Consider the following 71,878-nt stretch of genomic DNA (forward strand, 5'->3'; position numbering starts at 1 on the left):
AATAGTGCATTGAAAGCAACTGTTTGTTTATGAGCATAGAGTAAACATAACAAAGTGGTACTCAACATGTCCTTTATGGAGTAGCAAAACATAAATGCTAGGACACCTTTAAAGTTCAGAGGGTGACTAGATACAAGTAATTTAAGAATAAGCAATAGCACAATCATGAATCAATCAATAATAATTTTGAAACTATGCACATTGCACTAAGAATGACAACTATACTCTCTTAATTGGTGCATAAAGAAGAAGATGAAGAGTCAACATAAAAGTAAAAGAGAGACTCTTTGCAGAGTAAGCAAGATAAACAAGTTTTATAAACCTTCCAAAAATTATGGTACTTATTAGATTTGAGCTCTCATTGCCCCTATCATAAGCATCTTGAATGGTTAAAGATAATGTGAATAAAAAATGAGCTATATGCTTGCAAATCACAAGTTGAAAATCTCATGCCCCTTGATTGCGAGTACCTAAACCTCATGCTACTCAACTTAGGTCCCAAATAAGTTCTTGTCATTGTAAGTATACACGTATCATTGAGAACCGCCAACGGGGTACCTCTTGCCCGATGATATGGAGGTACTCTTGTAAGAGCAATCCCATGCCAAAATGACAAGACAAACAGACAATGAGCATCTCAACAATTTTTCTATTTATTATGGGTATAGCTTTTTATTGCAAATGCTCACTATGGTTTAGCTGTAAATTTCCACCATGAATGATGCATGGCTTAGATTAGCGGCCCATGCGCTTCTCTAACTCATATACAAATTTCATGGACTTACAAGTTTCCATTTTATTTCACACCGCTAGGCATCCACAAACAAAAGAACATGACATCAACTAAATATAAGTGCAATGTCGAAAGTGTTCCCCTGAAAGCATGGTTATACTAACTCCCAACTCACAATTTGCAACCATATAAACTTCATAAGATAGGCACAATGATCAAATTTATTAAGTGCGAGAAAGTAAATATGCCATCAAGTTCGGGAGAGCTTTACTGACTAATTTTCTCATGCCAAAATTTAATTTGGAAGATAAATAAAAACATGATGAATTACTTGGAATAGAAATAATGCTACTAGGTAGATATGGTGGACACAATTGGCAAACTTTGGTTATTGGTGGTTGGATGCACGAGTAGAGTTCATACTGAGCACAAGCGAAGGCTAGCAAAAGACTGGGAGCGACCAACTAAGAGAGCGGTAATGGCCATAATTATGCATATCGACACAATATTATCAATCAAAGCATAAAGTGATATTACAAGTCAAAAACTAAATGAACATAGAGGCTTTAGTTGACTGGTTATAGTCATAACATGGTATAAGCATGCGCAAAGTCAACCCAATGAAGCATCAAAGGAGAATACCACAATATTATGCTTTTATGATAGAAACAACACATGATTCTTTCAATGACACATTATGCACTCTCATCCATTTGAGATAACTCATGCTACAATAATAATTACTAAGCATATGACAAGTATAACATCCAACATGACATGCCAAAGTCTATGCCACAGTCTAGACAAGCTTCCTTTTGTATCACTATAGTCATGAAATATTTTACTCGTATCCAACACCAATCAAGTTATTTGAAAAAGCTCTCAGATATGAAATACAATATGGACAAGAGAGCTAATCATACATAAAGAAAGAATACTAACGAGCTCTGAACAAAATTCAAGTGAAAGAACAAGAGCTAAACCAGTACTAGAAAACTAGAACACTCGCAGAACAATAACAACGAAAACTAGAGCGTTCTATGCAATTAAAATGGAGCGGGGCTGTCTCCAAAACAAATATGCCGGGATCCAACATATGCTACAGCAAACAAAACAAAAAAAAACAAAACAAAACACATAGCTTATGAAGCAATAAAAATAGGGATTTCTATTTTCGTGCCCCTGGTTCGTTAGTTGTACTCAGTTTTCCCCAGTCCCTTAGTTTTTCCTCAGTTTTCCCCTCCTCTAGTTTGAAACACGCACAAGTGCTGGAACGGCCGGTAGCCGTCAGGTCAGAGGCCTTGACCGTTAGTCTGACCGGGTGGGGCCGCAGAGGGGCAGCTCCTCCCTGACCGTCTCGTGTTGACGGGTAGGGTCAGGAGACACGTCGGAGCAGCCATCCATCTATCGCTGACGTGTGGGCCGTTTTATTTCATGATTTTATACGCGGTGCTGCCAATGACAAATGGGGCCGCTCTATAGGGCTGCCGTAGCCAATGACCAGTGGGGTCGTATATTTTTCAGGAAAAGATATATATTGCCGCTCTGTGGGGCTGCCGCAGCCAATAACCAGTGGGGTCGTCTATTTATTTAGAGAAAATCATATATTGCCGCTCTGTGGAGCCTCCGCAGCCAATGACCAGTGGGGTCGTATATTTTTCAGGAAAAGACATATATTGCCGCTCTGTGGGGCTGCCGCAGCCAATGACCAGTGGGGTCGTCTATTTATTTAGAGAAAGGGTTCCCTTAGAGAAAATCATATATTGCCGCTCTGTGGGGCCGCCGCAGCCAATGACCAGTGGGGTCGTATATTTTTCAGGAAAAGACATATATTGCCGCTCTGTGGGGCTGCCGCAGCCAATGACCAGTGGGGTCGTCTATTTATTTAGAGAAAATCATATATTGCCGCTCTGTGGGGCCTCCGCAGCCAATGACCAGTGGGATCGTCTATTTTTTAGGAAAAGACACATATTGCCGCTCTGATATATGTCTTTAAAGAATATCATAGAGAGAAGCAACAAGTTCGCTAATTAATTATTCTTAAGCTAGACCGGAGAACCGCTGGCAGCTCGTTCCCCACCGTCGGACGGAGCAGCCATCGCCGGCGCCTCGTCGCGCCGCCGGCTCTATCCCCCGGCGGCGTCGGACGGACTGCGGCGCTGCACGTCAACCACGGCTCCAGCACTTGTTTCGTCCGCACGCATTGTACCACCGCAGGAAAGTCCGCCGCAAGCAGATCCACTGCCCACGACGACCGGGATTTGTTCCGCGCACCAATTGGTAGTATAGCTTGGTAAGACCTCCGCTTCTGCCCCCCCCCCCCCGCCCCCTAATCGATTCGGTTCCCGTAATTTATTGGAGTTTGCAGGTACGAAATAGTCCTCAATGTCTAGTCGTAGCGGGTACACCGGCGAGGGTGGGGATTCGATCATGTCGTGGCCACATTCTACTTCTCCTGCCTCGTCGGAAGTGCAAGTATCTATCTTCAGCTCTCTGTACTACCGTTGAATTTGAAGTGCCGCCATGGCCTGTTGGAGTGATTTCAGTTGTTCTTTTTTCCATTATTGTTACAGTTAGCCAGGCAAGCCGATGATCCATGGTACATTGCATACCAAGATGAATCAACCCAGTGGTGTAGCCAGAGGATGGATTTGGAGGAGAAGGTGGCCAATTTAGGTGATGAATTGGCCCGTAAAAACCTGATGATATTCGAGCTGAAGCGTACTGTGGAGGAAGAAAAGAAGAATTCAGAGCTTATTCGCAAGGAGAAGTTGAGAGTTGAGACAGATCTTGCTGTATTTGATCAAGTGGTAGAAAATCTAGAACATGAACTTCAAGTGATGGGAGAGGAGAAAAGTAGATTCATCTGGGCAGTTTTATTAGGTGTCATCCCTATCCTAGCAGTTATGTGGTTATGGTAGACGATTTAGTATAGAATTGTTATTCAGTAGATGGCTCTAACCACTGTATATTGTTGTGGCTCTAAGCACTGTATTTTGGCGTATAATTTCCTAGTTGTGCTAAGTAATGCGCACGATAATTTTAGCATGCATGAACATTTTATAAAAGTGAAGGGATCCCAAAAGTGAAAGCATGTACCAGCCTCCCGGATCAAATACATATCAATATCTTCCCAATCAAGTTGGGATAGAATTCAAATCATACATACGGATGTACATGGACACATCAAGAACGTGGAGAAGCTTTTTTTGAGATGGAGGTAGTAGTTCAAACAATTTTATCCCAATTGGAAATTGAAAAATACAAATTTATCATAATTTATCCCAATTTGCGGCGTCGAACACGGCCGCGCAGCGATGGGCAAGAAAGGCCGGGACGACGGGCGGCTGAGGGGTGGTCATCTGCGCCATCCGCCATTGAAGCGACGTTGTCGGTGATGGCTTCAATGTTCGTGGCATCGATGACCACTGTCAGAACCGCCGCTGTCTTGGTGTACTTCATCAGCGACGGATCTGCGGAGGGCTGGATCGGTGGCTTTGCAGCGCGGTTGTAGATGATGGCTTCAATCGTCTTGGCATCGATTCACACTCTCGGCGCCGTCGAAGCGATGTTGTAGGTGATGGCTTCAATGTTCGTGGCATCGATGACCACTGTCGGCACGGCCGCCGTCTTGTTGTCCTTCATCAGCAATGGATCTGAGGAGGGCAACGGAAGTGAGACATCAACAGGCTCCGACATTGAATGCTGGATCTGCGCCGTCGAAGCGATGTTGTAGGCGATGGCTTCAATGTTCGTGGCATCGATGACTACTGTCGGCACGGCTGCCGTCTTGGTGTTCTTCATCATGCAACAGATCTGAGAAGAGAAACGAAAGTGAGACAGAGAGAGACATTTCAACTATTTCTGACGGTTAGATCCTCACCGGCACTCTTAGATCCACGCAGCACGCACGGTTAGATCCGCGCCGCCGCACGCCACCGGAGTAAGAGAGGAAATAGGAGAGAGGAAGATGCGACTGGAATATGCGACTACCAGTGTTGGTAGGTATGTGCTCTGCTCTTCTCTCCGTATGCGTCCATCGTGGTAGAGAGAGATATACAGGCCGTCCGATCATAAATGATCGAATGGTGCAAGCGTTCGTTGAGCTTTCAACCAACCAAGATCCGTGTGACATACATCTTGACCAATCAGAGATCGGCCAGTGAGTTCAAGTTAGGAAAACTGAGTAGAACTAAGAGGGGGAAATGTGAGGAAATGTTTATCGGAAGGGCAAAACTGAGTAGGACTGAGTAAAACAAGTGGGCCCAGAGGGGGAAAACTGAGTAACACTAAGTAAAACAGGGGCACCCAAATAATAAAGGGACTAAGGGAAATTGAAGCTTTTGGCATAAAAATTGTAAAATTGTGTTATTTGAACAATATATTACATTTTGGCCGACGTGATATTGTTTGCAATTCAAAGATACACAAGTGTGACGAATTTGGACTCATTTGGACAAAGTTTGTAAGCATAGTGGGTATTTGGGAGGTGTATTGAGCAGAAAGCCCTGCATCTTCATAGCTAGTAGCTCATGGACTAGGAAGTGATTTTGAACCTTTTGGCATAAAAACTTCATATCTCTATATTTCCTTTTCCATTATTATTTGTCTAGGTTGTAGGTAACATAACAAGACTCCATGGGAAGGTTCCACCATGTTTTGAATTATTTTGAATTAAACCCTAAAACCCTAAAATCCTAAACCCTAGAGAAAATGATAAATGTGGCTTAAATGTGGCATACAAATTCAAATTGTTCAACACAAAGGGATCCCCAATACAAAGGGAACCCCAATACCAATTGTTCAACACAAAGGGATCCCCAATACAAAGGGAACCCCAATACAAATTGTTCATACAAATTCAAATTATTCAACACAAAGGCATCCCCAATACAAAGGGAACCCCAATACAAATTGTTCATACAAATTCAAATTAGTTGTTCAGAATAAAATATTTCTCTTGCTCCTGGTGTGACTAGCTGGGGCCACCACCTTACTCCGGGTAACCCTACCAGGGATATTACCGGTGTCTACCTTCCTTTTGCCCTCTTTCTTGTTCTTCTTCTTCTGCGAAGCTTGTGCTTTTTCTTCTGCCATCAGCTCTTCGAAGTGAGCACTAGTCTGAGCCATACCACTTTCCAAGCAATCTCGATTATACTGTTCCCTCTCCTCTGGACTCATCGGTTGAAGCAGCTCTACATCCATCGGTTCAAGCAGCTCTACATCCATCTGTTCCCTCTGCTCTCGATCCATCGGTTCAATCTGCTCATGTTCAATTGCTGCTTCAATCTCCTCTGCATTTTCTGCTTCAATCTCCTCATGTTGAACTGCTGCTTCAATCTCAAGTTGAATTGCTGCTTCAATCTCCTCTGCATTTGCTGCTTCAATCTCCTCATGTTGAACTGCTGCTTCAATCTCAAGTTGAATTGCTGCTTCATTCTCCTCTGCATTTGCTGCTCCCGCCTGATCTTCCATTCCAAAAGCTGGGTCAACTCCATTTTTACAAAGCCTAGCAATGTGTCCAGGGATTCCACAACGTTTGCACTTACGTTTTCGAATCGGTGCACCACCCTCTGCACTAGCTCTGATCCTATTCTTCCTCGGCCTACCTGCCGGTCTAGTCAATACTGGAGAGTACAGTTTGAAGCCTGGATCGACTTTCATCCATTGGTCTTTTCCCAACAAGGTAGGAACATTCATAGCATATGCAGCCCTAAATTTGGCAACAGAGAAATACTCTAACACATACTGATCAACTTCACCTTCTTCACCCCCTATAACACTCATGAAAAACAATGCGTGTATGCAGGGTATCCCACGGATCTGCCATCCCCTACAATGGCATGTCCTATCAACCAAACTCACTGGATACCTCCACTGCATGTTTTTACTGTCAGTGTAGGTTACCTCAGCCTCCATTCCTTTTCTGACGAATTGCATCCTCAATTGTTTTGCCCTGTCATGCAAAGACTTAATCAAAGATGGGAGCATGAGATGGCCAGCATATTTTGTGGATGCAATTCTTTGACGCAGATCGATCTTTATCATGATCATCTGCCTAATCTTATCAAATATTTGCCACAGCATAAGCCCTTTCAATGACTTGACCTTTGAATTGAAACTCTTCGCAAGGTTACTTGTTACATAGTCTACCTTGCAAATTTCATTGAATTGGCTTCTTGACCACACCCTACCATGATGTTCATCCAAGTACTCCTTCACCCCAGGTTTTTGTTTATACAACACATCCAAATGAAACAGATGCTTCCTAGAGCTGCATCTGTATGAAGCTGGCCATAGGTTGTCAAGAAAACTTTACCCTTGAATTTCTTTGTAAAATTCTGTACCAAGTGTCGCATACATTCCCTATGCTCCACTCCAGGGAATACTGCTTCTACCGCAGTCTCCAAACCTTTGCAAGCGTCTGTGTGGATAACAAGTCCTGGTGGATGACCTATAAGGTCGCGCAAATTCTGCAGAAACCAAGTCCAACTTTCCTGTGACTCAACCTCCAAAACTCCATAAGCAACAGGGAACATCCAATTATGTCCATCAACTACAGTAGCAGCAACTAGCTGTCCTTTAAACCTGCCATGAAGAGTTGATGCATCCACGGCCAAATAAGGCCTGCAACCGTCCAAAAAGCCTTTCCAGCAAGCTTTGAAACAAACAAAAGCCCTTCTAAAACATTCCTTGTGCATTACCTTCCCGCTTTTCAATTTGTAGGGAACTGTATGCTTGTCTATCGCTACAACATCGCTGGACTAGCCATCTCCACTTCAGCTTTGAAAGTGTAAAGCAACTGAAAGCTTTCATTCCATGGACCATTGATCTTGTCAAGAGCCATTTCCTTTGCATAGAACATCCTCATGTAAGGTACTTCCATTTTATACTTCTCAACCACCTTTTTTACGAGTGCTGTTGGACCAAGTGAAGGAGTTTCTCTCAGCCAATCTAGGATTATATCTGCCAACCACCTAGTCTTCGCTAGCTTTGTTTTCAGCTCTGGCTCTCCCCCTAGAGGTGGACACCTATGGATCTCCTTATTCTTCTTTATCTGAAACATAATGATAAGGGATGTCAGTAATAGATAACAAATTTTACACCGTGATCTAAATACACAACTGGTTGGCGTAGTACCTGAACCAAGCTGCTTCTGCGCATTGTGGATGCATGCAGCCTCCACCTACACCTTGGGTATGGGCATTTAACTGTGAACCTACCTGGCTCACTTTTAATAACCTCATAATTATTCTTAGTGAGAATGTGATATGTAGTAATTGCATTACGGCAGTCCATCATCGTTTGAAACACGGTGCCTTCTGCAAGCTGAGGATTCTCCCTGTTCCACTCAATTGTTGGCAAGTCTTCACCTTCGTAATCGGCTAAAACGAGGATGTCATCGTTCTCATTCTTCTCTTCATCATCAGTGTCATCAAATCTGGCACCAAAAGCAATATCTTCCATGTATTGATCCTCCATTGCCTGCTTACTGCATCGATCTACCAATTCAGGAAACATCAACTCATCCTCATCATCTTGAGGAGACTGATCCTCAATGTCTGCATCATCCTCCACATCGACCGTACGAACGATCTGGCTACCACTAGCACTGGAGACAGATGGTGCTGCTGTGGACCTACAAGGAGCGCCACGGCGCACACTATTAGCAGAGGCAGCAGCAGTAGAGAGACATGATGCCCGACCACCTGATGATGCCCCAGCACCAGATGATGCCTGACCCCTGTCCACATGGATACGAATTTTACCGAACCGGCAAGAAGCATTCAAAGCAAAAAGAATTCCCAGATCGTCTTCGGAAATTAGTGGAACAAATCTTCCCTCCGGGCTGTTGAAATATTCGAAATGAACTGCATCGAAAGAGCTCCAGGTGTACTTATCGTAGATGTTAGCTTTGAAATCCCTCAATGAGATGGTGGTTGCAACCACCGCAGGGAAGTAAAACCCATTCTTATAGCGTTTAGAATCACGCGTAAAGCTAGAATCCAGCCTAACCACCAGCCGAAAAGCCAGCGCTGGATCCATCCTATTCGAAAAGCAACGCAGTTAGTTGAGCAACAACGATTGGCGCTCAAAAACTGCCTACTGTTAATTCACATAGGCAGACGATGCTTACCCAGATGGAATCCATGCGTTAGATCCCTCCGATTCCCAATCTTCTCCACGGCTGACGGGAATAGGCGGCACACCAGACGGAAATACAAAGAGGACAGGGGTAGATCCAGATCTGGTGGAGGTGGAGCCCTCTCCGCCTCCCGGGGGTGGTGGTGGGGGCGGGGCCAGCTCGGCGGCGGATGACGCCATAAGGTAGGTGGGCAGGACGGCGTGGCGGCGGAGGGGTGGTGTGTGAGCTCCTCCAGTCTCGGGTGGAGGGGAAAGCTTTGGGTCAGCTCTTCCAGTCAACAGTCAACACATTTCGAAAGCAACGGTCAAGTCAAAACCACCGCGGCTCCCTAGCCGTCACCGGTAACGGAAGGCCTCTGACCAGACGGAAACCCTCCCGTCCGAGCCTCTGCGAGGGGTTTCAAACTAGAGGGAGGGGAAAACTGAGGAAAAGTTAAGAGGCTGGGGAAAACTGAGTACAACTAAAGAACCAGGGGCACGAGAACAAAAAACCCATAAAAATATAGCGCATGGAGAGATGACTGGTTGCTTTGTTGATGAAGAGGGGATGCCAGGCATCGCCAAGCTTTGACGCTTGTACCTTTTGAATATTTCTTGGGGTGCAGGGGCATCCCCAAGCTTACGCTTTTGTCCATTCTTCATGTCACATCATTCTTCTCTCCCTACACTTGAAAACTTCCTTCATACAAAACTTCACACAATTCTCTATTAGCAGCATTAATACAATCAAAATAAACAAATCCACTTGGGTTCAATACAAACATATATCAAACATCTATCAAAGCATTAGCTACTGTACCAACCTTTTAAAAAGCTCTTTTATCAAAATAACTCAATAAGAAAGAGATTTAAGAGGCAAATGCAAATAGTGCAGAAATTTGTCAAAACAGAACAGCAGGTAAATATCAATTTGTTTGAAAATCCTCTGTTGTTCATCTTGAAAAGTGGTCAACTAACGAAAGTTGGATAATAACCCGGGGCATATGCATGAAAAATGGAAGATTAAAATTCCAATCTGGCTATTTTTACGAATTTTTATGGTAACAGCATAGAATCTGTTTTCAGGACAGCAACTTCCCCAAATCTTACTTCCTTCCTATTAGAGGCTATTCTTGGCACAAAAGCAAAATAAAAATGATAAGGAGCGGTTATTACAGAGGTAATAACTTCCAAGACTCAACAAATAAAAATTACAGTAAATAAAACATGGGTTATCTCCCAAGAGTGCTTTTCTTTAACGCCTTTCAGCTAGGCGCAGAAAAAAAAGCGAGCATAAGGTATTATCAAGTGAAGAAGCATTAAGATCAATGCGAGAAGTATTTTCAACAAGGATTTGTGTTTTATCAATATGAGTCTTAGAAGGCCCTTTCTCTGCACTTTTAGGTTCACTACTTTCATCAAATGGATTTTCAGGAACAATCCAATCAAAATTATTTTCCCAAGCTTCATGCATTGCTACTAATTTGAAAGGTATTGGTAGTTTACTTTCTCTCACATCTTTGGTTTTGTCTATTTTTTCAATTGTACCAAAGATCTCTACACATGAGGCTAACTTCTCAAACCGATCAAAAACTTTCCTAACTTCTATACAACATCTTTAAATCCTCTTTTCATAATCCTCAGTTTCATGGAGCTTAAGAAACATTTGCTGCATAAATGGATCAAGTCTAACAAATCTTGCCTCCAGCATTTGAACTAAACAAGCTGCAGCAGATTCATAATTAGGAGCAAGTTCTACCAGGGATTTATCCTCAATATCTTTATGCTTACTAACATGATTGAAGAATTTTTCAATGTTATCTTTCCCAATTGTAGAACCACTACCTACAGATAGGTCCTTCAGATCGTACTTAGGAATCAACATAATGAACTAGAAACAAAATAAAAACTATGTAAGAAACTATTTTTTTTTTTTGTGTTTTTGATATAAAGACAACTATAAACGAAACTAAAAAATTTGTATTTTTGATATAATAAAGCAAACAAAATAAAATAAAGTAAACTAAGAAAACTATAAAAAAGTAAAGAGATTGGAGATGAGAGACTCCCCTTGCAGAAATCCTCTTTCTCCCCGGCAACAGCGCCAAAAAATCTAGATGGTGCTCCGGTGATGGCGCCAGACAATCTTGTTGACAGTTGTTGTGGAAGCGGTTGGAAAACCCCAAGAGGAAGGTGTGATGAGCACAACAGCAAGTTTCCCTCAGTACGAAACCAAGGTTTAATCGACCAGTAGGAGAAAGGCGTGACTTCTGAAGGTGTTGCTAGCTGACTAGTGATAGGGCGCACTACCAGCGTCAGCAACAACGTGGAATCTGCACACAACACAACCCAAGTACTTTGCCCCAACTTGCAGTGAGGTTGTCAATCTCACCGGTTTGCTGAACACAAAGAATTAGACGTATCGAGTGGAAAGAGATGTTTGCAGTAATTAAAGAGAACATGAATTACAGTAAGTAAACATAACAAGATGATTGTATCAGTGTAAATGAAAGGACCGGGTCCAACGTTCACTATAGGTGTCTCTCCATAAAGATAAATAGCATGTTGGGTGAACAAATTACAGCTGGACAATTGACAGAATATCGACCATACATGACAAGACGATTACTATGAGATTTGATTGGGCATTACAACATAATAGATAGACCGTAATCCAAGTACGTCTATGACTAATAATCCACCTTCCGGTTATCGTCCGGACCCCTTTCAGTATTAAGTTGCAAGCAACAGATTATCGCATTAAGCAATGTGTGTAAATTAAACAATAGAATTACCCTTGGATAAAACATTGTGTTTTCTCCCTAGTAGCAACAACACATCTACAATGTTAGAAGTTATTGTCACTATTCCAGAAAACTAGAGGCATGAACCTACTATCGAGCATAAATACCCCCTCTTGGAGTCACAAGCATCTACTTGGCCAGAGTATCTACTAGCAACGGAGAGCATGCAAGATCACAAATAACACATGACGTACATGAATATATAATCGACCTTAACATAGTATACAATATTCATCGGATTCCAACAAACACAACATGTAGGATTACATAAGGATGATCTTGATCATGTAGGGCAGCTCACAAGATCTATAAATGAAGCACAAATTGGAGGAGACAACCATCTAGCTACTGCTATGGACCCATAGTCCAGGGATGAACTACTCACGCATCACTTCGGAGGCGGGCATGGCGATGTAGATGCCTCCGGCGATGATTTTCCCGTCCGGCAGGGTACCGGGAAGAGCTTCAGATCCCCCCGGGAAGAGCTTCAGAACCCCCTCTCCCCGAGATGGGTTCTGCGATGGTGGCCTCGACGGAACTTTTCGTGGATGGAGGCTCGGGTATCCAGGGTTTCCCGAGAAGATGTATAAATAGGCAGAGGATTAAGGTCGGTGGGGTCCCTGGGGGGCCCACACCATGCCTTGGCGCGAGCTCGGGCTTGGCCGCGCCAAGGGCAGGTGTGGCCGCCCTATGGCGTCTCTTCGACCCCCCTCTGGAATTTATCTTCATTTCGCTAAATATTGACTTTGGTTTTTATTTCGTCCAATTCCAAAAATATTTCCTGTACAACTTTTCTGAAATACAAAAATAGTAGAAAACTGGGAACTGGCACTGTGACATCTTGTTAATAGGTTAGTATCGGAAATCATATAAAAGTGCATCAAAGTGTAAGCAAAACATATATGAATTGGTGTAAAACAAGCATGGAGCATCAGAAATTATAGATACGTTTGAGACATATCACCGACCTGGTCGGACCGACCACCCACATCACTCTCACCCTCTCCCTCATGTACGCGCTCTGGCGATGAAATTGCCTGCGCCGCCACTGGCTGGCCACGACCATCTCCGGCTGCAGCTTCCACCGCCCTCTCCCTGCAGCTTCCACCTCCCTCTCTCCCACGTCATGCATGCGTGGTTTTGAAACCTGCTCCCTGCGGTATCCGACGACGACGCCCCCGGATGACGGAATCACTACGCCGGCAGGGATCCTACTAATTAAGGGTGCTACGCGCGCTGGTCATCTCCGCCATTGCCGGTGATATCGTGGCCGCTCCACATCCGCCAGTCCATCAACGGAGGGTACCCTCGTACAAGACAACACGTTCTATATGGACCACTATAGGGTTGTACGCAAAAAAATTTATTTTACAATCATGCATGTTGAACTGTACTTTCATATGGGGCCGGTTCAGTTAAGGTTAGGGTTTTACATCTCCCTCTCTCACCTATATAAACACTTGTAATCCTTGGTTTATGATAATAATAATAATAATAATATATTCCGTCTTTTTGGTATCAGAGCTAGGCGCGCCGCCTTACCCGCGCCGCCGCCCATGGCGACCACCAGCGCCGCCACCACCGACGTATCTCCACCTCCCGTATCTCCAAACGCCTCCGGCGAACTCCCTACCACCGTATCTCTGCACACCTCTTCCCAAAATCCCCCAAACCCTAAAACTATTGATGCCCTAAACCTCCAAAACCTAATGTTCGGTCTTCCGATCGTCGCCACCACTGCCTCGTCGCCCTCCATCCTCTACTCGCTGCTCCCACCAATGCCCACCTCCCACCCGATCCTAGGAGTTCACATCCACAACTACTTAAAATTTCAAGTCAATTCCGCCGACGAAAACTTCTCGAAGTGGAGGAAGATCCTCATCTTCGTCCTCACCATGTATAAGGCGATGGATCACATCACCGAAGGTGCGGCCCCTGCTGCCCCCGACGACTTCTGGATAGCGGTGGACATCCACATCTCCCTGTGTTTCATGGGCACATTGATCGATTATCTGTACCGACTTATCTCCAGCCCCGAAGGTCGAGCATGCTCTACATGGACGCGCATCACCCGCTTCTTCCTCGACAACGAGGCTTCGCACTACCTCTTCCTCAGCAAGGCGTTCCGCAGCACCCCTCGTGGAGATCTCCCAATCTCCACCTACGCCAGCTAACTGCAGTGGATCGCGAATGATATCGCTGCAATCGGTTGCCCCGTCGATGACCACGACCTCACCCTTCAGTTCATCGACGGCCTTCGTGACCAGTACAAGCTGCATGCCGAGATCCTCAAGACAACGGACCCCTCCTTTGTCGAAGCATGCTCCCACCTTCAGCGCGTCGAGGTCAACACCACCTCTCAAAACCAACATACTGGTTCCCAAGCACTAGCCGTGCAAACTGATGGTCGTGGCGCCCTCAATGGCAGCAGCACCCCCGTGCATCCCCCCGGTGTCAGCCCCAACTACCGTAGATGGAATCCTATTCCTAGGTTCTAGTACGGCCAATAAGGTGGCCGCGGTGGAGGCCAACAGCACGGCGGTAGCCGTGGCCACGGTGGAGGCTACTCGGGTGGTCGTACCTACAACGGAGGCCGGGGTGGGGGCCAACAGCAACAGCCTTGGCTCGGCTACTTTGCCCCTATGGGGACACCGTTGTCGCCATGTTCTCCCTGGATTTCGCCGAACTTCTATGGCATCCTCGGACATTGTCCTGGCATGCGGACCTAGCTTACCCACTGATGCACGCACCCGCTCCACCCACCGTGCCCCAGCCTTCACCAACACCATCATGGGACTACACCACCCTCTACCAGACTGCCCCAGGCTATGCACTGTGTTCCCTCAGCCAGGACCCGACTGGATCATGAAATTCGGCGCCACCACTCATTTCATCGGCAATCAAGGTATATTGACATCGTCTCATTCTCATTTAGGCATCAATTCTCATCATATTATTGTTGGTAACGGTTCTCATCTTTGTGTTGTTGCTATTGGTACTGCACACCTCACCTCTTGACCCTTTGTTCTTAATGATGTTCTTGTATCTCCATCTATAATCCAAATTAAATCTTTGTGCCACTCAAAAATTTGTTCGTGATAACGGTTGTTCCGCAGAATTTGACCCTTTCGGCTTTTCCTTGAAGGGTCTTTTCACCAAGAGGGTGCGCTCCAATATCTCTGGTGATCTCTATCCGTCCTTCAGCGATCAAGGCTCCACCACCTCCACCACTGCATTCACCATCACTAACGATCTCTGGCATCGACACCTCAGCCACCCAAGCTCCTTTGCTATTTTGCATGTGCCTTTAGATTTTCTTTCAAGTTGTAATAAACGTCCAGTGTCTCAAACTTTATGTGATGCTTGCCAATTAGGGAAACACATGAAATTACCTTTTGCTACATCACACTCCCATGCATTGTCTCCGTTTGATCTTATTCATTCTGATATATGGACGTCATATGTTCCCAGTTGTTCATGCTACAAATATTACTTAGTTATTCTTGACGATTTCTCGCATTTTTCTTGGGTGTTTCCTCTACGTGCAAAATCAGACAATTCTGATACTCTTCTTTGTTTCTTTGTCTTCGTAGAAAACCAATTCCACATAACCATACGATGTCTTAAATGTGATAACGCAGGAGAATTTCTCACCACCACTCTACGCATCTCTCTCTCTTCACATGGTGTCGCCCTTGGCCTATCCTGTCCTTATATATCTCCCCAGAATGGACATGCTGAGCGCATAATCCTCACCACCAGTGACGTTGTCAAAACCTCCTCTTTCAATCTAAACTACCACCAGCCTTCTGTGTAGAAGCTCTTAACAGTGCCAATCCTCTTTTTAACATTAGACCCTCTCGTGTCATCGGACATTTCACATCTTACTTCCTTCTTTACGGTATACATCCTACATATGATCATTTACGCACTTTTGGTTGTTTATGTTTCCCCAACCTATCCCACACAATTGACCATAAACTCTCTCCACGCTCCACACGTTGTGTTATTCTTTGATATCCACGCAAAAACAAAGGGTACCGGTCCTTTGATCTCACCACTCGTAAAATTATCATCTCCGACATGTTGTTTTTAATGAAAATTCTTTTCCCTATACAGCTGGCACAACCAACCTCACACCTCCTCCCTCCGCAGAAATCCAGCCCCCACACCTAATCCCATTGCAATCTTCCTCGATCCTCGCACCCAATCATTCCCGCCTCCAACTCCGCGCCGCCCAATCCTACTGCCCCACATACCGCCATGTCCCCCTCCACACCCACCACCCTACCTCCCCGTCTGCGACTGCACCCTGCTCGCCGACCAACCCACCACCCTCCACATCAGCCTCGTGCTCCACCCACACACCACCATCCTCCACACCCAGTCCGTCACGTCAGCCTGTACCGCCCCCATGCGTTGTCCCGGTAACTCCACACGACAACGCACATAGAATGCGCACCCGAGCCAAAACATGTCATTTCATGCCTAAGCAACAATTTAACTTATCTGTTTCCACCGATATTTCACCTATTCCTTCGTCGTACCGTACATCACTTACGGACACCCGTTGGTATGATGCTATGCATGATGAGTTTGATGCTCTAATTCGGAATGATACTTGGTCTTTGGTTCCTTGTCCTACAGGTGTCAATGTTGTTACTGGAAAGTGGATATTTCGTCACAAACTGAATCCCGATGGCTCTCTCTCGCTACAAGGCTCGCTGGGTCCTCCGACGATTTACTCAACAAGGAGTTGACTATGAAGAAACTTTAAGCCACCTTGAGTTCATGGCCTATTCATCAACTAGATGTGAAAAATTCCTTCTTCCAAGGTGAACTCGCTTAAACCGTGTACTGTACTCAACCAGCTGGATTTCTTGATTCAGATCATCCTACACATGTGTGCAAGCTCAAGAAATCCCTCTATGGACTCAAACAAGCACCTCACACCTGGTTCCTTCGGTTTGCTGCATACCTTCATAGCCTTGGGTTTATTAGCTCCAAGAGTGATCCCTCTCTCTTCATCTATCATTCTGCCAATGATACTGCGTACCTTCTACTATATGTTGACGACATCATCCTCACTGCCAGCACCACCGCCCTTCTTTCAGCGCTATGCCATGGACCTTTTGGAGCTGGCCAACATGCTCAACTGCAACCCGATTTCTACCCCTATTGACATCAAGTGCAAACAATCAGCACGGGATGGTCCTACAGTGTCAGATCCCTCACACTATCGCAGTATGACCAGGCCGGATCTCTCCTATGTTGTCCAGCAAGTATGCATGTTCATGCATGATCCCCGCAAGGCTCACCTATAGCTTGTTAAACAAATTTTGCGCTACGTTCAGGGCGCATCTCATCTTGGTTTTCAACTTTATGTCGGTTCCTCGTATGAGTTAGTGGCATACTCCCACGCCAATTGGGCAGGCTGCCCTGACACACGCAAGTCTACCTCTGGCTTATGTGTTTTCCTTGGCAAGAATCTTGTCTCTTGGTCCTCCAAACGACAGCACGCTGTCTCCAGATCCAGTGCAGAAGCTGAATATAGTGTTGTTGCTAACTGCGTAGCTGAAGCTATATGGCTGCGTAAACTTCTAACCGAGTTGTATCAACCTCCAACCAAAGCTATTGTGGTCTACCGCGACAACATATCGGCCATTTACCTCTCCACGAACCATGTGCAACATCAGCGCACCAAACATGTTGAGATCGATCTTCACTTCGCCAGGGATCGTGTTGCTCTCGGTGAGGCCCGTGTTCTTCATGTACCCACATGCTCGCAGTACGCCGGTATATTCACCAAAAGATTACCGACTTCAGTACTTTAGGAGTTCTGAACCAGTCTCAACATTGTGTCCCGCCACGTTTCGACTGGGGGGGGGGGGGGGGGGGGGATTGTACTTTCATATGGGACTAGTTCAGTTAGGTGGTTTATGATAACCATACGAATATATTCCGTCTTCTGTGCCATAGCTTACGAAGGGGTATGGAAAGATCTCCACCGTTCTTGTATTTGTTGCGGCCAGAGTTTTACTAAGAGAGGAGCACCGGAGCATGAGTGATAATGTAGATATATGCAAATGTAGACAAATGAGTGGCAATTTATTTGTAACATAGCGTTATACTATGTAGATACATTTAAATCTAGACAAATCATCAGAAACTTAATTTAGAACAAAGGGTCACAGTGTGTAGTACTGACACATTGAAGATAGGAGTATTTTGGTGCGCGTGGCTGGCGGCTGTACATAGCACCTGCGTGGATGCGAGTTGGTAGAAAATGTCGACATGTGCAGACATTCCATCCTTCCTGTTCCTTGCATATACTATTATTATGAGTTAATTAGCAGCACGCCGAGTTGCCAACGCTGCAGCCCATTGTGGAGGCGTATGCGTCACTGGTGTTTCTGCAACCGGCACGCGAGTAGTCCAATCCTACAACTTGTTCTAAAAAATACCTGTGCCGTCTTTGACATTAATTGCCGCGAATTAAGTCTGCATTTGACAAGTAATTCAAAAAAAAAAAAAGTCTGCATTTGACAAGCGCGTACGTTGGAAAACCGTAGCTATCATCAGCTAGCTCGGGATCGAACTTTGGTCTCGTTGTCGTGAAAGGTAGGTTTGGCCTTTTTAACTCGCATCAAAAAGAATGCCGTTGTCGTGAGATGCACCGACGTCATCCGTCACTAATCATCATTAATTTATCCATCGATATCCTGCCTACGTGGTGTATTATAGCATGGAAAATTCCAAACAGCTGATCAAAACAGGTATGTACGTTAAACTGACAGGGAATGACGGTTGAATAGTGGTGGAGCAAGGACAACAACCATGTGTGTTGTTAGCTTAATATTGTGTACTTAAATACATGTATTTATATAAATTTTAATAATGTATTACGTACTTATTTCTTGTTTTGTTAAAAAAAAACTATGTGATCATTTGATGTGGCTCCGCCACCAGGTCGACGATCGGAGTCGGAGGTGAAGGGAAGGGAAGGACTTGCCGGCCGGGCTAGCTAGCTAGCTGCCCCTGGCCTCAAATTGGAACTAACAGTAGGAGTCAGGATGTAAATGGCAGCGGCACTCCGCGTGCCCACATACGCCGCCCGCGAATTTTAGTCTAAATGGCACAAGTGGATTTTCACGAATTTTAAGTGGCATACGTGGACAGATCCGTGAAGTCCACGATTTCCAGCGGCTGACCGCGTTTTTTTTTTCCCTCGAAGGAAAAAAGAAAACTCCCCATCCCCTTCGCTATCCCGTCGCCCTCCTCCTCTGCGCCGCCTCCTCCTCCGAGTATCCTCCGCGCCGCCCCCAACCACCTCCTCCGCGTCTCCTCCACGCCGCCCCCGACCACCTCCTCCGCGTCGACATGTCCTAGGTTCTCCTCCTCCGCAGCAGATGGATCTGGCGGAGACTACCTTCCCCGTCTCCTCCACTGCGATCGTGGCCGCTCCGGCACCAGCAGGGCCGCACAGCGGCGGGAGCAAGTCCGTGCTCGACGGTGAGGAATCTCTCCTCTTCACTCTCTGGTTCCCCTCCCCTCCTCTTGGAAAGCTCTAGCCTAGTAAGAAGGATTTTCGAGGTTTGATTGTGAATTGCGTTTTTTCCATGTTCCATGTCGCTGACTGGATGCGGATTCACGAGCTGCTCGAATTTCTATGTTGTAGTAGTCAGTGTATATTGATAGATTTTCTCTATGGTTGGTAACTGATTGTTGGAAGAGTGCTAGCTCAGTACCCAGCTCGTCCCATCTCTTTTAGTATACACCATGTTAACAATGATACTTTGCAAATGGGTATGATGAATGTCCAACATGCTGGTGCTGGGAGCGGATTTGGAGTTGCTGAAGCTGCTGAGCAGCCAGAAGAGATTGCATCTGGCTACGCTGGTAGCTTTCTGAATCGACTCCGTAGGAGGACATGCCGAATTTTCCCATTTTCCCGCTGTTGGCGTTGTTAACCTGTCCTGTTGCAATCTTCAGCTGCTGAACCTCGTCCCTCAGTCTGTCGTTCAGTGCTACATGTAGACAAGGATCGGTTACACAGTTACAGTATTGAAGATGGTAGGGGAAAATTGTTAGCATAGCCAAAACTTTTAGGATTGGGAGGAGACAGAAAATAGCTCTTGAATCTCCAGATGATCAGGAAAAAAATCAGGAGAATACCAAATTCAAAGTTTTCTATGTGCGAGTAAGTAGACATGTATAATTTAGAATAGAACATCAGTGAGTAATTTACAAACTGTGGAAGCACATGATATGAAATAACCGTCGTATGAAGTAAATATCTTCGAATTTGCAAGGCAAAGAAACGCTTACAAGAGATGGACCAACCAGTAGAGAATCTCTAATTGAGTGAAATAGAAATGCTGACTATGTTTCTAATTATATGTGTTCTTGAATATATAGGGATGGCTGGCCCATCCATGAAGCCGGTTGAGCTCGAAGAATTGGCTGGCTCATCCATGAAGCTGGTTCACCTCGAAGAAATGGCTGGCCCATCCATGAAGCCGGTTGAGCTCGAAGAATTGGATCCCATGGGTGATGTTGACAAGCAGAGGCTAAAGTGGGAAACCATCAATGAGGACCAGCAGGTGTGGGATGCCCTTGATGAGCAGCAAAAGGGTAGTATGATTACTGCTGGTTTGCAAGTGATTTCTTAGTATTATGCTGCAACCTTCATATCAGGCAGCTTTGAAACTCATACTATCTCCCATCCAAGCTTTAAGTGCCACTGTCAAATAGGATTTTGGTTATTTGATGGAGTCTCTTGGTTCTCATCCAAGCTGTAATAGGGATGCTCTGGTCAACCCTGAGGACAAAATTCAGTGCTAAGTGGCGCTCATTTTATTCACAAAATCTCTGAGTTCATTTTGTCATGTTTGCAAATTGTTTTACCGTATTCAATGTTCGGAGAATTCTGCAATGAAGTTGACTATACTTGTTAATTTTTGCAGACTTCCTTGTTCAATGAAGACTCCTGTTCATCTGTTGATGCTACTCCCTAGTTGCACTTCAAGATGTAGATTCATGTCAAGTTTTCAGTAGTTCGAATGATGCTCCATTGCACAAGTTTCTGTAATTATATCAGGACAATACCGGTCTAGACAAGGTTAATGCAGCAGTATTATGTCAGGATAGAAGCAGGACCACTTCTAAGTGTAGAGCAATGAACTATCAGAGCTCAAGAAGACACCGTCAACAAGTCCAACCTTCCTCTTGATTTCTGATTGCCACCATTTTCATTAGTTCTAGTTCAGAATCTTCCTTGTTGAGCTTTGTGTGAAGAAGCACAAAGTAGATCTTCCAAAAATATGCTTCATTCAGCTGTTACAGCTTGGATGAGAACCAAAAATATGCTTCCGTCAACAAGTCCGTACCAATTTTCTAGAAAGTATCTGCTATTTTAATTCAGCCGTTGTAGAAGTAGAACGTATGTGCATACGCATCACTCCATCAGCCGTAGTACTAGTAAGCGTAAGAGGCATCAAGCAACACGCGACAGCGGGAAGTACTAGCTGCTAATCCTGTAGGCGGCCAAAGCGGCGCCGCTAAGCAGCACGAGGCCGCCAGAAATAGTTAGCGGCTGCCGCAAAATTTGCTAATCACGTATGTGGCGGAAGTGGCAGCTCGTATATGTCCAGCGGATGAGCCATTTACATCCTGAAGTAGGAGAGAGGCCGTAGCACCTTTTGTTGACGATGAGGCTGAGGAGAAGTCTACTGGCAGAGTCGTGATTCTCGAACCATCGACGTGCGTGGTTCCGGAATGGAAGATATTTGACTGTTGTTTTACTTTTTCCACGACGTCGGGTTAGCTCGGGATCGACCTTTGGTCTCTTTTCCACGACGTCGGGTTAGCTAGCCAACGGCGACGGCGACAGGCCAGTTGCTGTCATGCCAATCGATCGGTCGATCGAGGATTTCGTTTGTTAATATCCTGGATGGAAATTAATGGCTCAGCGTCAGCCTCCCATCTCTTTACGTAGCGCGGTCGTGCGCGGTTGCAGTCTGGGTGTGGACGTACGGCGCGCCTGGTTGTGGTTGAAAAACAAGAAACAAAAGAAACACTCAACTCAGCTAGCTGATCGATCGATCGAGTAAGATTGTGGTTTCATTTGCCGAGTACAAATCCATCAAGATGATTCTTAAATCAATTGATTGAGATTTTCTCTAGACTCTACGTACCAGTGATTTTTTTTAAAAAAAAAATGCTACTTTAGTTACGCATTTTTTTTAAAAAACTTTTCTACAACTACATAGTACGTACTTGTAAGTGAGTGAAAGTGTAACTTTTGCTTTTCACTTAGCTCACTTCCTCAACGTGTGTACCACCAGTACGTTAGCTGATTAGTGACCGGCCATTCGTGTCACATGAAACGCTAGGCACCCAGTAATGCTACACATACGGACTGCACGTTACGGAATTCACCTACGGAGGGACGTGGAGAAATTCAGTTGGATTACAGCCCACAAATCAAGGAAGGTGAGAGGATTAGCACCAATTGCCTACCTGCACGTAATCCCGTAAGTCTCTTTCCGTAGCCATTTGTCCGTAGGTTTAGCATTTCCGCTTCTCCACGCATTATAGCAGCAGGGCAGGGACGGGATACTTACCTCTACCTAGCAGCGCTCGTCACCAACACCATGTTTTGTTGCTTGGCATGCATCACCTCTACTAGCTCTAGCTATTCAACTTCCACGACTTCCGCCCTCAACCAGCATTAGAGCATCACGGCGGCGCCAACGCCATGAGGCCAGTTGACGTCGCCCGCACGTTCGCCGGATTCAACGGGAACTCACCGCCGTCCATGGCCCTCGTCGCCGTTGCCATCGCCGCCAACTGCACCACCATCATACTCGCCTTCGCTCTTCTGTAAGTCTACTAACTTCGCTTCGTCTCTCTTCCTTTAATTTGCTCTCTTCATTTGATTGCCACTCTTTCAACTACTGTATATGCATGAATGGCTCTTGCATCCTCCAGATCTTGCTTTTTCTTTGAGGATTTTCTCTCCGATTTAATGTCCCAGATCTTGTTGCTCAAGTGTTTAATTATTGACGAGTTTAATTAACATGCTTCACCAGTTTGCAATTTACAGTACTCCTGATTGTGTAGATTCGTCTTCTTCAATTTCTACTTTTATTAGATATCTACAAATCTAACACTGGTTACGCACTTTTGCGTGCTTGAGTTGCCGTACACATGCACCAGGGCGGCGTCATCCTCCTCTACCCGCGCCGGCTGATGCGGCACACTGTCGAGCCTCGCCGCTCCCGGCGCCCCCCCACCGAGCCTAGCTCACCATACCAGTCCCTTTCCAGCCGCTGAGTCATGCCAAGGCTACCGTGCCGATCACGCTGAGCTTCGTCATCACGTCGACCGATCCCGTCCGAGCTGCTCCGCCGCCTCCGCTGAGCCTCGCCGTCATGTTGATCTCGTCGCTGCTTCTCCGCCGCCTCTGCTGCGGCTCGCTATCATGTTGATCTCGTCCCGGCTGCTCCGCCGCCGCCGCTGAGCCTCGCCATCATGTTGATGTCGTCCCTGCTTCTCCGCCGTCTCTGTTTAGGCTCGCCATCATGGCATCATGTCGATCTCGTCCCTGCTTCTCCTCCGCGGCAGAGCCTCGCCACCATGTCGATCTTGTCCCTTTTGGCCCGCCGCCGCCGATGAAGCCTCGCCACCATGTCGATCTCGTCCCTGCGCTTCGCCGCCGCTGCTGAGCATCGCCCACCGTGCCTCTCCGGCCGCCTGCCGCTGAACCTCTCCAGCATACCGATCCCGTTCATTCGCTAAGTCTAGTCGACTCGCCGCCGCCGCGGAGCGTCGCCACCGTGCCGAGCCTCGCCGCCATGCCGCTCCCGCCGACGGAACCGCTGAGTCTCAGCCACCATGCCGAGCCCCACCCCCCGTCGGCGATCCTCTCCACCATTCCAAGCCCCGCTGCCGCCACTGAGTCTAGCCTCCTGCCGCTGATGTGAGCCTCGCCACCGGGTCGATCCCACTCGCGCCTGCCGATCCCGCCGGCCTCGCACCACCGGGCCACATGTTAGCCTAGCCACTCCCCATATCAAGATGTACGGTCTAATTACCTTCGACCACCCACGAGTGCACGAGAATACCAGATGCCTTAGCTGCCTCGCCTTCGACTTCGAGTATCTGCCCGTCGTAGCCAACTCAGTCGCTACTTCCCATTGACTCAACACTCAAAAGTAACACGTGTCGTCTCCACTTATCTCCGGCCGCCTCCCTCCGCGAGGCATTCCCCGGAGATTGATGTCGGTAGATCCCCACAAATGCTTTGGGAACGCCACCCAGACGAGAAGTTCCTGTCTCTCTCCCTCCTACCTGGATCTCCCGCCTCGAGGAGGAAGCCATGGATCAACCCTGGGCCCTGGCGTAATCTTCTGAACGAGGGGCGCCTGCGCTAGTTCTCTTAATCTGTCGCCCCTGGCATGCTGTTGACCCTAGCTGGTCACTGGCCAGCTAGCGCCCAGCGCCCAGCGGCTAGGGTTTATGGCCGGAGTTGTTCCTTGTTTTTCCTGCGAGTGGATAAAGTGGGTCAGTGCTTTGGTAGAATGGCAGAGATGGGCCTTTGCAAGTGGACTAAGACATCGAAGCTAGGAACGTACACTGCCATGGGCTGTAAACTGGAATTTCTGCGAGATTTGAGTGTTCGGTTTTGACATTTCCTACTTGTCGCCATTTGTGTCACTAAGCCCAGGTAAGGGGTTTCTTTTTTTCTTTATATTTCTGTTTTCTTTTATTACAGTTTATGTTTTGGTATTTTATTTTTCCTGATTGTTCCCTCCTTTTCCTTTACCACTTTTCTTCTTCTCATTTATTATTTGTTTTTATGATCATACATGAGTTTTTTTATTGTGTAACAAGTGAACTTTTTTTGGAACCTCGTGAGTAATTATTTTGTAAAGCGTGAACATACATTCTCTCGCATGAGTATTTTTTTCTGGACCCGCAAACAATTAGTTGAACATTTTTCCCTCATATAAATTTTCCAACCTTGTGATAAACATTTAATCCTCAATTTTTTAAAACTATGTTTCGAAATATTTTAATATTAGAATTTTGTAATTTATAAAGGAAAGAATATAGTCTTGTAAACGGGCAGCCAAATACAACCCATTTCAGAAATGATTCTAGCGTATTACATAACACAATGAGTTCCTAAGACTAGCAACCGGATAAAAGAGGCTTCCTCTTGGGCCTGGCCCAAATGAGGATCCCTGGGACTTTTTTCTCTTTCATTCCTTTTTGTTTTTTATCTTCTGATTTCTCTTTTCCGCATAGATATATGTTTTCCTATATATTTTCTTAGGTTATTATATTTTTTTAGAAACATTAAATTTGATAATAACATTTTTACATACCATGGACATGTTTTTTATTTATAATAATTATTATTATAGAAACACATAGTTATAACACATTACAATTTAAGTTCTGTGTGAATATTTGTACTACCTCCGTTTCAAGGAATAAGGCGCCCTCGTTTTACGAGATTTTTGTTTGACCAAGTATTACTTCAAATAGATCAAAATTGTTTGTATGAAATTAGTACCATTAAAAAGTTCTTTTCGATACGAATCCAACGGTTCTAATTACATATAATATAATCAAGATTTTGTTGCTCAATTTTTATGGTCAAAGTTCGTCTTGGAATACGCGTGCGCCTTATTCCTTGAAACGGAGGTAGTATTTCACAAGGCATATAATTTTTTAATAAAATGAATTTTAAAAATAAATATAGATCACTAGATTTATAAACAAGTAAAATTGCAAAATAAGAGTGCGCGTTAATGGACCACAACAATGATGGTTCCTTAAGAAAAAGCAACAAATGGATGGTCCGTTATCCGTCGTCAAAGGATGCAAATAGGACCCAAAGATTACTGTATTTCCTAACGCAATCGTCAACCCGGAGATGGGCCACTTAGGCAGGCCAACTAAGTGGAAATTTTAGTATCTCTTTCATTTTTTCTATTTTTCCTTTCATTATATGTTGTACTTTCCCATATTTAAAGAGTGTAGTTGTTTCTTTGTATTCTTTGTTCACTAGTACGGTACATTGTAAGACTGAAAATGTATTTATATGTTATGAATACTCCCTCTATACTGATTTATAGGCCTATTACGTGTTTCGTGAAAAAAATTAACCATTAATTTGGTCAATAAAATATGGGATATATGTCTTCAAATTTATACTATTGGATTCATATTCAAACTAAGCTTTCAATGGTATAAATTTTATAAAATATACTTCATATTTTATTGAACAAATTAATGGTTAAGGATTTTCCTCGAAGCACGTAATAGGCTTTTAAGCCTGTATTGAACATGTAGTTTTTTTTAGAACACTCTGTGGTTAGTTGATATATAGTGTGCAGTTATTTTTCAAGCCACTTGCCTGTTTATACTCTATAGTAACGGGAGCGCATAAGACCAAAATGTATTTTTTATATTATAAGACTATAAAATACGAAGGACATGAATGCAGGAAATCTAAAGCAAAAATTTATATATTGCCAATACTAAACAAATGATGGCATGCCCCTTGTTACACAAAAGCTGTGATGCATTCTGCCTCTCACTGGCACGGAGGTCCATCTCACGTGCTTCATGCGTATGAAACCTACTAACTTGTTGTACAAGCACACTGTGATCGGGATAGGCACAAAATTTCGGGGATCACAACACTTCTTGCAAACTATGAGGCATGAGCAACATCGTATCCTTCTTGCAAACTGTGAGCGTCTTGTAACCCTATCTGAGGAATGAAATCTTTTTTACCAAAAAAAAACGTATCCTTCTAAATTCTTCTAAATTCCAAACATCAATTATCATCTTGGTTGCCTCCATTGCTTAGACCTTCTTCTAACAATATTCTTATCGATCATGCATTCCCTTGTATTCCTGTTATCCTTGGGTCACTGCGGGAATTCTACGGCTTAGATTGACGACTGCGTCTACATAGGTGTGGTGTAGCAGCTCGAATGAGGGTTTCCCATGGTTTTGTGTGCGGCCAGCGCGCAGTGCTGCAGGGTGCAGCACTCGTCTAGATCTGCATATATGCAGGCTGGTCATCGCCGGCAGATGGTTGTGGGCCATGCTCATCTGTAAGCGGTGTGTGTGGGTACCATGTTCTGCGTTTTCCAGATCTAGGGATGGATCTTCTGGTCTAGGTGTGTGTGGCCATGTGTGGGTGGAGCTGGCCTTCGGGTTCGGCAAATATGCTTCATGAGGCTGGTGGCGAGTTTCGGGCAGTATTTTGTTGCTGGAGTGGTGCACTGATGAGTGAAGTGGGTGAAGTACGGGATTTTTACAACGCGGTCAGGGTGACCCACAATGGCATCGTCGCTATAGGGGAGGTCTCCACCCCCCCCCCCCCTTCTTCAGCCATGATTCATTGTCATTGTCTGACTCAGTGGCGTTGACCAAACCCACCTTCATAGCCTCCTTCCTCCGCCCTTTCGTATCCCATCGGATCCTGGGAGAAATTGTTCCCTTACTATCTTCGGAATCACATCCACTCGCATGCTAGCCTTTCTATTTGAGACTACTCATAGTGTGAGTAACATATGTAGTAACATCACATATTTCAAGATATTTTAGTGACATGACATGATAATAAATGATAAAAAGGAGTGATGTGGTAACTAGGTATGTTACCATAACATCACACTTATGTTACTCTCCACTATGACTAGTCTGATGTTGTATCGAGTTCGCTGCCCTTCAGTTCAGGAACTAATTCTGGCAGGCTTCTGATACTTTTACCTAAAAAACAATGCATTTCCTCAAGGACATGTGACCTAACAGCTATCAGAGTCGTTGATTACATCAAGAGTCATGCTAAAACTTGTACTGAATAAGGCGCCCTCGTTTTACGTGCTTTTTGTTTGACCAAGAATTACTTCAAATATATAAAAATTATTTGTATGAAATTAGTATCATTAGAAAGTACTTTTCAAGACGAATCCAACGATACTAATTACATATAATATAATCAAGATTTTATTGCTCAACTTTTATGGTCAAAGTTCGTCTTGAAATACGCATGCGCCTTATTCCTTGAAACGGAGGTAGTATCTAACTGCTTCAGTTTTACCTGATTATTGTTGTGAAGCCTCACCAATTCTGCTGAGCACATCTCCAGCTTCCATTCACATTATATATAAATTTCCCTCACTCTATCTCGAATTAATCATTACATAATTAATTAGTACTCATGTTTTTACCATCCATCTGTCCTGTTCGTGCAGGTACACTTTCGTGAAGCCTGTTTTCATGGAAGGGTCTGTAGGAGATCGGAGGGTGTATGAAAACCTCATTCCGTTATTCAGCAACCTTATGTGGGCATTGTACACCTCCGTCTCTCATCCCTACAAGCCTTTCTTCTTCATCGCTAGTGGAATGGGCTTCGTCGCTCAGCTTATCTGCGTCTTCGTCTACATTTACTTTGCGAAGGGGAAGAAGCAAACGCATGCCCTCCTCCTTTCCTTGGCAGTCACCGCCATCGCCCTGATAATCACATTATTGGTAGCTTGGATGGTGCTCCCAGATAGGTGGAGCAGTACTTTCATCGATGTTATTGCCTCGGTATCTGGAGCATCTGTGCATATTGTCCCTTTATTTGACCTGGTAAGTGGCTACCGTATGCACGCCGGCCGGTGAAGTGCGCAGCATGGCGTGATTTATCTATCTATGGTTCGTGGATGAACTGAAACTGATCGAGTTTGTACTGCAGGTGACTAAGAGGAAGGAGGTCAAAAACTTGAACCCAATCATGCTGCTCATCTCCCTCTTCGGGGCATTGGCTTGGACCAGCTACGGCTGCATCTCGGTCACCGTCAACTACTACGTCGTGGTACGTAGTATCTATCTCCTGGTGCCATCGTTCGTTCCATGCCGGTGCACGTAGCCTTAGGGCCGTTTAGTAGTTTGGGCTGAATCCGTGCATCACTACGCCAGGAGAAGAACTCCCCTAAGGGCGTGTTTGGTAGCCTGGATTATATTCATGGCTCATTGTGTTAGTGGGAAGAAATCCCGAGCTCCGGTGCAAAAAAATATGCTTCGTTTGTTAGTCTGCATTGCATCGTTAGACACTTAAGTGCCATTTCGTTTGGTTGCTATGTATTAGCCTGCAGATTTAAGCAGATACAACTTACATATGTTTGGTTGTTCTGTATTAGTATGCGTACTATTGTCTCGTATCTACTAATCCTATACTTATCAGCTAATAAAGTCATAATTAGCCAAACTCATCATCAACTCCACGGCCCCAACAAGGATGAGGCCAGCACGGGCCGAGGCCGGCGAGGTCGAGGCTGAGCGTCGCCGCCACGGGCCAGCCGAGCACGCGTCTAGTGACGGCACGGTGAGGCCGGCGAGACCCCAAACTCCCCATTAACAGCGAAAGCAAGGCCGAGGGCGACCAGTGCGGGGCGACGAAGACGCGGCCGGGAGAGGATTTTCATGAGGGCGCGGCTAAGGGCCGGTGCGGGGCGGGCAGCGCCCAAGACCTGCAACCAGCGTGCGCGGGCAGGCGTGGGCGCGACCAGGCACGGCGCGGCGAAGGCGTCGCGGCCTGGCGCATGCTTGCGCGGGTGGCGTGGGCGCGGCCCGGCACGGGCGGGCGTGGCCGGCGCGAGCGCGGCCTGCGCGGGCACGGCCAGGGCGGGGCGTCGCGGCCCGGGCGCGGGCGGGCGGCCTCGGGCGCGCGGGGGCGGTCATGGGGCGGAGGCACCATGGCCAGGGGTGGGGCAGCACAACCAGCGGCGGGGCGGCACGGCTGGTGCGCGGCCATGGGTGTGTGTGGGCGCGGCTCGGGTGCGGCGCGGCGCGGCCGGCAGGGGCAAGGGGCCATGGCGGAGCTCCACCATGGCCGAGACCATGTCTATGGCGGAGCTCCTCCGTGGACGTGGCAGAGCTCCTTCGTGGCCGAGTCCACGTCCATGGCGGATCTGGTCTTCGTTGTGGCCGTGGCGGAGATCCTCCGTGGCGTGGCCGTCGCGGAGTCCGTGGCCATCGTCGAGGAGCTCTTCCCGTGGAGGCATAGAGTGGATTAAGAAGAGAGATTAAAGAGGCTCCTGAAAACACGTTGTCTGCTCGTTCTCGCGTTTGCATCGCGGGGCCAAAGTTTGCATCAGTGGAGTCAAGGATTCGTCTCGCCACGGCCTGACCCTGGAGAAACTGTCAAACTGGGCGTTCCTCCAGGGCCTGTCTCTGGGGTGCTTTAAGACCCGTGCCATGCAAGAACGCAAGTATGCGCACGTAACTAAGCGATCTATTTTTCTTCTTCACTCATGCAAAAAGGGGGTGCAGCCTACCAAACGCGCCCTAAGCGTTCTAGACACTGCTAGAAAAAGGCCTAGCCATAAGATTGCTAACAGTGGCGCAGGTGCGCCACTACTCTATAGCAGTGGCGCACCAAAAAGTGGTGCTCCACTGCTAGCATATTACCAATGATGCACTGGTGTAGTGCTGCGCCACTACTAAATGTGAGACTGGGTTATAAACAGGTCTAGAGTTAGCAGTGGCGCACCACATATAGGTACGCCATTGCTATTTAAATAGCAATGACGCACCTGTATGTTGTGCGCCACTCTGATGGAAATAGCAATAGCGCATTGTGTGCATGGTGCGCCACTGTGATACCAGCCCAGATCCACATTCTCTCTCCACCCACACACATCACTCTCCCCACGCGCCGCTCTCTCTCCCAACTCCACTCTCCCCACGCACCAACCTCGTCTCGTCCCCGAGCCAGACCACCACTTCGCTCTATCTTCCACTCATCTCCACCACCACCATGACGAGGACTCCCCCCATATTCCACGACTCCGGTGACTCCTCCTACTCCCGCCGCCCCCCTCCTCCTCCTCCGCGGTCGGGGAGGTGCCCGTCTCGCAGTCCTTCATCAAGGCGGCCAACAGCGTCTGCTTCTCCTTCTTCGTGCTCGCCGTCCTCTCCCCCAACCCCAAACCACCACCTCTCCTGCTCACCCAGCCCCCAGGTCCTTTCCCCCACACCCAGGTCCTTCTCCCCCGTCTCACGGCCCCCCGTCGTTGTGTCGGCCCCTGTCGCCGTGCCGGCCTGGAGGTCCTGCCTGGAGGCGAGCGGCGGAGGCGCACGGCACTGACGGCCGCGGCGGCGGAGTTGAATCGTCGGGCCTGGTCCTCTCCCCCGAAGCAGCGGCGGCAGCAACAGCACGTCGAGCGTCGACGAGCCTCACGGTGCCGGCGGCGAGGTCGAGGAGCATCACGAGCACCGACTCCCCAGGGTGCCAATCAGCACTGCCATCCCCTGTCTAGCACCTCTGTCGACGGGCGCGATCAGACGGGGTGTGGCGTGGAGGCGCTCGAGATGGTCGAGCTCGCGACGGTGCTGGCTAGCCGCCGCCACCAACCGGCCAACCGCCGCCAGATGCCGATCTGGATCTAGATGACTTTGTAAATAGGCCCTTGTAAAATTTCTGATGTGGATCTAGATCTGAATCTGACGTTTTTGCTCCAAGACCCCTGTAATATTTGAAATCAACCTGCAGTATATGGTCCTGGTGGCCAGCTTTTATTTTTTTTAATGCAAAAAATCTTAGCAGTGGCGCATGTTGATGATGATGTAGTGCGCCATTGTTATACTCACAATACCAGTGGCGCACTGAGTGGTGCGCCACTGCTAATACTTAGCAGTGGCGTGATATTAGTGGCGCACCACTAGTGCGCCACTGATGTCTAAAACAAGTGCGCCACTGATAACTGTTTTCCTAGTAGTGTGGTGCGCCACTGATGTCTAAAACAAGTGCGCCACTGATAACTGTTTTCCTAGTAGTGAGACGGACCACGGGTTAGAAACGGCTCATTATTTGGTCATCTAGGTTGCATCAGTGTGTACCCAAGTGTCAGTATGTTTGGACGTCTAGAAAAAGTGTACCATCTCTGATCAGCCACATCACATGCGTTTGGTTGTTATTTTAGGCATAGTTTCTGCTTTTCCTCACCATATTTAAATACAGTAACCTTACCATCACATAATGGCACACAACATCACAAAGATGAGCATAAGCACACTACACAGTTATATAAACATGGAACAAAGTACTTAGTACCTAATCGTAGCATTAGAGTGGTAAGACGCCTACTTAACCCTAAGGGCAGACTACCCAGGTCCAAAAGCATTGTTCAGCAGCCTGTAGAGGCCAAGATTACATGCATGTATGCACAAAAGCAAGTGTTGAAGAGCCTAATGAGGCCTGCACAATAACAATAACTTCACAAAAGCAGAGACAGAGAATAAGCATACAACCTTAATGGCAAGGATCAGTATAAGGTCCTTGGCGGTGCTTCTTGCAGCTCCAAATTCTCGAGCATGAACTCTCCTTCCTATACCGACATGGAAGCCATCGTCGGAAGGGGTGAAGACGAGCGTGTCGTTGACCCAAAGCTCAGCCTTCCTGACAAACTTGCTCCATGACTTGATGAAGCCGAGCGCTCGGACTTCCACTGAAGTTGCACCTTGTGCTCGGAGCGCTCGCCCATGTAGAAGGCCACCTTCACTAGCGGGCCATTTCTCTTCAGCTTGCACTTCTTGATCAAGAGCTGCTCCATGTAGGGCGCAAGGCGAGGGCACGGAAGTCCTGGCTCTCCGGTTGCACCAAGAACGCAGGCAGTCGCTGCCTGGGACCGTGCCCCAAGTTAGCAGGACGCTCGGCGTGAACCCTAGGCTCGGTGATCTGCCGGTGGGTTTCCATGAACCCTTCATTGGCGTCTCGAAGACGCACCTAGATGGCATTGTCCCGTGCCTCCCATTTGGACCCGTCCGGGAATGTTTCCAGGAAGAGCTAGTTCTGCAGATACAATGAAAATGACAAGAGTGAGCTATACTTGGTATGGTGAGCTCCAATGGCAATGACAAGCTCAATATCACCATGGCAATGACAATCGCAAGATAAACCATGGAAATGACAAGCTCAACATCACCATGCCATTCATAAGCTCAACATCATCATGCCATTCATCCTAATCATCATTGGCATGCTTATGACTAAAATGCAATGCATTCTGACTAACATGCGATGCACATTGACCTCAATCCGATCTACACTGTCACCAATCTGATCTACATTGATATCAATCCGATATGGAAGGGAACATGGTACTTACAATGGGTTGGAGAGCAAGCGAGCCTGGGGAGGAGGCCGCGTTGTGGCACCGACATGTGGCCAAGGAGGTCACACACCAAATCTAGGAGGAGGCGGAGCCGGAGCAGCGGTCAGCTTCCACGGCGTTGGAGCAGCAGTCAGAAGACGGGGCGCTGATGGAGCAGACGGTTGCAGATGCGCACAGGGTCGGCCGAAGGGCGACAGCACGACCTGCGGCGCGCCATTGGGAGTAGCCGGACGCGGCTGGCCCCGTGGCATAAATGCGTGCATTGGGGTAGAGGCGAACCCTGGCGGAGGCTCCATCTCCCGATTGGAGCCTTCTACACACGCCGCCATTGCCGTCACCCGGGCCGAAGCAAACCCTAGGCTGCAGGCCTGAAAAACTCCTGTCGCGGGATCCGCCGATCGAATCCCGGTGGCTTCTAGTGAAGCCATAGGCACGGTCCTCGTACCCGTCCCGACGTGCTTGGAAGCGATCAGAGACGGCCGATACAACACCGGTACTCGACCGACATCGATCTGGCGCCGCCGCATCGCGACCGCCTGCCTCGTACTCCTGGACCATGCGTAGTTGCACATCGTTCGGCCGGGTGACCGTTGGGTCGTCAGTGGGATCTGTCGGCACTGGGGCCGAAGGAGGCGGGGGAGGCGAGGAGGCCATGGGCGGCGGTTGATGGAACATTGGCGTGTGTCAGTGAGGCAGATGAATGGAGAGAGAGAGGAGTGAACCGGTGACAGGAAGTGGGGAGAGAAGGCCTAGACAACACAGTGTGTCCTGTGCTTCTCCATGCGTGCAACCGTTGTACGCTGGCGTGCAAAATTGGATGACAACGGGATAGGCCCGCTAGAAACAGCCAATTCGGGCGTTGCTCTTGGGCCTGTCCCTAGGTGTTTTGAGAACCGGTTAGGCCACAACGCGGAGGCCTTCCGGGCAACCAAACGGCCCAAAATTTACAGGACCGATGCGAGCCAAGGGGGCTCCAGGCTACCAAACGGGCCCTTATACCTATACGCGTAGTCGGTTAGTTTTCATCTGTGCAACACGAGAACACAAGAGGACATGGCGCGAGAACCGACCTATTTTGACCTAAATTTAGGCTGAAAATGTGTTTGCGTCAACGCACCACAGACCGTGTATGTGTTCTCCCACACCCTCTTCGGGCCCGTCTGGCAGCGGCCAACCACCCTCTCGCCTTTTTTGCGGCAGTATTGGCATGTTGCACTCGTCTTGTGAGCTGTCATCAATGTCAGCTGCTTGACTCATGCGTCGGCATCCTTGTGGATGTGGCGTACTAGCTCCATGAGATGCGGATTCATGGCTCGACGTGAACCTGCACGGCAGCAAACACCTCAACTTAAGGAGGGTGTCGATGCCACAATCATGCCACGGGAAAGCCCGGCGCAATGCCAGGAAAGCCGTCGTTGGCGGGTCCTCCTCCCGCACGAACTGAGGTTGGACCCTATACCATTAATTTCGTGGGACACCTTCCCCGAGAGGGATTTAACCATGTGGTGTCACATCGCCTTCCTAGGGGCGCCGACTACGAGCAGGGCCAGGCCGACGGTCGCGTGAACGAGGAGCCACAGGTGAGCAACGATATCCCGAGGAAGGAGCCCCGTGACGACGTACCCGGCTACCTAGGCCCCCTCGCGTAGTGGGAGATGGCGGCGGTTGTGAAGCAGGAGGAGGAGGTCCCCATTCTGACGCATGAATTGGAGGATGATAAAGCCCTCACGCTCGCCATCACCCAATATGAGTTGGAGGACCTGGCCATGTGGATGGCCTTGTCCTGCAACTATGGGAATCCTTCGGCGACTCCGGTGTGCCAGATTTTGTCATGGGCAACGTGGCATGCACCTGCTCCTATTCCTGCGCCTAGGCCCGCTTCTGCGCAAGTGGTTGCACCTCTTGTGCCGCAGCCGCACTCGTCATTGCCTTGGTCGCCGCCGCAAGCTGGACGATGACGATGAGTAGGTGACACCAGCGCAAACCCTTGCTAAGGTTTTAATTTATTTTAATTTATGTTATTTTTTATTTTTTGTCCTATGTAATTATGTTTTTAATACATGAAATATTATCAAAAAATATACTTCATACAATTGGGTTTACCCCCAACCCAATCGTAAAAAGGGTGGGCACAACCACATACTTAGGGGATGAGGGTGCAGGGTGCATCGTCACCGAAGTAGAACTAGATGGAGGCGGAGCTTAGAGGGAGTGCTGGGGGTGGCAGGGGACCGGTGGAGGGGTAGCTTCAAGGAGGATGGGCCGGGCGGCGAGGCGGTTGCGAGAGCGAGAGCGCCACTGGCCACGGGTGGCGCTGGTAGGCGTTCCAGCTGGTGGTTGTTGTTGGGGTGGAGTAGGTATCGAGTCCGGCGGCGGGCGGCGCTTGCCTTCTTCCTCTTGGGCGGGCGGCGCTGCTCCTCCCTCTCCTATTTATCTTTGGACAGTACTGGGCGTCCCTCGGCGGATTCCCAGCCCTCGGGTCCCCGTGCTGACACGTGTCCTTTTTACTATCGGGTAGCAAAAAATAACCCGCTTTTGCTTCAGTGTAGCAAAAAATGGTTCACACATGAAATAAAAGGAAAAAAAAACTCAGCTCGCCGGACACACCACCGGCGACTCCCCGGAGACCTCGCTGGAAAGCTCGTAGCAAAAAACTTGTGCTAATGTAGCATAAATAGATATCGTCACAGACATCGACGGGGAACTCACCGGAGACCCCACCGGAGACCCCCATAGAAAACATAATGTGCAAATGTAGCATAACCACACAAAAATTGTAGCAAAAAATTATTCATATGTCACAAATCCACATAATGGAGTCATCAACGCAGACCTCCTCGCCTACAGCCGACAGCAGCACCGTCCAACCTTGCAGCAACTCTGTTCGCACAAAGGTAGCAATGCCCGGAACCTCTAGTAGAATCACCCGACACCTAAGGACGGGGCTTGCCTGCTCCCTCGATATGCTCCCATCTGTGCGCCCCTTCTTCCGTTTAACATCGAACGGCTTTCACTTGTTTCCTTCACCAAGGACCTTTTCCGCCCGAAAAAGGTACAAAAAGCTCGTATTTCCTTCTCTTCCGTAATACTCGTACCTGGTGTATGTTCTCTCTCGGTCCCCTTCACACAGCCGACCTCGACGGGTAACGGCGGCGAGAGCAGCAGGCCAGCAGCCCGCCACCGATGGCCCGATCTCCATCGGCCCCTTCCCCTCGTCCTCTCGCTGGCTCTCCTCCGGCCGTCGCCCGGTGGATGATATGAGGGTGAGATGGTCGGCAGTACAGCCATGCTAGTCGCCGGTTACGAATCGAGGAGCAAGAAATCCACAAAAGAACATGTGGTGTATGCCAAAGCCACGATAAGAATCGTGTGTGACACTGGTTCCCTAGTGAAGAAATCATCTGATACAAAGGATAACTTAGACCTGCAATTTCTCACACTGAATTCTCTATATGAAAATTTTGATGTGATATGAAAGCATGTATCTGCGTCATTAGTGTTCTGGCTCATGCGGCTGCCGCTCTCCGGAAGGTTCACGGCTGTGGAAGCGCTCCTGTAGAGACCTGCTTAGCTGCACACTGCAACCGCGACCAGCTCCGTGCGTTCCTAGGACACATGGCAATTCCACCATGAGTCCATGACGGCGTCAGGCTCCGCCGCGGTGAGGTATGTACGTCCTGTGGGTTCACGAGGCTCAGTCCCCGGCTCGCTGCAGGATGAGCACGACAGCACGTACATCTTCATGTTGGACTCATTCTCCATGACGCCCAGTATGGCATCAGGTGATAATAAAAGGACGCTTCATCGTCGTTCTGAACGACTGGACACACCCATTCTTCTCCTTGATTCCCTGTGATCAGCTGCTTGTGCTTGTTCCCGTTGAATAAACAAGTACACGTCGGAGATCCATATATCATGGTCTCATGGATCGTGCCTTCGTCGATCGGAGACAATCGGCAGGGAGCGGCAACGTGAGGATATGGCGCGGCAGAGGGTAAGAAGGTGGGGGGAAGATCTGGACGCTCGCTAGCTCGCTGCTCTCTCGCTCCCGTACAAACGTCATAGGCTAGTATTTAGGGAAGGGGAAGCAAATACAGGATTTCACGCAACTTTGTTTCCGCTGAAAAAGGGAAAAACTGCCGAGCCGTTCGATGTTAAAAGGACATAAGGGCGCACGGATGGGAGCATATCGACGGAGCAGGCAAGCCCCGCTCCCATCCGTGCGCCCCTTCTTCCATTTAACATCGAACGGCTTTCACTTGTTTCCTTCACCAAGGACCTTTTCCAGCCAAAAAAAAAAGTACAAAAAGCTCGTATTTCCTTCTCTTCCGTAATACTCGTGCCTGGTGTATGTTCTCTCTCGGTCCCCTTCGCACAGCCGACCTCGACGGGTCACGGCGGCGAGAGCAGCAGGCCAGCAGCCCGCCACCGATGGCCCGATCTCCATCGGCCCCCTTCCCCTCGTCCTCTCGCCGGCTCTCCTCCGGCCGTCGCCCGGTGGATGATATGAGGGTGAGATGGTCGGCAGTACAGCCATGCTAGTCGCCGGTTACGAATCGAGGAGCAAGAACTCCAAAAAAGAACATATCATCCCGAGTCGCACGTTTCTCTCCCTCTCCTTTCATTGCTCAATACTCTCTCTCGAGTTCAATCACTGCCCATGGGAAATAAACATTGTTGCGCATACCTTAGCTAGGTTCTGTTATGATTATAAAAGTTCGTGTAATTGGGACAATAAGCCCACTAGCTGTATTAATTCTGAGCAAACTGATGAACGATGTAATTGTTATCCAAATATCAGTAAAGTTGTCGTGGTGGCTTTCCCTCAAAAGACACAAAAAAACGATGTGCACAAACCATAGGCCAAACGACAGAGCAGGAGGTGACGATAGTGATCAGGACCTTGTATGTGTTCGGGAGACGCAACATGTGACTATGCCACTCCTACTCCTCGAGAAGAGGGTAGTGAGCCCTTTGACCCCAACAACCTAGTCCACCTCAATTTGAACTGGGAACCGGAAGACATCCTCAACCCCGGTATAGCAGACAATCATCCACGGGACTTGGCCGCGCAGCATGTCGTCGTGCCGCGGTTAATCATCAATAAAGGGAATCCCAAGCTCCCCCCCCCCCCCCCCCCATGATGTCCAGGAGGACCAAAGACAGGGTGATGCAATCCAAACCGCCAACACGGGCCCCATGTTCCCAAGTGCAGGAGAACACGTAGGTACACATCGTAAAAGGCCACAAAGCACGAGATATGCATAACACTGCTACGGGTCATATGGTCCCGTTGAAGCCCACACCAAGGCAGCATTTGTCAGAGGAAGCAGCTGACGAGGACGAAGATCAAATGCTCGAGTGAAGTTGGGAACAATACCGTTTCATGGTGATGTGGAACCGGTGTGATCTCAGACCGGGGTGCCCGACATCCGATGAAGTTGTGAGCAAGCAGGGATCCAACATCCGCCAAGCGCTCTAGCATTGCCTTCTTCTCAGAAGACCTCGGCCATTTGTGCGCCATCCAGGAGGAGATAAGCTTAAAGGCCAAGGTCAGCCCCGGTGCAACACTAATTACGTCATGATGTGGAAAGAAGAAATGGGGAATCTGACAAAACGGGATCAAGAACAATAACACCCCCCCCCCCCCCCCCCCGTCACTCTGTCCTTTTCCCTATATAGGGTCCTGCCGCACGTTCACCGCGACACCTAAACCATCGGGCATTCACACGCCACATATCATGAAAAAATGGCACGCCAGGAGCATTTAACCATCCACTACCCTCCCCGCGACTGCAATTATATATTGAAGCAGCCACCATCATCCCTCAACGATGATCATTTCAAGTCAATCGTATGGGACTCGAGCTGTAATATCACATACATTTGCTTCCTGTAGGAAGGTGTGTTTGACTAGCCAACATGTTGATAAGACTAAACGCACCAGGAAGATTTCGGATGAGCAACGCATCAATACATCGTGTGGTGGTCCGGCCGAAACCAAAGCTCGCCAAGGAACAAAGTATATCTCGACAAGGCGGCATCCGTCAGAATGCACTGCCCGCTATCTTTGCAGGAAGTTTGCTCCAAGACCAAACTCCGCAAGTCGGGCCTAGACCAGGAACCAAGTTCTTCATCCTTTGCATGGCTCTTCGAGCCACCCAAGGGCTCAGGGGCTATTGATGGTGTCATGGTTTACACGGTACCCACATATCCATAAACTTAAGTTGGACGAATAAAGGGTGCAGGGACCCAATAAAACGGCTAACTTCGCTAGTTGGCCACTAGTGGACACACGGAGAGGACAAGGGGTCTACGTACCTCTCCTAGAAGTTTGTGCCATGAAAAGACTTGACGACATGGTAGGACTCTTCCGTGACCTCAATGGAGTCTCATCCCGAGCAATCAAGTGAACGCCAGCATACTTAACGTACCAGGAGGCCTCGAAGTCCCCGCATGGCGACTGAGCTAGTGTGTGGTACTCCAACGCTTATGGCCACGACATCTGTCATGGGCAAGGCAAGCAAAGTTAGTTTTTGCTCCATCCACTAGGATAGGTAGTGGATTGAATATCGCGGCCACTCTTATGTGAGACTGTGGCGCTCCTTATATATACATGTACCCCTCCATCCGAGAGCAGAGGTCGAACACTTCACCATTTCTCACACATCACTCCACCAAACCTTTACTACAAGGCCATCATACACACACTCTACAAATAGTGCGGCACAAATGCATATGAACAAATATGAGAGCAGATAAATAGAGTCCGAGCTCTAGAGAGCACTTTATTCCAAAAATATATACTTACACATTTTAAGAAAAAAAATGAAAAGAAGTCTATTTATAGCCAGTTATGCATTATACACTTGTGCGAAGTCCCAATGCGAAATTATTTTGCATTCAACGCTACACAAAAATGATAAAAGAAAGACAAATTTTGTAGTTTTGGTAACGTAGACTATTCACTATACTCAGACTCCACTATTATTTCTCTCTTTTTTGTGGATTCTATACAAAGTATTTGCATTAAGATTTTACACATTTGTAGTATACATCATTGGCTACATCCATACTCTTTTCCGATTTTGTTGAAACTTAGAAAGATAACTTTTGATATTGTTTTAAATAAAAGGCTCCCTGAAGCTCTGCCTCCATTTGGGAGTTTCCGAAGCAATACCTCTACTATGTTGTTGTTTCTTTGAAAACAACATGTGGTATTTGTTATTACAGTACCTAATATCCGTTACAAATCCTCAACAGTTGTGGTTTTTTGTTACAACCACCTCACTAGATATGTTCTAAGTGTAAGGACATGTATAATGGGGTGACGGCAGCCTTTTTCTTATGGTTGCCACGTAAGATTTTTTGCTTAGTCGCAGAAGATAGATTGAAGAGAGAGAAGGTTGTCTTCTCTTAGCTAAGAGATGATATTTATAAAATAAGAGAAGGCTATTTCGCCATTGTTCCATTTGTCTTTCCTTAGCAATCCAATTTCGTTCTAAAATTTAATTAATTTTGATTTATTGCTAGGGATGATAACAAGAGAAAGAGATATTGTATTGTACCACTTATATTAACTGTCTTCTCTAGATAATGTAGACTTCTAAGAGAAGATGCACCTTCCTTACCATTGTACATATATTTAGGGCTAATGGTTGATAAGGTGGCCTTATCTTAGATATTGCATGCGATTATATAAGGCAAAGAACATGTTGTATTATAAATTATCTCTTAGAGTTATCTCCTATAATTATTGTTTGTGTGCTCCTGAAGTTATGACATAATTAAAAATTAATTAAAATGTGGATCTAGGATAAGACATGTGGTACAATAGGGAATATGTCTTATCTGTTTTCTAATAGATGATCTCTTAATTAAGAGAAGATGCATTTTCTTTTCCCGTTTCTCTCTCCTCCAACTCAATAATTATTCTGTGTGTCATTACCAAGATAAAATCATGGTAATATATTGTGCATAAATTTCCGCGAAAATCAAACTGCACTAACTTTGACCAAGTTAATTGAGAAAAGTATCTATACCTAATATATAGTGCATATTAAGATATAACTCATGACCAATCTAGTGGTATTGATTTTATATTGTAGATGTTGATATTTTTTTGTACAAACTTGATTAAAGTTTACACGGTTTGACTATGCAAAAAAAACAAATATGCACTATATTTCAGCATGGAGGGAGTACATGCCCTAAGCAATCTACGTCAATATGTTCTTACGGACATCAAAAAACACACTCAGCTGACTAGGAGTTTATTTACGTGATAGTGGCATCATTTTGTGCGTGCAGGTACCAAATCTCACCGGCATTGTGTCCACGGCTGTGCAAACCATTGTATACTTCAGATGCCGCGAGACCCTCATCTACTCTGTCCAAACTGGTACCAACTTAAATTCGGCATCTACTGGACTACAGATGGGAAAGCTCTTCGAGGCGTCTGCAGTGTAGAGGCTGCGGAGTCAAAGTACCAAGACGAGGCAGATTTTTGTTTTGGACATCTAAACTCCCATGTCATGTATACCGCTAATGTGTTTTTGAATTGTTCCTTTTAGTTGGATAGCCTGCAACATGCATGACACTATTGTGGAGGTGCCTCGGCCCCCAGTCCAATCCTCACCCAAGATTCAGACTTTGTGAAGAATACTAGCCATTAGAACTCTTAAGAGCAATAGCGCCCCCTTACCGAACTAAATCTTTCAATTTAGGCCCCTACAGGTCAGATGCTGGCTCCACTTGGTTGTCGAAATTGGAGACCGTAAACGATAACTAGCACAAAACTAACCCAGAGTGAGTCGGAGGAAGTAGTTGATACTTGCATATTATTACAGTTTGCGCAACTGGATAATACGATGATTTGGAGAGCAAGGCACAGGGGTTGGATCCCTGAAATCACGGAAGGTTAAGGTAACTGAACCAATCACTTGTTTCCACATTCCTGTCCGTAGGTTCAGCATTTCCGATATATTTTCGCCTCTCAATGGTTGCGAAAATCTAAAAACTGTTCGTCGGCTCCAATCGAAAATACAGTCCCACGACTTGTACTGCATACGCCTAACGTAATTCAGACATAGTGATCGGTTGATCATCCTCTCACAAGAAGCTATTAACTTTCCTTACATGCCAGTTTACATGTATATTACTAGATAGCTCGATCATTTCACGATACGACAACTGTACTTTCATCCGCATAAATGCTTTACTAGCTAGAAATAATAAGTAATTAAGCAAGTTTTCGTATTGTACCACTCACCTGGAGAGAGATCGAAGGAGGTCAATGGCGTCGTGTGCACTTTGGTAGTTTGGCGACGAACAGCAACCGATCGGGAAGGCTAGCTCGAACTCCATTCGTAAGGAGGTTGGAATTAACTTGGAAGTTGGCTCGTTGCACTTGTATGGAGGGACGACAACGTTGACTTGACTTAGAGCGAGGTTGGTTGCCTGTGGTACTGCATGATTGGTTCTAGAACAGGTCCAACCGTTGCAAAAAAAAAAAAAAAGGCCTTTGAATGCTCAGTTGGCGTGTCCCTGGGGCCAACCAACAGTTAAACACTATGTAATATCCCAGACGCGTTTGGAGCCTGACTGTAGAGGAACCGGTAATCTGGATGGCGACAAGGCCATTTCAGGGTTTATGCTACAAACAGAGGCATGATTAATGGGTCTTCCTTCTCTTGGCCAAGAAGCGGTCAATCGTCTCAAAGTCTACAATTAGCTTCTAATGGAAAAATGTTGGAACGCAAGCATAAACCGAGTTACATATTACCCGATGCACCAAGTTCAGCACAGAGGGATCATATCAATAGGAACATTAATCATGCCAAAAGCATGCAAGAAATTGATAAGACATTCACCAACCTCAAATATGTGCAAGTTAATTAGATGAACTGCAATGTTATTAATTCTCTCCTAAAGCTTCATCTTTCAAGATGTCATAGCAGAACCTGATGGTTCCACAGGTCGCCAAGCTATCTGGTGGTTCAAAACTTTCGTGTTGAAGCTCATACTGCTCTAGATTGCCCACACACACAAAAAAAGACCATATTCTGAAACCTGGCAACTTCCGGCATTATACGCACTCTTTTTTCCTCGTGTGTGTACATATGGGGCTTTCATATGGAGCTTTACAGCTATTGATAGTACTTGATCTTTTCTCCAAATGCAAATATGGCTTGGAATAAATGTGGTTAATTAGTTCCTTCTTTAATTTATTGTATATTTATGCTTGTCTCGGCGTCGTTTGCATGCAAGCGAATTGTCTTCACAAGTGTGAACCATGCAAGATATATATCATGAGCTAGATAGTGCCCTTTATCATAGAGGTGGCCACTTACCTCATATTGGACCGTTGGAGCATGACCTTCAGCAAGACGAGTGAACACCGGAGATCGCTGAAATACACTAATGTCATTGTTTGAGCCTACCATGCGAAAAAGAAGAGTGCCAAATCCAAATATCTTGAGACGCAACCACCTCAAGTACGATTTTGCACCCTTCCGTATGGTCTGCACGATGCCCCTGCACGAATTTTTCTACTGGATGACATGCAGTTGAACATGGAGGGCTAGAGGCCACGAATCATTTTTTAATGGAACAGATCACTATTGATCACATAACATCGATACAAAGAGTCTCCAGATACTATCCGAAGAAAAGTTTGACATAAAACCTAAGCTAGAAACATCATAAGTCCTAACAAGAATGTGTGCTGCTTCATTAAGAGAGAGATTAAAATGCCGAAATGTAGTCGGTGAGAAACTCGCTAACAACACCTCAATTTGGAGTCTATTTCATAGAGAGGTGCGGCTGAGCCTAACGACGAACAGTGGCGACCTAATCAACAACTATGACTATACTCTCACAGATAGGACGGATCCGGTGGGTGCCATGGTTCCCCTTCAAAAATAAATGTACGAACTCTTTTACCTAGTAGTATTTGAGCTAATTCTATATGAAGCATATAATTAACTAGTAGTATTTGTTTTTCATTTATCTAGTAGTATTTGAGCTAATTCAGTGTGAGCTAATTCTATACGAACTCTTTTACCTAGTAGTATTTGTTTGTCATTTATCTTCTTTTAACTAGTATAAGCTAAATTGAAAAATATTTATTATGGTCAAAACTACAAACTAGTGAAGCAACTAGTCTATTTTAGGCTAAATATGAAGCGCGAATGCGCAATAGCAAATCTTTTAAGCTTGACAGCCCACTGATACTATCCTAGATACATCACTGTATCACGGGAGCTTGGCTAAATATAATAATATAAAAAAGAAGATAAATGCCAAACAAGAGAGTAGTTGACGTGATAAGGGCATCTCCAACCGGGCGACCCAAACGGACGCGCTGGGCCGTCCGTTTTGGGCCGTTTGCGTACCCGAGCGGACGCGCGGACGGAGCCCCGCGTCCGCGCGTCCGTTTGGGTCGCAGGCTGCGCCCAACGCAGCGGCCACCCATTTGGCCATTTGGCCTATTTCTTTGGAAAATAGGTCATCTGGCCACAGATCCTTATAAACAATGTCTAACAAATATAGAATAATATCTCGTAAACATAGAAGAATATATAATAAACATAAAATATTATCAAATAGCATAAAATATTATCAAATGTACCATGATAAATCAAATAAAATGTGCCATAGTTTGAGAAAAATATAAAAATTACAATTGAGATTGTCTAACTCAATTTGGGCGCTCGAGGATCTCCTTCTGTCTCTTCTCGAACCAAGCTCTCTTTGCCTCGCTCATGTTGGTCAAGTCGGCGTTCATGATGAGGTTGTCCTCGGCTTGGCGTTTGAGCTCAACTTCCTTCGCCTTCAGCTCCACCTCTTTGGCCCTTGCCATTGCTATGAGCTCAAGTTCTCTCTCTTTGAGCTCAAGTTCTTTAGCTTTGGTCTTGGCCTTGACCTCTTCAATCTCAAGCTTCTTCTGCTGGACATCAAAGAATTTCTTCCTGTCCTCTTCTTTCTCCCGGCGCCTCCTCTCATCCCTCTTGTCCGTGGACACCTCTCTGTCCGCATGCATCTCCTTCAAAGTGCCGTACAATAGCATGGACGAAGCATCACGCTTCATGTCGGCTTTGGTTGACTTGTGGCCGCGTGGACGACTTGCACGAGAAGCGGAGCTACCGCAAGGCTGCCCACCATCAAGGTCAATGACAGTGGCATCTTTGGCGGGATTGTTGCCAGTCAAGGTCGCCATGTACCCCTCGTACCCCTCCTGGAACTTGGGGGTGCCGTGGAGTTCCTTCCAACAATGAGGGAAGGCAAAGGTCTTCTCTCCATTGTTGACTTTGTAGAATTCCAAAGCTCGCCACACCTAGAGCAAAGTGAGACAACAACGATAAACAGATGTGCAAACATCGGATGAATAAGTTGAGGTTAAGAATCATACCAAGTCCTTCACACCCATGCCACTAACGGGGACCCGCTTCGCGTGATCATACGCCGCCTGGAACTTGTTGCATTCCGTTTGAATTGCTCCCCACCTCTTTTGGAGCGATATTTCGCTGCGGTCGCTCTCAAATGGCTCCTGTCCATATTTGCGATGTTCATGGAAGTATTCATAGATCCGGCGCCAGAATGCGGTCCCCTTCTGCTCGGCACCCGTCAACACATCTTGCCCGATGGTCAACCATCCATCGACGAGCACCTTGTCCTCCTTCTCCGTGTAGTTGCCGGTTCGTTTGCTTACCCGGCGGGCTCGAGCTTGTGCAGCTGCGGCTTGTGTGAGGGCCTCACCGAACAACGGCTCCTCCGCGATGTTTATGCTGCCGGGACCGGCAGTTGTGCCCTCCTGTGTGTCAATGGGAGGTGGCTGGGGAGCCTGCTGTGTCGAAGGATATGGCAGGGTCGTCGGCATTGTCTGCGCGAAAGACGGAGGGGCCTGCACGGTGGACGGTGACTGCGCGCGCGCGGCCGACATATCGTCGAACAGGTTGCGTGCACCGGCCATCGCAGCTGCTTCCAGGTTCTTCGGGCCTTTGGAGTTCGCCGGCGCACGGTTCAGGTCAATGGACGAAGGTGACGGCCCCGTCATGGACTCGCCCTCCTCCGGTGACCCATCCCGTGACAGGTACGCCTGCCGCCCAGAATGCGCCCCCATTTCGTGCCCAAACGGGGCAGTCGGTGGGGCAGTTGACCTTGGAGGAAGGGGCCGGGTCACGGACGAGGCCGAGCTCCCCCCCGAGGCCGCGCCGGTGCCGGGGATGATCATGTGCTGGCTGAGCGCAGCGTGGCCGTAAAAGAGCATGGCCTGCGCCTGCTGCTCTTGAAGGAGAGTGGTCTTCGCGACCGTTTGGAGTTCGAGGAGCTGCTCCCCTGCCCGCAGCCGCTCCTCCTCGGCGGCGGCCTTCTTCTTCCGCAGATCACACGCCCTGCGCCGCACCCCCCGCTTCTTGCTCTCCATCGCCCTCTGCTCCGCGGTGAGGTCGGGCTTCGCCTTCTTCGTCGGCGGCCCGGGCTCCACGACCACCGGAGCGTCCAGTTCAGGAGCCGCCTCCACGGCAGGAGCGGCAACGGCCGCGGGCAGTGCGTCCTCTCGGATGGTGGCGGTGGTGGCGGTGGCGGCGGCAGTCGCTTCGTCGGCCATCTCTAGGTTTTGGGAGTACAGTGGAGTGTTTCTGTTTTGGGAGGCAGACAGGCGGGCCAGGGGCGGACAAGGGGAGGACGCGAGCGACCAGCCTTTCGCGTCCGCGGGCACGCAAACTCGTCCAAGATTTGGGCCGGGTTTGGGTCGTCCCGGACGCCGCGGCCATCCGTTTTAGGGATGGGTCCGCGCGCTGGGCCGTGTTTTTGTCCGTTTCGACCCATCCGGACGCGCGGGCGCGGGATGGGTCGCCCGGTTGGAGATGCCCTAAGGGGACGGTCTGTAAAGTGATACGGAGTACTATCGGATTTCAAACAACGACTCGGCGATGCTCTTGAACAGTTGGATCGGAGGACGACGATGCGCGCTCCTAGCACTTGGCGGGAAAGTGAGTGAAGGAGATCCTGGGTGTCGATGGCTTCCACCAACCAAAACTATTAACTGAATGTTTGACACTAGCACGGTACTTGTCAGTTGGAGTATGTCTATACTTGTTAGATCCATCTTTATCTCTAGTTTGTCATATAAATTCGAAATTGTATTAAAGTTAGTACATGCACTATTTCTAGCAACCAAACTAGATATCACCAAGGCCTTTGACACGGTGGACTGGGCCTTCCTCCTTCAAATTCTGATCAAACTGGGGTTTAGCCCACGGTGGACTACGATGGTGGTGGGGTTGCTTAGCACGGCTTCTACCAGGGTCGTGGTGAATTGTGTCGCGGATGACCTGATCTACCACAGGCATGGACCTCTTTCCCACTTTCTTCGACTCGGTGATGGAGGTGCTTCACCTTCTCCTGCGGAAGGCCGACTCTGAGGGGATGCTTTTGCGGCTCGCCCCACGTGATCCCCTTCACCGTACTTCTATGTACGTGGACGGCGTGGTGACCTTCATCAAGACAGAGAGGGCGGATTTGGTGGCTTGTGTAGCGGTAGTGGAGGACTTCGGGGAGGCCTTGGGCCTCCGCACCAACCAAATCAAGTGCTCCCTTCACCCTATACGTTGCACCGTGGATCAAGTGGAGTTGGCGCAGTCTATTCTGCAGTGCTTGGTGGAGGGGTGGCCCTGGAAATATCTGGGCCTCCCCGTTGGGCTGCGCAAGGTCTCCGCGGCCTAGCTGCAGCCCGTGGTGAAAATGGGCAGCAAGCCGGTTGCCTTTGTGGAGTGCCCGGTTGCTTAACCGTGGGGGGGGGGGGGACGATTCTGGTTCAGACAACTCTCAGCGCCATTCCGATTCACGCGATGATGTCGTTGGATATCCCCCCCCCCCCCAAGACGATGAAGCCTCTGAAGAAGATCTGTCGAGGCTTCATGTGGAAGGCCAAGGCGAACGTGAGTGACGGCCACTGCCTGGTGGCCTAGGACAAGGTGACCTCTCCTAAATCTTGTGGGGGTCTGGGCCCCAGTTTCTCAACCTAGCGCTGCGTTACCGTTGGGTGTGGCTGCAAAGAGTGGACTCGACCAAGGCTTGGGCGAAGTTTGATCTTCAGATCCCCCTGGCCCAGGCCCTCTTCGAATCCTCCACGGTGGTGGTAGTGGGCAATGGGGAAAGAGCTCTGTTCAGGAAGTACCGCTGGCTACAGGGCGCCAGGGTGGTGGACCACGCGCCCAATTTGGTGGCCATTGTCTCAACCCGTAATGCCAAGGTTTGCTCGGTCAAGGATGGCCTCGCCGGGGAGTGGCTGTGTGATTGTGGGCCGAACCTGAGTCCTGCAGCGATGGCGGAGTTCTTTCACCTATGGGGCATTCTCGCTGGTTTTATGTTCGTTCCGGAGCAAGAGGACTCCTTTGTGTGGTGTTGTTCGGTGGTCCGGAAATTCTCCGCGGAGTCAGCATATGTTGCCTTCTTTGCGGGGACTACGGTGGCGCCGGTTACTTCGGAGATTTGGCGCTCAAGGGTGCTATACATCTGCAATTTCTTCGCTTAGCTGGTGTCCCGGAACAGGTGCTGGACAGTGGGTAGGCTTCAAAGACGCGGCTTGCCCCCTTTGCGACCAGGAGTAAAAGACGCTCCGGCACGTCCTGCTTGGGTGCATAGTCGCCCGTGAGGTCCGGGCTTGGGCGTTGACGTGGTGGAACAAATTGGAGTGGATGTCGGACGCTTGCTCTGAGATTGTGCACTGGTGGACCTCGCTACGATGCCCCAGAGTCGTGTGTAGGGACTTGTGGACGGCGATCATCTTGGTCTTCTGGTGTATCTGGAGGCATAGGAATGACGTAGCGTTCAATGGCGCCACCCCTGCAGAGGCGACCATTCAACCTAGGATTAGGGAGCAGATCCAGAGGTGACGTGTAGCTAGGCTTTTCCGCTTGAAGTCCTTTGGATTTCCTAAGCCTCTTCCTTTTTCGTGGCGGGATGGAGATTGGGCTTTTTTGTTGTAGGGGAGCTGCCACCCCCTGTTGGTAGTGATACCTGTGGCTCAGGCTTTCTTGCTCTTTTTTCTATGTGATTAGTATTGTAGTGATACCTGTGGCTCGGGCTTTCTTGCTCTTTTTTCTATGTGATTACTATATCTTCCAGGGTGTATTCTCGAAACAAACTATTTCCAGTAACATAAACGGTCAAACTCTTCATGCATGCCTAACCAAATGCAATTCAGGTGGGGTCCTACAGTGCAAATATTTTATGGGAGCTTTGTTAGGACTCAGCGACGTCCATGTACGTTCAAGCCCAGGTCCAAAAGCGTTGCCGGATATAACTAGCGGCGTACACGACAATTAATAATAGACCAAGCTACAGAATGGAAAACAAAAATTGATTGATGTAGTATCCCAATCAACGACATCATCGCTGCTATCAGCTGCAGAAAAAACAAGTCCGGCAGTATACCATATACTTTTTTTTAAAGCTGAAAGTGGGTTACCCCCCTGTATATTTTTATAATTTTCAGTATAAAAAGTTATATACAAATGCAAGTGCTGGAGATTAGCATCAAAAGAAGCAGCAAGAAAAATAAGGCCATAAAGCCTCAAAACGAAGCTACAGCTAGGCAAAGTTTGAAACCCAGGAAACTATATGGCAGTATATGATTTGTGCGTAGCCTTGTAATAAGAATGGCCAACTCATCCTTGAACCTTGTTTTACATCGGTAAACACTTGGAGGTACTCCCTTGAAAATGAACTCATTCCGAGACGTCCATATGGCCCAGGCAATCAGCATTATGATCTCCATAAAAATAGTTGGTTTATTTGGGATTTCAGAGAGAGCAACATATTATGCATATTCAGATGGGGTTCAGTGGGAGGCCTCCAATTTGGGCATAGACAAGTCCAGCACAACACCGCGAAAGAGCATTTGAAGAATAGATGATGGCATGTCTCCAAAGCATTCTCGTTACACATATTGCAGGAATAATTATTAATGAAAAAATTCTTTCGCCGAAGCATAGCTCTAGTGTTGAGTCTAGCTCAAATGTAAATATAATATATACGCAACAGAAGATCTGAATTTTCACATTAAAAACATGTTTTGTGGATAAACAAAGCATGCACATCCGGGATCAAGAGTGAATTTCCGGGGTATAGCCTGACAACTTTTACTCAAAAGATCTCCACATCTCCAGCCAATGACACAAAATTTACACAGATTGCAGAGCACGCGCGGCAACTTCTACGGACGGCGGCACGGTGGAGGCATCAACCGGAGACCGGCACACCGGGCACGTCCTGTGAGACCATAGCCACTTGTCGATGCACCGATCATGGAAGAGGTGCGTGCACGCGGGAAGCTGCTTCACGACCTCCCTCGGCGTAATCTCGGCGAGGCACACAGAACACTCGTCGTCACCGTCTCTGCCGCCGCTCCTCATCTTCTCGTACTTGTACACCGGCAGGCCGGCGATGGCTGCCAGGCCTAGCCCGACCGCCGGCTCCCGCGGTAGGGCGGCCATGGACTCCCTCCCTGTTTCTTGCTCGACCAGGCGCTGTATCCTAGCGCGGGCGCACATCCCGGCGACGAAGAGGAAGGCGGCCAGGACGGCGCCGATGCGGAAGTTCATTGGCCAGGGGACGCCGGCAAGGTACAGTAGAGCGCACGTTAGGCCCACCGGAGCAGCGACGATGAGCGCGAGCTTGAGTGACACGCCGACCAGAAACCGCATCACGCCGATCCCGATATGCTTTTGTAGGGGCGATTTTCAGTGTTTTCCTTCTAATGCTGGGGCATGGCCAGGCCTATAAGCTTCATGGTTTCCTACTTAGTTATTCCAAACCTGCCGGCATCTGTGACTGTGTGTTGAGTGACTGCGAGAGTCAACGGATGGCGACAAGCTGGTCATCTTGGAGTTTACGTGCTCATAACCAGGGTCTCTTTTTGGCTTCAGTGTTGATCAGGACAGAGTAGTTCGCAGCGTGCTGAACTCTTTCTCGATGATAACAAGGGACGAGTGTATAACAGAAATGTCTTTCTCCCGTGCACGTCGTTGCCGTTGGATTCGTTATGTTTTCTTCTTTTAGATTCGTGTTGCAAGGAAAATTAAGTTTAGTGCATCTCCAACAGACGCGCACAAATATTTACCGATTTTTGCTTTTTAGGGCACGGGCGCGTCTTTAGATTTTCCTAAATATACAGCACGGAAGGAGCGCTTTACAGACGTGCTAAAATACAGCGCCAGAAACAACTTTTGCATACACATCGATTAAAAATAAGATCAAACATAGTACTAAAATAGGTTTATAAAACAATGATAAGAACGACAATTAAACGAATACAATAGAAATATCTAATCGGAGAAGTCCCTGAAGTCCGATTTCGGCTTCCTGCGCCTCGTTGAACCGCTTGTGTGCGCGAATGTCGTCCTTCTCCATCGTGTGCTCCGCCTTCTTCTGCGCGAAAAAAGGTGTGCTCATCAAGGACGTCATGCGGGAAGGCAGCAGTCCACACCTCCATGGCGCGTTCATCCGCCTACGCAATGGCGAGGCAGCGCTGAAGCGCCTTTTGGCGGTGGCGCTGCTCGGCAGTGACGAGGCCATCGAAGCCGGCCAAAAATTCCGCCTCTGCGAGCGACACACAGTATTTGAAGTTCAGTTGTTGCCGGGGGCGCCTCGCCGCCGCGTCGTAGGTACGCTGCCTCTCGACGGTGTCGAACGTTCCAAGGGTGAGGCGCGTGCCACCGTGAAAGATCAAGATGTCGCCTAGAGGGGGTGAATAGGCAATTAAAAACTCTTACGGATTTGTCTTGTAAGAATGCGGAACTAAACTAACGTTTAGATTACAAGCACAAACCCTAAATATGCTAAGCACAACTAAGTGTAACAATAACAACTAGAGCTAAGCAAGATAAGCACAAGATATATGTAGCACAAGTGATAGCAAGGTATATGTACTTCAAGCACGATGGCTATCACAAGGAAAGAGAGCTCGGGTATAGAAATAATCAAGGCACGCGGAGACGAGGATGTATTCCTATGTTCCCTTCCTTTGCAAGAAGGTACGTCACGTTTGGAGGAGTGGAGGTCCCACGAAGGATTCCCCGCGCCACGAAGGCTCACCCTATTCTCCGAACCACACCCACGAAGGATAATGGTCCTTTCCTTATGGTTAGCTTTTCCTCCACTCCGGGGATGGCAAGCTCCACAACCACTTCACAAGCTCCACGAAGGAGAAACCCGGGTCCCTTCACAATCTTTCACGAAGAGATCACTGGGACACCAACCAAGCCAACTAGGAGGTCTCCCTCCAAGAGTAACAATCTCACGGTCTCTCACTCGAACTAATCGTGGTGGAGAACTCAACACTATGCAATGATGCAAAGCAAGAACACCAAAGGTGTTCAAATCCTTCACACTCGAATCCCACTCAAGCAATGAATGCTAGGATAAGATTAGAGAGGAAGAACAATGAGGAAAGTCAACAAAAGACTCCAAGATCTAGATCCAAAGGGTTTCCCTCACTTAGAGGAGAAATTGATTGGTGGAAATATAGATCTAGATATCCTCCCTCAAATCCTCAAGAATGGGCAAGAATTATGGGAGGAATCAAAGGGGGAGCAAGTTCTTCAAATAGCAACAATAGAGGTGAAGAAGGGTGAAGAACTAGCTCAACTCAAGGTGGAAGAAGCCTATTTATAGCAAAAGGAGAAAAATACCCGTTGGGGAAAAAGACAGCACAAAATCGCATGAAAAACGGCCCAGCCGGCGGCCTAGCCGGCCGACCGGGGCTGGAGCCGGATAGGCCGGTCAGCAGCTCGGCCGGACCGGGGCACAGGCCGGTGGGGCGGGAGCAGGCCGCGTGGGGGCGAGCGGGCCGCGCGCCAGGGAGAGGCCGCAGGGGCAGCGCCCTGGCCGGGCCGGAGCATGCGCCTGGGCAGGCCGGCGGCAGCCGGGCCCTGGGCCGGACTAGGCTGGACGGCCTCTCAGTAGACGGCCCGGCAGGCGTCACCGCCATGGCCGGCGCGGACCGGGTGGTCCAGCGTGTGGGCCGGCAGGCCGGTCGGCCGGCCGGCCGCTCCTTTCCTTTTCTTTTTCTTCTTTTATTCTTTTCCCTATTTCTTTAATAACAAATGCTCCCGAACTCCGATTCGAATGAAACCAATTTTGTTTGAGAGATAAAAAAAATGCTATCCTATGTAAATTCAAAACACAAGAATCTGTAGGAGGGGATTTTATCATGAATATAAAAGGTAGAACCTTATATCATGAATAACCGGTAAAATCACCCAACCTTGAAAATGCCATAGAGGTGTCATACGAACTCCGTTTTCGATGAACTTGGGCTTGTTGTAAAGCTAGCAACAAGCTCAAGAAACTCACACAGAGAAATACCAAGAAGCAATAGGGATATGCAAAGTATGCAAAGGATTGAGCTCCCTAAGACGATGTGATCAAGTTACCCAACCGAAAGCCCCTCTTAATAGTGCGGCTATCTATCCTATAATCCGGTCTCCCATCAACCACCTTGAGACCGGTAAAAGGAAAACCTATCAAGGTCATACCTTTTCCTTGCGCATCCCGCTTGATCTTGATGATAACTCTTCAAGCTCTACACAAGCCGGAATGCCTTACTTGATCATCGTTACTTCGTGAAGACTCACAAATGCTCCCCCATACACTATGATGGGAAGGCTTCATTGATGCACATCTTCACATGTCCATTATCACCAAATGGACGGCAAGCTTCAAGCATGTGATCCACTTGAGATGCTCATCTTGAACTTGCCCAACTCAACCTTGTATCTTCTCATACTCACATAAGATAGAGCATGGCTACTATTAAGTCCCACATAAGAACTCCATCTTCATTTCTTCTTCTTGATCATGTCACATATATATCTTCAAACCGATGATCTTGATGCCAACACACAAGATGTATCTTTATTTACATGGCATCCATACTTGAATCCAACACATGGAATACAAGTAGAACCTATGGAATATTCCTTCATATAAACTCACTGAAAACATTAGTCCATAGGGGTTGTCATCAATTACCAAAACCACACATAGGGGCAATATACCCTTACAATCTCCCCCATTTTGTTAATTGATGACAATCACAATAAGAGGGTTTATATAATGAATATTAGAAACAAGTACGCAACTTATCCGAGAATAAGTTGTATACAAGAGGTTGTATTTGATATGGTCAAGTAACACAAAACTACTAGCCCATATCAAAACCGGCTCTACTCACACAACTACAACAAATGCAAGGGATGTGAGTAGAACCAATATATATAGAGAAAACTCCCCCACAATGTATGCACGTGTGATGAACATGAATTTATTTCATACATTGTCAAGATTAACCTTTGGGATAGTTTCCACTATATATATACAACCATGCAAGACATATAAATATGGAATGCATGAGAGGTAAAACACTTAAGCACAAACCAAACTTAAGTATAAAACCGTTCTGTAACACCCTAAATTTCAAAATAAAGAGAAAATGAATTTCCTTTTTATAAAAATGAGAGCCAACAAAAACTTTTCTTATATAAGATATTATGCTCAGTGCTCCTACCTATTACTTGTGTTTTTGCCTTAGTGAGTGTAGTATACTTGTGTGATACACCCTCAAACCCTAGAGTGATCAAGTGAAGATCACCAACCAAATAAAGTTAAAAGAGAAAGAAATCAAATAAGAAAAACCCTAAACCCTAACCTTTTCAAAAGACATTTGGATCTATTTTGAGAAACCCTGAATACAGGAAAAGCCATATGTGGGCCTATAGCCTTACTATGTAAATCTTAAACTCTACCTTTTCCTTTTTGATAAAAGGTGGTGCACCATTGCAAAACTTATCTAACCCTAAACCTCATCCTTCTTGTCTTTAATCTTTGAGAAATAAAATAAAAAGGAAAACCTTATTTCAGGTAGAGGCATATATGCCTATGGCTATTTTTGTAAAACTCTATCCTAGGCCTTTCTACTTTATGTAGAAGATTGGGAAGTCTTCTTAAACCTTATCTAGTACTTTTCCAACACAATCCAAAGTGGAACACAAGGTTTTCAAAAAGAGAGTAGATAATGCCATAGAGGCATATGAGAGAAAAATATCAATTTGTGAAATTGAGGATCTTGGCCCTAGACTTGAAGTTGAATGGGTGGATCACTCCTATATACCTCTTCAACTCTCAACAACATCAATTGGGTCAAGCCAAGTTCAATTAAAAATCAAATACCACATATGCATAGAGGCATAGGTGACCCCTAGCCATTTTCATCAATTCTTGTCCTATGCACTTCTACTTTTACCAAATGGTGTGAAACCATCTCTGGACCCAATCTAACCCTAACTTGACCCTCCACCTTGCTCAAGTAAAGCAAGGGGAGCATCTTGCAAGAATATGAAATCTTGACTTGTCCCCTCTCTTGTGTTTTGGCCAATTTTACAAATCCTTGAGCAAGACCATTTGAAATGGTTTCAATGGTTTGAAAATGTTTCTAAACTAATAGGAAGGACATCAGAGTCAAGTCAAGTCAACTCAAATGGAGAGAAATCCAATAGTGGGATAATCCCATTTTTCCCTCACATACACTTAGGGCCAATTTATCAAATCTTGACCTAGGCACCAACCTTGTCTCAAATGGGTTGGAACCTTTCACCTAACTCAATCTAACACCAAACAAATCTCACTCTTGTCAAAATGAAGCAAAGAGAAATAAAAGAATAAAAGTGAGAAAATCACAAAACCCTCACATATGGCTTATGCCATTTTTCTAAATTTGGACCTTAGACCATTTTGACCTTCACCATTAGTTGTATAATGTTACTCAACATCTATTACAACTTTTGGAATCAAAGAAACACTTTTCAAATGGTTTTCAAATTCAAATTTGGCTCACATACAATAATGGTCAAATCTGCCATTATTATTCTGGTCACTACTTTGAGCCTCTCCATTTCAAGTTTTTCAAACTAAACTTTCCCAACTCTTTGCATGTCATCCAAGAGCACATCAAGATGAGCAACTTTGGTAAAGACCCCCTGGTCAAAATCATCTTTGATCAATAGCTAGGTTCATCCAAAATGGGAACTTTATATCATGATCAACAATCTCACTTTGCCCATTTTTGCAATTCTTTGCATTCAACCATTCCACCACCACTTCTCTTTGCCTCTGGTCTTTTAGAACCAAATCAAACACACCCTTTTCAAATTTGTCCACCATATGAGCTAAATCAATTTTGGGCAAAATTTGATGAAACATAAATAGGGAACAACCCACACTATTTGAAATAGTGTTCTATCCTAACTCTAACCTACCCAAACCAACCCTACATGTTTCCTTGCCCCCTCTCTACCTCACACAACCACAGAAACCCTAGGGAAGGGCAAGACATGGCCTAGCCATGGCCATGCCAATGGCATGCCGGCCATGCCGTGCTCCCCCTCTCCTCCTTCATCCCTTCCTCTGGCCCTGCTGCCATTTAGCACCACCTCACCACTCTAGCCACACCTAGCACCGCCACGGCCACGGACGCTGTTGACAACGACCGCACAACGCGCGCCCAAAACCTCCCTGGATGCCGCTCGCGTCGCAGCACGCACGCCCGTGGACACGCCCTGGCCACGAGTCGCCTCGCCGCAGCACGCCTCCCCTGGACCCCCTCTCTGCACGTTGAGCTTCGCTGTCGCCGCGCCCACCCGCCTGACACGATCCCGTGTCCTCGCGCCGTCTGTCGCCGTCGACACCGTCGACATTCTCCCGCGGACGCCGCCGCAGACACGGACGCAATGCGTCGTCGCCAGACCGTCCCCCCACCTCGCCATCACGCTCGTTAGCTTCGCCTAGACGTCGCCTACAAGACGCTCCCCCTAGTTTGCCCCTTCGAGCGCCGGAGACGCCGCCCTGCTGTCGCCCTCGCCGCACACCACCCGGCCATCCCGCCATTATAAATAGAGCCCTCCACGAGCCTTCATCTCCACACCAAACTTGCTTCCCTCTCTCTTCTGATCCTCCTCGACCATCCCTCTCCCTCAATTACTCACCGGAGCCCTCCAATTGCACGCCGGAGACCCGCAAGCTGCCGCAGACGCCGCCGCCGATTGGAGCCTTCCCCGGAGACGCCACTGCTACCAGGAGGACCGCCGTCTTCGACAACGTCGCTGCGCACATCGCCGTCGACCGCCGGAGCTCCGATGACCGCTCCGACCCCCTACCGCCGCCGCGCCAGCAAGCCTTCCTCCCGTCGACGACGACGACGCGCAGCCGCCCGATCGCCATCTAATCCTATGGCTCACGATCACAGGTACCGATTCGGTAGAAGTGAGTCACTGGCACGCGGGCCCCTTTGTCAGCTGGCCCGCAGCGCTAGTTGGGCTGCCCCCTGGCTTTTCAAATCTTTTCGGCCCGTTTAGTTTCCCGCCAGCCCAGCTAGTCCATTTTGGTTTTAAACTTTTCCAATTAATTATAATACTGCCCCCACTTTGAAATTTAACCCTTTCAGTTTGGCTAAACCAAATTTAGTGAATTTTATACCATTGGAAAGCTTAGGAAAATATCTATCCAATGCCACTGGTCCCACCCCAAGATCTTGTGTCGAAACAATCTGACAAAAATAACAAGACAGGGACTTTTCTGCCTTAGAATAATTCTTAAAAATCAACCAAAATAGCTATTAAGTCAATTCCAACTCCTTTAGCTCACATTTGACTTGCACTAATTGTTTATGCAAGAAAATGGTATGGTCACTTTGCATGATCATGCCCTAGTTTGAGTAGTGTGCAATATGGCTAGTTTAACTAGTGGATATTGTCCAAAACTATTAAGTAAACCTTATGAAGTCTTATGCTTCATTTAAATCTACTTCTCAAAGGATGATGATGAATGGTTGACTTGGGTCAACATGATTTCATGTATGATTGTTTGAGAAATTAAATCTTAAGAAGATTTCAACAAGAGAGAAGTGTTTCTCCAACCCTAGATGGAAATTATCATTTCCATGTAAGGAGAGGAAATTACTTTTCCTCAAGCAACACAACCAATGCACCCTCTTTGTAGTATTTGTGTGAATAGAATAAATTGGTGTAATTACACTTGATGTTAGAATAACCAATGAATTGTTGAGGATGTGGAATCACCTCAATGGTAGTTGTTAACCTAGTTACAACTATGTGTTAAATCTTATGAGAGGTTGTCCTCTCATTTAAATCTTGGTCTCAAGTATTTCAACATGAGTTATGGACCATGGTCTATATAATCTTATGTGAGTATTTGGTGACCTTAAATCATTACCTTTTTAGTATGAAATTGTATGAGGTATGAAACCTCATTTAAATCATTTTCTCAAATGAGGAGTATGAAGAGGTTGACCTTAGTCAACCTAGGTCATATTGTGTTCATAAGAGAAATTAAATCTTAATAAGATAATGAGAGGAAATTATTTCTCGTGAATAAGAGGAACACCTCCACCCACTTAATAGAAAGTGTGATGCTAGTTAAGTTGTAAAGCTTGTGTGTGCTTAGTTAGTATGTAAGTTTGGTATGATGATTGTGTACCCCGTATTCGTATTTTAGACGCTAGTACCGGAGACCATCAGGAAGAGGAGGACTTCTACGACAAAGATGGAGAAGAGAACTTAGACCCTCACTTCATACCAAGGCAAGCTAAAATACTATGCAAGCTGATATTTCTGCAAGCCAATACCCGTGCAAGTTTTTACCCTTGCAAGCGTTTATCAATAATATTGTTTGCAAGCTAAACTACTTAGTTTGTAAGTAATATGCTGATAAAGTGCAAAGCCCCTTTGGGGCAAGACACCCTGTGGCTTATCTTTTCTTATGTGCACCCATCCCAAGTTTTTACTTTACCAGTTTCTACTTGTTTTCTAAATAAGTTACTTTTATAGTTAACTTTGGTCAAAATACAAGTTGGTTACTAGAATAGTAAAGTTAGCCAACTATTACCAATCCAAACTAGACCCTTGCAAGTTGACCCCAATGCAAGATGCTAATCTTGCCACTTGCAAAGCTCACCATGAGCAAGGCACTACTTTCTCGACTTTATACTTATGCTCCTGCTTTCCAGTATTTGCTTTACAAGCCTTTTTACTTTGGTCTTATCAAAGTACTTTTTGATTCATGATTCACTTGGCTAGTATTGGACTAGTACAAGAGTATCAAACTTAGCCTAGAAGCAAAACAAAGTACTTAGCACCCTCATACATAGATGCTAGTGCTGTTTTGAAAGTGACTACTCCATTTGAGAAACTGGGAACTGACAGGATTTCGAAAACCTTGGAATGACGAGTCATTCTATTGAAAGATTTTGAAGGAGTTTTTGAAACCTTGGAATGAAGATGCTTTCCAATGAATGGTTTTTGAAGGTGAATATGACCGGTGAATGACTTGGTGAATTTTACAAAAACACTGATGGTTGGGTTCGGATGCGATACCATTCCAATTTTACCGTACCCCCACAATACCTGAATCTGGGTAGGGCTTAACTGGAAGTTTGTGTGTCTTAGTATGGGTTCCCTCTAAACAAGCATCATCGGGGTTATGCCGAAAGCTGCCTCTACCACAACAACTGAGATGATACGATATGATGCGCGATGAGGTGAATGTCCGGCCCAAGCCCTGTGCAGTTCCCAGGCTGACTGTCTGTCTTCACTGGGAGGCCAAGCTCATGGGGAGAGGTGCCTATACTAGGGTATGTAAATGCAAGGTTATGATTGGTAGTTCGCGTACTGCGTACGATAAATCAGGGCCAGTTACCCCTGACGAGCTATTGCAATTGTTGTGGCACAAGTGTACAACCTCTGCAGAGCTAAACCTATTCGAATAGCCGCGTCCTCGGTTATGGACAGTTGGAACAGCCATACTGTTCCGTCATCAGAACTTTTTGAAAACAATAAATGGTGAAGGGTGACTTATGATTTTGAACTTGAACGGAGACTTTGACTTGGAATCACAACAGAGTTGTGGGAATGACACTAATGTTCCCACTTGAGTTAGTTAGCACATGAAGAGTTGTTTACAAAAACTGTTTGTGAAACAAAATTAGCTTTATGCAAAATAAACTAGAGCTTAGCACCCCCTTACTAGAATTGTTAACACTTACCTTAGTATTAGTTTGCGAGTACTTAAAGTACTCACGGCTGTGTCCCTGGCTATTCAAATGGCCAGATTCTGAAGCAGAACAACAGTATGAGGAAGACGACCCGCAGGACGCCCACGACAACTAGGGAGCCTTCTGACGTCAGACGTTGGCCTGTGGACTCAAGAGTCCCTTCTACGTTACGCTTCCGCTATGAAACTATGATCTGTGTGTATGTTGATCAATAGATCAGCTATTTGTGTAAGATGGATCAGGTGATCTCTATTTGTAAGACGACTATGGTATGTAATGAATGATGACTTATGATATTCAACTGTTATGTCTCGCAACAACAATATTCCTGGGATTGCGATGTATGGCATAACAGGCATCTGGACTTAAAAATCCGGGTGTTGACAAGTTGGTATCAGAGCCATTGTTTGACCTTAGGAGACCCTAGTTAGAATGGACGTCTGAAAAACTTAGTTTCAAAAACCAATGAAGTGAATATTTGTGAAAACTTGTTCTTACTCTTATCCTTGAAATCCTTTTTCAAAAAGATGAGCAATCTCTACCTTATCTGCAAACTTACCTAAAAATTTGCACACTTGACTACTTCTCTAATTTACTCCTCTTTGCTCACAGATGACGTACCAATGGGAATCCTATCAGCTTGGTCCCGAAGGCGACCTCAAGTTCGAAAAAGAGTTGAAGCAACTAGTGGATTATCTAGGACACCCGTACCCCAAGTTCTTCGGAATACCACTCAAGGCTAAAGGCAGGAGAACCACCTCAGTGGGACGTTTCTACTGATCTACGAAGGAAGCTTGATGCCCCGGTATGGGAAACCATTTGGATTTCTGTAACGGAAAACACTTGGAAGAAAGGACTAGCCGAAGCAATGCAAGAAGCAATTTTTCGTCTGTGTGGACAAAATGAGGACAAGATCAAGAACACTCGCTTCATCTACTACCCAAGACATGACCCCTGGGGAAGACCAATGACCATGCCCCCACCACAACCAAAGATGAACCCCTCTGAAGCACCTCAGGACTTCCGGCAGTACAAAACCCGCCGGGATTTGGACAACGCCCTCGCCTCTCGCCAAGCACCTCAACCGTGCAGAAGAAGAGTCCACCCGGAAGAGTAGTATCACTCCAGCACTTAAGTAGGTGTGAGTTGTATCAGGATCCCTTGTATTGTAGAACGAATGAATGGTTCTTCAAACCAACGGTGTGTTAGATTTGTAATGTGTGATGTTGGTATGAATGAAAAAGTGTTGCTGGTTTTTACCCCCTCAACACTCCTCAAGTCTTCAAGTTTTCAAATTCTTGATTTTTTTTAACTCAAACAAACCATAGAAGTTTCCCTCTTACCTTATTATCTACTTCGATGTTCAGATGGCCCCTCCGACCCGCAACAACTCCCGGGCCCCAGCCAATCAGATACACACTGAGCACGCCAAGATGACTGATGCCATCAACATCCTTGCCATGGAGCGCAAGGCACTTCGCCATCAACACGCCAAGAAGGACTACCTCATTGCCCGCCTCCGCGTGAAGATAGCATCCTTAGAACGGCTCATCCCGATACCCCACCATGCCCCCAGAGCCAAGTCCAATGTGACTTGCTACGCATGTGGTGTTACTGGTCACTACTCTAACAAGTGTCCGGTGAAAGCCGCCAACAAAGCCCCAAGGACTGGAAGCAACGTTGTACCCATTACACAAAACGACAGGTCAACGGTAACCTGCTATGAATGTGGAACTGTGGGTCATTACTCCAATGAATGCCGCAAGAAGCTTGCCAAGATCGCCGCCAACCCCGCTGCACCTACACAGCAGCAGCGCCGTATCGCAACTAGAAGAAATTTTGCTCCAAACTACCCGAACCACCGCAACGGTCGCTACTACAACATGACGGCCACTGAAGCGCAAGAAGCACCTCAGAATATGCCAAGTATGTTTCCTGCTAAATCATATCGCCCAATCTCTCTTAGGAACCTAACTCCTCTTAAAATCTCGGGACGAGATTTGTTTAAGGGGGAAGGGTTTGTAACACCCTAAATTTCAAAATAAAGAGAAAATGAATTTCCTTTTTATAAAAATGAGAGCCAACAAAAACTTTTCTTATATAAGATATTATGCTCAGTGCTCCTACCTATTACTTGTGTTTTTGCCTTAGTGAGTGTAGTATACTTGTGTGATACACCCTCAAACCCTAGAGTGATCAAGTGAAGATCACCAACCAAATAAAGTTAAAAGAGAAAGAAATCAAATAAGAAAAACCCTAAACCCTAACCTTTTCAAAAGACATTTGGATCTATTTTGAGAAACCCTGAATACAGGAAAAGCCATATGTGGGCCTATAGCCTTACTATGTAAATCTTAAACTCTACCTTTTCCTTTTTGATAAAAGGTGGTGCACCATTGCAAAACTTATCTAACCCTAAACCTCATCCTTCTTGTCTTTAATCTTTGAGAAATAAAATAAAAAGGAAAACCTTATTTCAGGTAGAGGCATATATGCCTATGGCTATTTTTGTAAAACTCTATCCTAGGCCTTTCTACTTTATGTAGAAGATTGGGAAGTCTTCTTAAACCTTATCTAGTACTTTTCCAACACAATCCAAAGTGGAACACAAGGTTTTCAAAAAGAGAGTAGATAATGCCATAGAGGCATATGAGAGAAAAATATCAATTTGTGAAATTGAGGATCTTGGCCCTAGACTTGAAGTTGAATGGGTGGATCACTCCTATATACCTCTTCAACTCTCAACAACATCAATTGGGTCAAGCCAAGTTCAATTAAAAATCAAATACCACATATGCATAGAGGCATAGGTGACCCCTAGCCATTTTCATCAATTCTTGTCCTATGCACTTCTACTTTTACCAAATGGTGTGAAACCATCTCTGGACCCAATCTAACCCTAACTTGACCCTCCACCTTGCTCAAGTAAAGCAAGGGGAGCATCTTGCAAGAATATGAAATCTTGACTTGTCCCCTCTCTTGTGTTTTGGCCAATTTTACAAATCCTTGAGCAAGACCATTTGAAATGGTTTCAATGGTTTGAAAATGTTTCTAAACTAATAGGAAGGACATCAGAGTCAAGTCAAGTCAACTCAAATGGAGAGAAATCCAATAGTGGGATAATCCCATTTTTCCCTCACATACACTTAGGGCCAATTTATCAAATCTTGACCTAGGCACCAACCTTGTCTCAAATGGGTTGGAACCTTTCACCTAACTCAATCTAACACCAAACAAATCTCACTCTTGTCAAAATGAAGCAAAGAGAAATAAAAGAATAAAAGTGAGAAAATCACAAAACCCTCACATATGGCTTATGCCATTTTTCTAAATTTGGACCTTAGACCATTTTGACCTTCACCATTAGTTGTATAATGTTACTCAACATCTATTACAACTTTTGGAATCAAAGAAACACTTTTCAAATGGTTTTCAAATTCAAATTTGGCTCACATACAATAATGGTCAAATCTGCCATTATTATTCTGGTCACTACTTTGAGCCTCTCCATTTCAAGTTTTTCAAACTAAACTTTCCCAACTCTTTGCATGTCATCCAAGAGCACATCAAGATGAGCAACTTTGGTAAAGACCCCCTGGCCAAAATCATCTTTGATCAATAGCTAGGTTCATCCAAAATGGGAACTTTATATCATGATCAACAATCTCACTTTGCCCATTTTTGCAATTCTTTGCATTCAACCATTCCACCACCACTTCTCTTTGCCTCTGGTCTTTTAGAACCAAATCAAACACACCCTTTTCAAATTTGTCCACCATATGAGCTAAATCAATTTTGGGCAAAATTTGATGAAACATAAATAGGGAACAACCCACACTATTTGAAATAGTGTTCTATCCTAACTCTAACCTACCCAAACCAACCCTACATGTTTCCTTGCCCCCTCTCTACCTCACACAACCACAGAAACCCTAGGGAAGGGCAAGACATGGCCTAGCCATGGCCATGCCAATGGCATGCCGGCCATGCCGTGCTCCCCCTCTCCTCCTTCATCCCTTCCTCTGGCCCTGCTGCCATTTAGCACCACCTCACCACTCTAGCCACACCTAGCACCGCCACGGCCACGGACGCTGTCGACAACGACCGCACAACGCGCGCCCAAAACCTCCCTGGATGCCGCTCGCGTCGCAGCACGCACGCCCGTGGACACACCCTGGCCACGAGTCGCCTCGCCGCAGCACGCCTCCCCTGGACCCCCTCTCTGCACGTTGAGCTTCGCTGTCACCGCGCCCACCCGCCTGACACGATCCCGTGTCCTCGCGCCGTCTGTCGCCGTCGACATTCTCCCGCGGACGCCGCCGCAGACACGGACGCAATGCGTCGTCGCCAGACCGTCCCCCCACCTCGCCATCACGCTCGTTAGCTTCGCCTAGACGTCGCCTACAAGACGCTCCCCCTAGTTTGCCCCTTCGAGCGCCGGAGACGCCGCCCTGCTGTCGCCCTCGCCGCACACCACCCGGCCATCCCGCCATTATAAATAGAGCCCTCCACGAGCCTTCATCTCCACACCAAACTTGCTTCCCTCTCTCTTCTGATCCTCCTCGACCATCCCTCTCCCTCAATTACTCACCGGAGCCCTCCAATTGCACGCCGGAGACCCGCAAGCTGCCGCAGACGCCGCCGCCGATTGGAGCCTTCCCCGGAGACGCCACTGCTACCAGGAGGACCGCCGTCTTCGACAACGTCGCTGCGCACATCGCCGTCGACCGCCGGAGCTCCGACGACCGCTCCGACCCCCTACCGCCGCCGCGCCAGCAAGCCTTCCTCCCGTCGACGACGACGACGCGCAGCCGCCCGATCGCCATCTAATCCTACGGCTCACGATCACAGGTACCGATTCGGTAGAAGTGAGTCACTAGCACGCGGGCCCCTTTGTCAGCTGGCCCGCAGCGCTAGTTGGGCTGCCCCCTGGCTTTTCAAATCTTTTCGGCCCGTTTAGTTTCCCGCCAGCCCAGCTAGTCCATTTTGGTTTTAAACTTTTCCAATTAATTATAATACTGCCCCCACTTTGAAATTTAACCCTTTCAGTTTGGCTAAACCAAATTTAGTGAATTTTATACCGTTGGAAAGCTTAGGAAAATATCTATCCAATGCCACTGGTCCCACCCCAAGATCTTGTGTAGAAACAATCTGACAAAAATAACAAGACAGGGACTTTTCTGCCTTAGAATAATTCTTAAAAATCAACCAAAATAGCTATTAAGTCAATTCCAACTCCTTTAGCTCACATTTGACTTGCACTAATTGTTTATGCAAGAAAATGGTATGGTCACTTTGCATGATCATGCCCTAGTTTGAGTAGTGTGCAATATGGCTAGTTTAACTAGTGGATATTGTCCAAAACTATTAAGTAAACCTTATGAAGTCTTATGCTTCATTTAAATCTACTTCTCAAAGGATGATGATGAATGGTTGACTTGGGTCAACATGATTTCATGTATGATTGTTTGAGAAATTAAATCTTAAGAAGATTTCAACAAGAGAGAAGTGTTTCTCCAACCCTAGATGGAAATTATCATTTCCATGTAAGGAGAGGAAATTACTTTTCCTCAAGCAACACAACCAATGCACCCTCTTTGTAGTATTTGTGTGAATAGAATAAATTGGTGTAATTACACTTGATGTTAGAATAACCAATGAATTGTTGAGGATGTGAAATCACCTCAATGGTAGTTGTTAACCTAGTTACAACTATGTGTTAAATCTTATGAGAGGTTGTCCTCTCATTTAAATCTTGGTCTCAAGTATTTCAACATGAGTTATGGACCATGGTCTATATAATCTTATGTGAGTATTTGGTGACCTTAAATCATTACCTTTTTAGTATGAAATTGTATGAGGTATGAAACCTCATTTAAATCATTTTCTCAAATGAGGAGTATGAAGAGGTTGACCTTAGTCAACCTAGGTCATATTGTGTTCATAAGAGAAATTAAATCTTAATAAGATAATGAGAGGAAATTATTTCTCGTGAATAAGAGGAACACCTCCACCCACTTAATAGAAAGTGTGATGCTAGTTAAGTTGTAAAGCTTGTGTGTGCTTAGTTAGTATGTAAGTTTGGTATGATGATTGTGTACCCCGTATTCGTATTTTAGACGCTAGTACCGGAGACCATCAGGAAGAGGAGGACTTCTACGACAAAGATGGAGAAGAGAACTTAGACCCTCACTTCATACCAAGGCAAGCTAAAATACTATGCAAGCTGATATTTCTGCAAGCCAATACCCGTGCAAGTTTTTACCCTTGCAAGCGTTTATCAATAATATTGTTTGCAAGCTAAACTACTTAGTTTGTAAGTAATATGCTGATAAAGTGCAAAGCCCCTTTGGGGCAAGACACCCTGTGGCTTATCTTTTCTTATGTGCACCCATCCCAAGTTTTTACTTTACCAGTTTCTACTTGTTTTCTAAATAAGTTACTTTTATAGTTAACTTTGGTCAAAATACAAGTTGGTTACTAGAATAGTAAAGTTAGCCAACTATTACCAATCCAAACTAGACCCTTGCAAGTTGACCCCAATGCAAGATGCTAATCTTGCCACTTGCAAAGCTCACCATGAGCAAGGCACTACTTTCTCGACTTTATACTTATGCTCCTGCTTTCCAGTATTTGCTTTACAAGCCTTTTTACTTTGGTCTTATCAAAGTACTTTTTGATTCATGATTCACTTGGCTAGTATTGGACTAGTACAAGAGTATCAAACTTAGCCTAGAAGCAAAACAAAGTACTTAGCACCCTCATACATAGATGCTAGTGCTGTTTTGAAAGTGACTACTCCATTTGAGAAACCGGAACCGACAGATTTCGAAAACCTTGGAATGACGAGTCATTCTATTGAAAGATTTTGAAGGAGTTTTTGAAACCTTGGAATGAAGATGCTTTCCAATGAATGGTTTTTGAAGGTGAATATGACCGGTGAATGACTTGGTGAATTTTACAAAAACACTGATGGTTGGGTTCGGATGCGATACCATTCCAATTTTACCGTACCCCCACAATACCTGAATCTGGGTAGGGCTTAACTGGAAGTTTGTGTGTCTTAGTATGGGTTCCCTCTAAACAAGCATCATCGGGGTTATGCTGAAAGCTGCCTCTACCACAACAACTGAGATGATACGATATGATGCGCGATGAGGTGAATGTCCGGCCCAAGCCCTGTGCGCTCCTGTGCCGATCGTCTGCCTTCACCGGGAGGCCAAGCTCATGGGGAGAGGTGCCTATACTAGGGTATGTAAATGAAAGGTTATGATTGGTAGTTCGCGTACTGCGTACGATAAATCAGGGCCAGTTACCCCTGACGAGCTATTGCAATTGTTGTGGCACAAGTGTACAACCTCTGCAGAGCTAAACCTATTCGAATAGCCGCGTCCTCGGTTATGGACAGTTGGAACGGCCATACTGTTCCGTCATCAGAACTTTTTGAAAACAATAAATGGTGAAGGGTGACTTATGATTTTGAACTTGAACGGAGACTTTGACTTGGAATCACAACAGAGTTGTGGGAATGACACTAATGTTCCCACTTGAGTTAGTTAGCACATGAAGAGTTGTTTACAAAAACTGTTTGTGAAACAAAATTAGCTTTATGCAAAATAAACTAGAGCTTAGCACCCCCTTACTAGAATTGTTAACACTTACCTTAGTATTAGTTTGCGAGTACTTAAAGTACTCACGGCTGTGTCCCTGGCTATTCAAATGGCCAGATTCTCGCTGCAACAACGATGAGGAAGACGACCCGCAGGACGCCCACGACAACTAGGGAGCCTTCTGACGTCAGACGTTGGCCTGTGGACTCAAGAGTCCCTTCTACGTTACGCTTCCACTATGAAACTATGATCTGTGTGTATGTTGATCAATAGATCAGCTATTTGTGTAAGATGGATCAGGTGATCTCTATTTGTAAGACGACTATGGTATGTAATGAATGATGACTTATGATATTCAACTGTTATGTCTCGCAACAACAATATTCCTGGGATTGCGATGTATGGCATAACAGGCATCTGGACTTAAAAATCCGGGTGTTGACACGTTCCCTTAAACCCTCTAAACTTCTCCCCCATTGGAAACAAGTGCCAAAATGGGTGAAAATTTTAGAAAGCCAATATAATGCGAGTTCCTCCCCAAGGTGTGCACTTCTCATAATTTGAGTGGAATCAAGTGCACATATCCAATGACGAATACTTGAAGGAAGTCAAACTATATTGAGGATCAAAGATTGCATAAAGGTAACATGGTGAAGTGAGCTTCAACAAATAAAGCAAGCAATCAAAGATCCAATTGGACAAACAAAGATATCATGATAAGAGAGATATAGTGCTCTAAATAAAATAAGAAAGCTCCCCAAGGTTCATGCACAATTTATAATGTTTGCATTTGAATTCAATATGCACAAACATGGAATCCTCACTCCCTCTATATCATTTAGAACACAACTAAGATAAAGATAATACGCTTATCAAGAATAACTTGGGTCCAACAATTACGAGATATGAGTGCATGAAGAAAAACAAATAAACCAAGCACTCATAAATCTTCTTTACCAACAAACACCAAAAACAAAAGGATAAGAAGATGGTTGGCAAAGAACAAGAATATCAAGGTGATGGATTAACACTCTCATGTATATGAGTTTCTAAAGTGGACAAGATGATCCATAAAGAAACATGCACACATAATAGGTTAATAAAATAAATAAGACAAGATATCCAAGATGAAGTCATAAAATATACCAAAGGATATTTGCTTTAAAAAAGCATATATACCCTATGGCTTCAATTTTCACTTGTGGTATATGAATGAACTTCAACCAAGAAAATCTCATAAACATCACAACTAACAATAAGGGAAGTGAAGCTAGTTGGAGTGTTTTTGAGAAAGACAACAAGTATCACAAATAGGATTTATTTCGTAATTTCATAAATATTGCACATAAGAGCTCTTTGAGGAATTGATATGCAATAAATTGCTAGAGGGCATATTTGGGATAGGTGAATCATAAACATGATATATATATATTCCTATCATATGCATCTTCTCAAATTACTCAAATGTACAATAAGAAGTCTTCTTTAAAAGGATTTTTCAAGAATCGCAATATTTTCGAAATAAAGAATTTCATGCCAAGATGGAACCTACAAGAGGTTGGATGCTATATGAGTATGCATGAAAAAGATACTTGTTACCGAGATAGCAATGGCATGATGTAGTAGATAAGAGTTCATCGATCATCCTAGCTTGACTCCAATTCTCATATGGTGACAACACCTTCCTTATAGATGAGACAAGCCTCCATTGCATCTCCAATGTACCTAAAACATCATTCAAGTACATCTTGGTCCCCAAACTTATTAGGTCCAACATGGTTAGACTAACCACAATATATAGGACACACTCCATATAAATATGTGCATATTTAGATGAAATTTGAATTTCATGCACATTTTAGCCATTTAGGATTTGATGGAATATATCCTATATAATGGATCGAAGAAAGCAAGCATGCTACAGATATAAACAAATTACATATGAGCATGCACAACGACTTTTAAAGATCCAAGAAAGACATACTTTGGACAAACACACCAAATGAATACAAGAAGGCATAAAGGTGTGACCAAACAAATTTGTTGTCCAAATTATATCAAAGAAGCAAATCACAAAAGATTTGTTCAACAAAGTTCAACAAATGAACTAAGAAGAAACCATTGAGCATAAAGGATGAAATAAAGCAAACATGCTCAAAGATTTATCTCATTTGACAAATAAAGCATAGAACAAGGAATGAGATAGCAAAACTCCCGAGAGAGCAAGGTTCGAACAAATAAACCAAACCCTCTACACTTTTCACAATGGCCCAATGTACCGTAAAGAAAAATATTTGTCTTCCAAAGCAAACACTTGATATGAATCAAGAGAATTTATCAAAAGATTTTTCAAAAGGACAAGGAAGACATATGGGAGCAACAAGGATTTGTTGGAAATAAAATAAGGCAATAAGAAGCATTTCAAGGTGAAGGTGATCCATAGATTCAATCCACATACAAGGTTATCAATTGTCAAAGACAATGAGTGTATTGGAAATAATTTCCGGTGGTGTATTGACAATGATAGAAAGGGTCATCTTCACAATAAAAGGCATAGGATTAATATATATAGGATTAAGTACTATGCATGGATGAAGATTCTTGATGGCTTCAACTAGTCAACCAATCACGCATAGCAATGATTAGAAAGACTTGAAGCAAATGGTGTCCCAAATAAGATATAGAGATATGTATTTGAGGAATAACCTCACCAAGAATTTCTTACTCAAACAAGAACTCATAAGATGAGCAATAAAAGCTTTTTAATAAAAGAGGAGCTTGTTTGAGCAAACATGCCACTTAGGAACAAGATAATTAAGTGTATCAACTATAAGTGGCAAAACCTCACATGTTCACATGTCCTAGGTTTGTGATATGTACAAAACATATTACTCCCCCATAATGTGATAAAACATTTCTTCTTAATCAAGAGGCAATTGAAATTCGACTAGAGATGATTAATGGACATCTAGAATTTGAATTTCTCATGAGTATGACACACCACATAGTGACTAGATAATCTTGCAATATCAATACTAAGTGGTGGTACCCATATACACACATTTTATAGAAAGAGAGATGCACAAAGCATATCACTCCCCCAAAATGGGATGTTCCATTAATCACTCAGAGAGAGCCAAATAAGATATCATCAAGATGCATTAGGCTGAAAACAATACACAAGTATATGATGAGTTAAACAAACATACTTGAATACACAAGATAGGCAAGTAAGACACAACACATACATACACATATTTGGTACAAAACCAAACATGCAAAGGCCCAAGTAACTTACAATAAACATGAAGAGTTGAAGTATAAGTTACCGCAAAGAGGAACATTGGATATAAGATATAGATGATAATCCATACGACTTGGCTTGGTCAAAATATAGTATATGAAGATCCCTTAATTCTTCATGAAGTAGCCAAGTCTCCAATTCCCTCCACATGCACCTATTGATCAAGTTTGTGCATGTTGGTCCCCAACCAAGTTGGGTCCTAAGAGGTTAGTCACAATAGGCTTGGCAACCCAAATGGTTTTTTTATTGAAACCACTTTGAGTTCCAACAAACTTAGCAAACACATTGCCATCCTTATCCTTCCCTAGAGAATAATCATCATCAACAATTATAGGGTTAGATAAGGTACCACCTAAGCAAGAAGAAGCAAAGTGCCCCTTCTCACGACATAAGTAGCAAGTGTTCCCCTTTTTCTTATTTTGGGGAACTTTATCTTGATCCTTCCTGTGAAGTGGCATATCTTCAACTTGAGGTCGAGCATGACCTTGACCTTGACCTTGTGGCCGTTTCCCTTGTTGTTTCTCACTTAAGTGCTTCTTCTTCTTCAATGGGCATGATCTAACATGATGACCTTCAACCTTGCACTTGAAGCAAATAATCTTGGCCGAATCCTTGACTTTGTCTTGGCCTTTGTTCTTGTTACTCTTACTCTTGGACTTGTTCTTGTTATTGGAGTTGAATCCAAGTCCACTCTTGTCATTGGGGGATTGTTGCACACTCAACATCTTGTCAAGTGCGGATTTCCCTTCATGACGCTTTTCCAAGTCTTTCTTCAAAGAAAGGACTTGGGCCTCGAGCTCTTTTATTTCCTCTACATGGTTAGTAGAAATACAAGTACTAGAGGAAGTAGAAGCTTCATTGTTAGAGCAACAAGGCAAAGTGAGTAATCCAACACAAGGTGTATCACTAGTTTGACTAGATGGATTACAAGGACTAGCACATGGCAAAATAGCATGTTGAGTTGAGGTTGTGCTAATGTCCA

General features: G+C 46.1%; 4 protein-coding genes and 1 long non-coding RNA gene across 8 annotated transcripts; 2 read left to right on the forward strand and 3 right to left on the reverse strand.

Moving 5' to 3' along the window:
• Positions 1-18,788: 18,788 nt before the first annotated feature.
• LOC127323434 (uncharacterized) lies at positions 18,789-21,003 on the forward strand. Of its 3 annotated transcripts, none has more exons than XM_051351573.2 (3): positions 18,789-19,173; positions 20,080-20,264; positions 20,628-21,003. In XM_051351573.2, exons 1-3 carry the CDS (start codon positions 19,071-19,073, stop codon positions 20,676-20,678), a joined length of 339 nt encoding a protein of 112 aa, XP_051207533.1. In that variant the 5' UTR covers positions 18,789-19,070; the 3' UTR covers positions 20,679-21,003. The 3 variants fall into 3 exon arrangements, with proteins under 3 accessions (XP_051207533.1, XP_051207534.1, XP_051207532.1); XM_051351574.2 differs by having other exon boundaries at positions 18,792-19,173; positions 20,080-20,295; XM_051351572.2 differs by lacking the exon at positions 20,628-21,003 and having other exon boundaries at positions 18,798-19,173; positions 20,080-20,529.
• A 3,157-nt stretch (positions 21,004-24,160) lies between these two features.
• On the reverse strand, positions 24,161-42,313 carry LOC127323427 (uncharacterized). Of its 2 annotated transcripts, none has more exons than XR_007865694.2 (3): positions 42,124-42,312; positions 39,174-39,357; positions 24,161-24,209 (listed from the first exon to the last, which is right to left on the reverse strand). It is a non-coding gene; the product is annotated as an uncharacterized lncRNA (long non-coding RNA). The 2 variants fall into 2 exon arrangements; XR_007865695.2 differs by lacking the exon at positions 24,161-24,209 and adding an exon at positions 31,800-32,530 and having other exon boundaries at positions 42,124-42,313.
• Positions 42,314-44,449: 2,136 nt separating this feature from the next.
• LOC127323479 (uncharacterized) lies at positions 44,450-45,835 on the reverse strand. The gene is made up of 2 exons (XM_071825150.1): positions 45,265-45,835; positions 44,450-45,189 (listed from the first exon to the last, which is right to left on the reverse strand). Exons 1-2 carry the CDS (start codon positions 45,823-45,825, stop codon positions 44,554-44,556), a joined length of 1,197 nt encoding a protein of 398 aa, XP_071681251.1. The 5' UTR covers positions 45,826-45,835; the 3' UTR covers positions 44,450-44,553.
• Positions 45,836-47,740: 1,905 nt separating this feature from the next.
• LOC139835641 (uncharacterized) lies at positions 47,741-48,390 on the forward strand. The gene is made up of 2 exons (XM_071825500.1): positions 47,741-47,794; positions 47,869-48,390. Exons 1-2 carry the CDS (start codon positions 47,741-47,743, stop codon positions 48,388-48,390), a joined length of 576 nt encoding a protein of 191 aa, XP_071681601.1.
• Positions 48,391-50,041: 1,651 nt separating this feature from the next.
• Positions 50,042-50,584, reverse strand: LOC127323452 (RING-H2 finger protein ATL32-like). The gene has a single exon (XM_051351589.2). It carries the CDS (start codon positions 50,561-50,563, stop codon positions 50,042-50,044), a length of 522 nt encoding a protein of 173 aa, XP_051207549.1. The 5' UTR covers positions 50,564-50,584.
• Between the last annotated feature and the right edge of the window lie 21,294 nt (positions 50,585-71,878).

This window comes from Lolium perenne, chromosome 2 (assembly GCF_019359855.2).
Source record: "Lolium perenne isolate Kyuss_39 chromosome 2, Kyuss_2.0, whole genome shotgun sequence".
Taxonomy (NCBI): domain Eukaryota; kingdom Viridiplantae; phylum Streptophyta; class Magnoliopsida; order Poales; family Poaceae; genus Lolium; species Lolium perenne.

Excerpts from the sequence above, each read along its gene's own strand:
- LOC139835641 (XM_071825500.1), top strand. The coding sequence starts at position 47,741 with ATGAAGCCTCTGAAGAAGATCTGTCGAGGCTTCATGTGGAAGGCCAAG. Across the intron at positions 47,795-47,868 it reads TGTGGAAGGCCAAGGCGAAC|TTTCTCAACCTAGCGCTGCG; the intron begins GTGAGTGACGGC and ends TCTGGGCCCCAG.
- LOC127323479 (XM_071825150.1), bottom strand. The coding sequence starts at position 45,825 with ATGGCCGGTGCACGCAACCTGTTCGACGATATGTCGGCCGCGCGCGCG. Across the intron at positions 45,190-45,264 it reads GCATGGGTGTGAAGGACTTG|GTGTGGCGAGCTTTGGAATT; the intron begins GTATGATTCTTA and ends ACTTTGCTCTAG.
- LOC127323452 (XM_051351589.2), bottom strand. The coding sequence starts at position 50,563 with ATGCGGTTTCTGGTCGGCGTGTCACTCAAGCTCGCGCTCATCGTCGCT.
- LOC127323434 (XM_051351572.2), top strand. The coding sequence starts at position 19,071 with ATGGATCTGGCGGAGACTACCTTCCCCGTCTCCTCCACTGCGATCGTG. Across the intron at positions 19,174-20,079 it reads GAGCAAGTCCGTGCTCGACG|GGATGGCTGGCCCATCCATG; the intron begins GTGAGGAATCTC and ends TTGAATATATAG.